Raw genomic sequence first — 72,089 nt, forward strand, 5'->3', positions numbered from 1 at the left:
GTGGGACTAATTTGAAGACTTTACGATTGCATCACGTAGAACCATTAGTACAAGGATCATGAACTATTGTATTCAATATTCATGGTAGAATCATAAATAAAATAAGGTGTAAGGCCAATTATACGGTAAAGAGCTTCACCTCCTACAAAGATATAGGTATTCTCTTTAATGAAATTTGGTGTTGGCGCGTGTGTGTGCGAATGCAATAAATAAGGGTTGGAGATGACTCGCTGGATGAGTCGCACAATCCACAAGGAAATTGAATTTCTGTTACGCTATTACTTAGAAGGGTGTATCTGATGTTTATAGGCCCTGTTGGGTCATATATTAGAGAAATTGGACTTTGTATTTTTATGGTAGAATTAGAGATCCGCTTATGGCTAGTGTGAGTTTCAGTTTGATTTTGGGGCTAGAAAAATAAGTGCATGTTTGGGCGCTATTATTTTGTTAAAAAAAAATTTTTTTTTAATGAAAAAAGATCTTTTTTTATTTTTTAACGTGTTTGGTAAATTTTTAGTAGTAAAAGTAAAAGCACTAGTAAAATAAAAAAAGATCTTTTTTGAAAAGCTGTAATTTACATCTTTTTTTAAAAGATCTTTTTTCCTTAAAAAAAAAGATGTTTTTCATGTAATAAATAAACAAAAAAGTACTTTTATATTGTTATACCCAAACATAATTGATTGATAAAAAGACCTTTTTACATGAGATATCCAAACATAAAATTACTTTTACTTTTCTATAAGATCTTTTAAAAAAAGATAACTCGAAAAAAGATCTTTTCTTATAAGCTCACCCAAACAAGCCCTAAATCTAATGAATTTAATTTAAATGCATAGTTGATTTTTACGATGAATAGAATTTAGATTGCAGTTATAGCAGTTAACAATTTAGAAAGGACAAAATTTTTGGATATTATTTTTATTTTATAAAGATTAAACATGATTAACCTAAATAGTTTGATTGTAGTATAAGAGTAAAACGGAGAAAAGAAGTTTACAAGCATAACATGAGAGAGGCATATGTCTAAAGTGTCTTAGTATTTGAAAAACTTGATTTTGGTTTGAATAATATACGGATTAGTTAATTTTGAATACACTAAACTTCCTAAGTATATAACATATAGGTGCTTGATATGACCGTTATAAATCGATTATAAAAAATTTGGTTTATATGTTATAGATCAGTAATTAAAATTACATTAAGCGAATCAGAGCGTTATGATCTTTATACGTTATAACTCGATAACAGACAGATTTCAAGTCTCGAACTACTAATATAAAAGCAAAAAGGAGAACTAGTCTGAGGTTACCTTTTTTAAGTAATACACACAAAATACTGACTTAAGCATCGGAATGCTTTTTGCAGATACCTCTCCCATTGTTGTTCATTCTCACACCAAGGTGTATCTTTCTTGGAGAATAAGCTTGGAGTGGAAATATAAAAGCTCGGTGCCCAAGCTCAACACAGGTGAGCTATACCTCGGCAGCCAAGTAAGAACAATTGGCGCCCACCGTGGGGCCGAAGACATAATTTTTTTTGTCCTTTTCATCGGCCTCAATACTTCCACGTCCATCCATGGCTGATCTACCTCCACCAACACCCTCTGAACTACTTCGGATGGTGATCAAGCTGCAACAAGCAAATCAACGTATGGCTGAGGAGAATCAATGGATGGCGAATCAGATAACCGAACTAACCAATGCTCGGATGGAAAACAACGTGATCGAAATTAACGAGAGGAGGATGAGGAACATGAATGCAATCCAACACACATTTTTGAAACTCCTTGGCATGAAGAAGCTCGGCCCGAGAACGAGGCCGACAAGCTCGACAACGCTGTAGAGCCATTTTCTGCTGACATCATGAACTTCCAAATGCCCAGAAGATTCACTCTGCCGACGACTTTAACTCCTTATGATGGACTAGGAGACCCGAAGAAGCATGTCAAAAAGTTTCGATCTATAATGATAGTAAACGATGCTTCTGATCCTATTTTATGCCATTATTTTCCTACATTTTTAGACGGTCCTGCACTTTATTAGTTTTGTTCTTTGCCTACATATTTTATTTCTCGTTTTCAGGAACTTGCGAAACAATTTGAGGATCACTTTGTAGCCTCTTCTATCTATTTGCACGATTCTGACTATTTAAACACAATCAAACAAGGTTAGAATGAAAGTCTGAAGGACTACATGACCCGTTTTACAAAAGTAGCTATCACCATACCAGACCTTCATCCTGAGGTACATTTACACGCCATCAAGAGCGGACTTCGACCAGGGAAACTCCAAGAAGCAATTATAGTGGCCAAACCGAAGACCCTTGCTGAGTTCCGTGAAAAGGCTAAGGGTCAGATGGAGATTGAGAAACTCCGCCAAGCTCGAAAATCAGAAAAACCGTACTCTAACAAAGATGAAGATAAAGTTTGGGAAAGCAAAAAGACTTTTAAACTGACTCCTCGCTATGACTCATATACTCAGTTTAACACAAAAAGAGATGACGTCATCAAAGAGATTCTGAATTCAAAACTAATCAAACCTCCCCGGAAGGCCGGCAATTATCAGGACGCGAAGAATGTGGATAAATCAAAATACTGCACTTTTCACCAAAAACATAGACATACTACTAATGAGTGCGTGATTGCTAAAGACCTACTAGAGCGATTAGCTTGGCAGGGTCATTTAGACAAGTATATCAGTAGCCATATACAAAGGCGTACTCCATCCTCTGCTGACCACACCTCGGCAGGGCAACATACCCGGGACAAAGAAAAATCAACTTCATGTTACCCTGACTAACCACGAGGAGTTATTAATTGTATTTTTGTAGGTTTTGCAGGTGGAGGAGCAACAAGCTCGGCATGGAAACGTACATACCGAGCTATGTTATCGGTAGAAGGCACCTTCAATGACTCCTAAACATTCTTCCACTTCCCACAAATGACATTCCAAGCATCTGATCTCAATACAAACATCCCCAATCTGGATGATCCAGTGGTAATCTCTATTCAGCTCAGAGACTTTTTGGTATGCAAAGTATTGTTGGATCCCGGAAGCAGCGCAGATGTTCTATTCTATTCCACCTTCTAGAAAATAAAAATGAGCGATAACATACTCCAGCCCTATTTCAGGTGACTTGGTCGGCTTCTCAGGTGAACGTGTCCCAGTGTTGGGATCTGTGTGGTTACAAACCACACTGATTTCCTGTGCAGGATGACCTTGTCGCTACCATTCACAATGAACATTGTGAAGCTTGTCAATGTTAAAATATCAGTCTCAAACTACCAAGCCGAGTTATAGGAGCACAAGTGAATAGCGTCTGTAGCTCTAACGAGCTCCTAACACTTGCCGACCTGGACCCAAGAGTCGAGCTCCTTGAACGACCTACACCAATGGAAGACTTATAAAAAGTATATTTCAGTGATAACCCAGAAAAATTTACTTATGTAGGTACAACTCTTAGCTTGGAGGAAAAAAGGTCATTCCAGCAATTTCTGCAACAACATGCTGATCTATTTGTATGGACTCCTGCTGATATACCCGGGATTAATCCCTCGGTCATTTTCCACAAGCTGGTGCTGCATCCGTCTGTCCGACCTATAGCTCAGAAGAAACAAAATCTCAGTGTCGAAAAGAAACATGCATCCTTAGAGGAGACTAAAAAACTAATCAGTGTCGGGTTTATCAAGGAAATTTGGTTCACAACATGGCTGGCAAATGTGGTAATGGTAAAAAAATACAACGGTAAATGGCGCATGTTTGTTGATTTCACAGATCTCAACAAAGCATGCCCAAAAGATGCTTATCTCTTACCCTCTATTGACTGTTTAGTAGATAATGCTTCAGGTTATAAAACTTTAAGTTTCATAGATGCTTATTCTGGTTATAACCAGATTCTGATGCACCCCTCTGACCAAAATAAAACTATATTCATTACTGAATATGGAAATTATTATTATAAGGTTATACCTTTCAGGCTTAAGAATGCAGGTGCCACATATCAACGACTCATGGATAAAGTGTTTGCACATCAAATCAGCAGAAACTTGGAAGTTTATGTTGATGACATGGTTGTTACGACAAAGTTCGGCAGCAATTAGTTAGACGACCTTCTGGAAATTTTCAATCAAATTAGACATTACAATATGTGACTAAACCTAGAGAAATGTGCCTTTGGGGTTCAAGGAGGCAAGTTTTTAGGATTTCTACTTACAAACCGAGGAATAAAAGCGAACCCTGAAAAATGCCGAGCTGTATTAGACATGGCAAGTCTGCAGACAATCAAAGAGGTCCAGCATCTAACAGGGAGACTTGCTACCTTATCTAGATTTTTACCATGTTTAGCATCTAAATCTTTCTGCTTTTTTCAAACATTAAAAAAGAAAAACAATTTTACTTGGACTAACAAATGTGAAAAAGGTTTTTCAAATATAAAGACCATCCTTTCAAAACCTCCGATTTTACAAAAGTCCCTTCAATGGGAACAACTTTACTTATATTTATATGTTATTGACTGAACAATAAGTTCTGTCCTTGTTACAAAGAGACAAAAAGTGCAACAACCAATTTACTTCATCAGTAAGTCTCTACAGAATGCCAAGCTTTGCTACCCAAAAATTGAGAAGTTAGCTCTAGCATTGATTTTCTCATCCCGGCACCTTCGGCCTATTTTCAGAGTCATATCATCCACATCAGAACTGACCAACGTTTGAGACACGCGCTACACGAGCCGGAGCTGGCTGACCGACTTATAAAATAGTCGGTTGAGCTCTTCCAATTTGATATCAGATACCGGAGCAGAGGTCCAATCAAGTCACATTACCTCACAGATTTTATAGGCGAGTTTACCGTTCCAAGTTTGCAAATCACTCAACAGAATGGACCCTTTATGTGGATGGGGCCTCCAATCCCCAAGGGTGTGGAGCCGGACTCGTACTTGAGGACGGCAACGGTTTTGTCTTAAAACAGTCTTTGCACCTTTTAATCAAGGCAAGCAATAACCAAACTGAATACAAAGCTCTAATTGCCAACCTAGGACTAGCAACCGACTTAAATATCTCGGAACTCAAGATATACTGTGATTCTTTTCTAGTTGTGCAAAATTTCTTTCAAGTTAAAGATCCCTTATTAACAAAGGTTTTAGATATTGTCAAAACATTGATTTCAAATTTCTCAAAGTTCGAGATCCATCATATACCTCGAGAACACAATCACCGATCTGATATCTTGTCAAAGCTCACAAGCTCACAAACACCTACTTCTTCTCTTTATCAATCTACACTTTTCATTCCAAGTATAACTCTAACCGAAGTTTTGAGTTTAGTACAGGCCGAAGACTGGCACACTCCGTATATAGAATACATCAAGTCTGGAATTATCCCACAGGGCACTGACAATATTTAAAAATTCTGGTGACAAGCGTCCTTCTTTACTATATACAACAACTCTTTATACAAGCGAGGTTTTTCTCATCCTTTGTTAAAGTGTCTTTCTAGGACCGAGACAGAGCTCACACTCACCGAGGCTCATGAGGGATATGTGGAACACATGTTGGAGCCCGGCATTTATCCTCCAAAATACTCCGAGTAGGTTTCTTCTGGCCAACAATGCAGAGAGACTGCCCTAAAAAAGTCAAAACGTGCACAAATTGCCAAAAGCATGGCCCAATCACACACTTACCAGCCGAGGTTCTACATAGTTCCGAAGTAAGTTGGCCCTTCAACCAATGGGGGCTCGATATACTCGGCCCTTTTCCCTTAGCACCTGGACAGGTAAAGATTTTGATAGTTGCAATTGATTACTTTTTAAAATGGATAGAGGCTCAACCCTTGGTAAAAGTTACATCTCAGCAAATGATTTTTTTGTTTGGAAAAATATTATCTATCAATTCGGCATACCTCGGCACATTATCACTAATAATGATCGCCAGTTTGCCGATAACGAATTCACCTCTGTTTTGAAGAATTTGAGAATCAAACAACACTTTTCTTTGGTAGAGCATCCACAAACAAACAGATTAGCAGAAGCCACCAACAAAGTCATCTTACATGCCTTACGAAAGAAGCTGGACAACGCTAAGGGACTTTAGGTCAAATTAGTCCCATAAGTAATATGGGCATACAATACCACTGTGCATTCAACAACGAAAGAGTCACAATTTCACTTCATATATGGTTCTGAAGCAATGATCCCTGTGGAGATCTCTCAATCCTCACTCCGGGCACAACTTGCTGATCTTGAAACAACTGATGAAGCTCGAAAGCATGATCTTGATACAATTGAAGAAGTCTGATGTTTGGCAGAAATTCGTCACCGAGCTATGCAATAGCATATAGCTCGGCGGTACAACCAAAGGCTCATACCCAGATCTTTCTGACTAAATGATTTAGTCCATAGGAAAACCGAACAAGTCAGAAGACCCCCTGCTCATGAAAAATTAGTAGCAAACAAGGAAGGCCCTTTCCGAATTATAGATGTATTGGATAATGGTGCCTATCGTCTATAATACTCGATGGTACTACTATACCTAACACTAGGAATATCTCTTCTTTAAAGCTTTATTATAGTTAGACAAAGCAGGGACATGCTTGTACTCTTTTTCCTACTCACAAGATTTTTTTCAAAAAGGATTTTGTTTGGAGAGGTTTTAACGAGTCAAGCCTACCTGCACCTTTGTAACCAAAGGTCACAAATGCTATATTTTTCATTCATTCATTCCCGACTTATTATGCATTATTTTTTTAATTATGCTTTCTTTTTTTAAATCTATTTACCTCACTATACTATATAAACAAGTCATAACAGTTATCAAACCTCTTTAGTGAAAATATGAAAACATCAATCATCCATGCAATCAGAATATTACTATTTTATCAGGATCATTCAAACTACCTGAACTGTACTCTGTAATAGAGTCACACCAAAAATTCAATTAAGCTTCATTAACGAAGCTTCAAAACAAATGGATATTTCCAATTTTTTGTTTGTCACTATCAATACAATATTCAAACCTGACGTATAGGTTGGCTACAAACACCGAACAGATCAAAATCATCAATTTGAGAACATATCTAAATAATGATAAAAGTATCCCACATACTTTGTTTATAAAAAATAAAACATCAAAATAGTTTAACATATTACATTCAAGCCATACTAGGGAATAAATAAAAAAAAACAAATAACATGCAATTGGGACCCAAAGGGCTAGCTCTCTGCCCCCATTCTCACCCTCTTCTTCTAGAGCCACCTCCTCATCATCTATCAGCATACCATTGTGCACAACTTTGGCCGGGTCCATAGCACTTAACTCTTACTCGGGTGCCAACAATTTAGTCTGGCTGACAGCTATCTCAAAACCTTATGCAAAGGCATCTAGAATCTCAGTTTCCTTTTCCTTTTCTATACTCTTCATCCTAACAGTTGTCTAAATAAACTGATTCTTGATATTATCTAAATTCTTCTCATACTTCTTCAATAACTCGGCATCTTTGTCGCAGATGGCCTTTATGGTCTTCAACTCTTCTTCTTTAAAATCTAACTGCTCTTTCAACTCAGATATTACTTTCTTATTTTCAGCAACTTCACCTCTAAGAACTTCGACATCCCTATTTTCCATCAACCTTTTTTGCTTATTCTCTTGACTCTGATCGATACTTGCCAAGCGAAGTCCAAGTACCTAAACAAACCAATTATCATTTTCTCCAAACAAAAACAGAGGAAAGGAGACAAAGTTACTGTACGGATCTGCATATACTGGTCGATGGTAACATCACTAGTATCCATAGCCGGCTTTACATCCGACAGAGCTTGTAACACCTCGTCAGTTACAACTGAGAATGGAAAGTTCTTATCCCATATAGAAGCCCCATCACCTACCTCCAAAAACAAATGCAACTTTTCCTGGTTACCCACAAAGTTTGTCACCTCCTGAAAAGAAATCCCTTTCGCAACCCCATCTGTATCATCAGTAACCAGGTTCGCATCTGTTTTCCTTTTTTTAAACTTAATCAGTTTCTTATTGGGTTGGTTCACCTCCCCTTCTACATCAATTACCGGGTTAGACGAAGACCCTTCCTTTTCAACATTTTTGCTCCTTATACAAGCTCTTAAAGCCGTTGCGATAACCCCAGGATACTTTCCACCAAAAACATCAACAACAAAATCACTCATAATAGGCAATACATCCTTTTGAAATATACTATCAAAATAATTTACCCATGTACTTCATAAGAGACTCCTTTTCTTCACACGGGAGAATATCATAAATAGAAATCAAATCCCCATTTTTAATATGACTCAACATAAATTCTATGATACATGCATCCCTACTATTAATTTCGTCAGGACCCAGAATATGGACTGGCTGGGGACACCAATACAAAGGAAATTTTTCACACAAATGCTCGTCCAGATAAAAAAGGAAATTATTTGTTCACATTTTTAACTTTCAAAAATATTTCTTTAAAATCCTTAAAAGAGGATTTGTACAACTTAAAGATACCCATACCAAGAGAACTATTTAAGTTCACCCAAACACCTTTCCACACTCCTTTGGCTTGGAACAATGAAAATAAAAACAAACTCAAACACAGTTTCATTTTCAAAAAATCCATTAAAATTTCAAAGCATCTCAGAAATGGCCATCCGTTTGGATGAAGCTGAGAAGGAGCGCAGTTTAACTACCACAAAACAAAACACTTAAACTCTATAAATGACAATTTAACATGCAACTTCTGCAACACACAACTATAAATATAAAAGCACTCAAAATCCTTTCTTCTATGAAAAACCCTTTCCGTCCTTGAACAAGGCAACAACACCAGATTAACACCGGATCCTACTCTAACTACTTTATGTTTACCAATATCATTTACACTATCTTCATTAACAAACAAGGAACCACCGATTTTTACATCCTTCCCTACCCACTTGTACAAACCATCTTCTTCCTTTTGAGCGTCGCTCAACTTTTCAACACCCATCACTCTCAGAAACGAAAATAAAAAAACTAAAAAAGAAACACATGTACTAACCTCTTTTACTCATGCCTTAACACCTTCTAAAACTGTTGAGTTCAAGTTTTCGTCTTTATGAAAATAGTTGTGATTCTGAAATGAATTAATTTCACACAATTTATAAACCGTTTGGGATCCTTTTTATTTAATCTCTACCATTGATTTGAACTAATGGCATCTATGACATGGGAAATCCAATTGATGTCAAATCAATGAACAAACGCTTCATTAAATAATTTTTCATTTATCTCTCTCCAAATTTTTAAATTTTAAATTTTTCTTTTTTCAAACATCATTCTTATACTGAACATTTTAATAAAGAAGTTTGAGTTCGGGGCTCCACATCTATAATGTATAAACTGACCTATACAAATCATTGTTTAAGCTCAACTTGCTTCATTAAAACCTCATCAGGCTCATCTTGGGGCTATGATATGACCATTATAAATCGGTTATGAAAAGCTGGGGTTATACGTTATAGATCGGTAATTAAAACCACATTAAGCGAATCAGAACGTTATGATCTTTATACATTACCACTATAACTCGATAACGGACAGATTTCAAGCCTTGGACTACTAATATAAAAGCAAAAAGGAGAACTCGTCTGAAGTGAGTGAAATACTCACCTTTTCTAAGTAATATGCGCAAAATACTGACTTAGGTATAGGAGTGCCTTTTGCAGGTGCCTCCCCATTGTTGTTCGTTCTCACACCGAGGTGTATCTTCCTTGGAGAATAAGCTCGGAGTGGAAATATAGAAGCTCGGGGCCCAAGCTCAAAACAGGCGAGCTATACCTCGACAGCTGAGTAAGAACAGTGGTGAAATTGTATTATATATAATTATGAAATACGTGTACACAATTAGAGTCAGTAAATTAGGGTAATGATATATTTGTGTCGCAATAAGCATAGAATGTTACATTTGTTGCGTTCATCATGTCGATGTGAGATTGTTGTTGATCGTAATCCAATATGTTTGGGATGGTTGTGATGGAGACTACGTTGAAATTACCAAAATTTTTTTGATGCAACCATATGCAAGGAAATGTGTATTGGTCTTATTGTTTTGGAGAACATTTAAAAAAGATTTGTCCTGTAACGACACAACTTCCAGTATGTCAAGATCGTACCAAAAGTAAGGCGTTACTAACTTGTTTTCCTTATTAACTATTTAGTATTAAGCTTTTAGTTCGATGCCGCGTTTCAATTTTTAAGAAAATTCCAAAAAAAAAAAATTGTTTTCAATTCATTAAAAATCATATATCAAAGATCACCAAGTAATAATAATCACATAATTACTAATAATAATAAATGCTATACAAGTAAATTCAGTATAAAATTCGAATACAATATCTATTCCTCTGGATAAAATAAAATCTAAAGCAACAAGGGCGAGGGAACTCTATAAAAGCAATAGGAATCACAAGTAAATCTACTAATTGTCTGTAGCTTCGTATTGAGTCTTTGAACCTGTGTCACTGAAAGGGTGGAAGATTTTGGGGTCAAAACAAACCACATGTTCTCAATAGGGACGATAATATCAACAAAGCAAAGAATTCGCTGGGGGCGAATTCTGAGCTTTCCAGGCCTAAATCCAACTCGTTTCTGAAGCTATTTCATGCAGAGTTGAAGTTGGACAAAGGGAGAGCAATTAGTTTTAGGTTAGCATCATGTAGGTTAGTTTTCCAGAGAGAGAAGTTCTCTCTTCTCTCTAGAATTAGGGTTCTTAGGTTAATTGCATCTTAGATCTAGGTTTTAATTCCTACTTCCATCTTGTTTCCTTTACAATTTCTTGTTCTCACATCTTTGTTCTCTTAGTTTATATTGTTAATTTTCCCTTTGTGCATCTTGTTGTTTGATGAACACCATTGTTGGATTTGGATTTCCTTTAATGTAATTTCATTTTTGATGTTCTTTTATTGTTAATTTGAGTTGTTATTGTTATTCTCTTGCAATTGGTAGTTGTAGAATTTATTTTTTCTTGCAATTTATTATGCTTTCCTTTTATGCCTTCCAAGTGTTTGACAAAATATTTGGTTGGATGTTAGAGTAACTTTTTGAGCATTCTTGGCTTGGAAAGAGAAATTAGGCAATCTTGAGTCATTAATACCCAACTTATGTTGGCGATCTAGAGTTGTTGGTTAATATTATTTCCATTAACGGTAATCTTTTTCTAATTCAATTAGTAAGTTGATTAGGACTTTTAGATTGAGATTAACTAGTCTTATTTGACTTTCTCTCGTGTGAAGATAACATTGTACCTTCTTCCATTGTTGAAGATGACTAAGTAGGATAAATTCTTGTTAATCATTGTATGACTAGGATAGAAAATCTATATTCTCAACCCTTACCATGAATGTCTCTCTTCATTACTTTCTTTATGTAGTTGTTTGTTCTATTTTCTTGTCATTTAATTTCTTACACTTTTACCAACCCGCCCCTTGGATACCATAACCAATAATATGCATACCTCACTGCAATTCCTTGAGAAGACGACCCGAGGTTTAAATACTTCGATTACTTTTATTGGTTTAGACTTGTGTCAACCACACAATTTAAACTTTGATTGAGCATTACTTGTCGGTTTGGAACTATACTTGCAACGAAGTTATTTTCCTCTAACCGAGAAGAAATTCTAAGCCGACGGTTCTGCTCTTATCAAGTTTTTGGTGCCATTACCAGGGAATTGCAATGTGTGCTTGTTATTGGTTATTGTATATATGTGAATATTTTGAATAGTTTGCTTTCTTTAGTTGTTTTGGTAGTTTTGGTTTAGTAGTTTGTTTTCTTTATCTCTTGTTTGTTTTTACTTTCTCTTGTCACTATGAATTCTCATCCTTTTGGCTATGAGTGTGGTTACAACTATGTTGTAGGAGATGGAAACTACAATGACAACATGCATCAAGGACGGAACAATCAAAGATAGGAGGAGCCTCAAGGAATTGATCAACCTTCTTGGCAACACCCTTCCCAAATGTGCTATGAGCAAGAGCCATTCCATGATGCATACCAATCCAATGGCTATGGTGGACCTCCTTGTGATCACCAACAACCACCACTATATGCTTATGAACCCCTGGTGCACGAATTGTGAATCAAACTTTTCACAACTCGTACCACTAACCAGCAAGTGCACTGAGTCGTCCAAGTAATACCTTACGTGAGTAAGGGTCGATCCCACGGAGATTGTTGGTTTGAAGCAAGCTATGGTTATCTTGAAACTCTTAGTCAGGATATTAATTTGTGGTTATCAATTGACTTGCAAATGAACAAGAAAGCATGAATTAAAGGTTACTTGTTATGCAGTAATGGAGAATATGTTGGGGTTTTGGAGATGCTTTGTCTTCTGAATTTCAGCTTTTCTCTTGTATTCCTCTTCCCTCATGCATGCAAAAGTGCAAAATTCCTTCCATGGCAAGCTGTGTGTTGGTTGATCACCGTTGTCAATGGCTACCATCCATCCTCTCAGTGAAAAGGGTCCACGTGCGCTGTCACTACACGGCTAATCATCTGTCGGTTCCCACTCATGCTGGAATAGGATCTATTGATCCTTTTGCGTCTGTCACTACGCCCAACACTCGCGAGTTTAAAGCTCGTCACAACCATCCAATCCCAGAATCCTACTCGAAATACCACAGACAAGGTTTAGACTTTCCGGATTCTCATGAATGCCACTATCAATCTAGCTTATACCACAAAGATTCTGATTAAGGAATCTAAGAGATACTCATTCAATCTGATGTAGAACGGAGGTGGTTGTCAGACACACGTTCATGGATTGAGGAAGGTGATGAGTGTCACGGATCATCACCTTCTCTATAATTAAGCGCGAATGAATATCTTAGATAGGAACACGCATGTTTGAATGGAAAACAGAAATAGTTGCATTACTTCATCGAAACACAGCAGAACTCCTCACCCCCAACAATGGAGTTTAGAGACTCATGCCGTCAGAGATTACAAAGTTCAGATCTAAAAATGTCATGAGATACGAAAATAAATCTCTAAAAGTTGTTTAAATACTAAACTAGTAACCTAGGTTTACAGAAAATGAGTAAACTATGATAGATAGTGCAGAAATTCACTTCTGGGGCCCACTTGGTGTGTGCTGGGGCTGAGACTTAAGCTTCTCACGTGCCTGGGCTGTTTTGGGTGTTCAACGCCAGTTTGTAACCTGTTTCTGGCGTTGAACTCCAACTTGTAACCTATTTCTGGCGCTGGACGCCAGACTGCAACATGGAACTGGTGTTGAACGCCAGTTTACGTCGTCTATACTTGAGCAAAGTATGGACTATTATATATTTCTGGAAAGCCCTGGATGTCTACTTTCCAACGCAATTGGAAGCGTGCCAATTGGACTCCTGTAGCTCCAGAAAATCCATTCCGAGTGCAGAGAGGTCAGAATCCAACAACATCAGCAGTCCTTTTTCAGCCCAAATCAGATTTTTGCTCAGCTCCCTCAATTTCAGCCAGAAAATACTTAAAATTACAGAAAAATAGACAAACTCATAGTAAAGTCCAGAAATATGAATTTTGCCTAAAAACTAATGAAAATATACTAAAAACTAACCAAATCATACTAAAAATTATATGAAATTAACCCCAAAAAGCGTATAAAATATCTGCTCATCAACCCCTCCTCAACATAGCCCTCAACCATCATACTCACAAGCCCCATACCACCATTCACCTCCATATGATCCTAATCCATATCCACCATACCAACCACCATATGAACCATACATAGAGCCACTACCATTCCAACACCAATACTCCCAAGAACCATAATTTTCTTACACACCATCTCAAGATTTTCACCATTATGAACCACCTTCCAACTATAATACCATTTCCTCAAACAATGAACCCTCTCTTCCACCACTGCCTTCATTGGACTAATCTCTCCAATCCCTAATGCAAGAACAACAAGAACTTTTAATTTGTTGCCAAAAGCAAGGGGAAGTCTTGGCTAATTTAACCGAAGTGATGAGCCAATTGGCCTCATTATGCACAACTATCCAAGACACCCTTATTGTTAAATGTGGAGGATTAGTTGAGGATCACAATGAGAAGAAGAATTTGGAGTTTCAAGGTGAAGAAGAGGAGTTGAAGCAAGAAGTGCAACAAGGGGAAGAGGTAGAGATAAATGAACCAAAGGAAGTGGTTAAAGATTTAGGAGATGTTGGGCGCAAAGAGGAATCTCAAGTTGAAGAGCCTTCTTTCATGGAACTTGAAAGTGATGTTAAGGAGGATAGTGCACAACCTCCAAGGCACAAGGTGATTAAAAGAATTGGAAGAAGTGGGGCAAACACCAAGTCCCCCTATTTATGATGATTTTGCATCAACATGTGATCCTTTTGAGCTTGATAAATCCTTCTTCATTGAACTTGGAATTGACAATGAGGTAGACTTCACTCAACCTCTGATTTATGATTTGAGTGATGGGGAAGAGCTAGAAGACATTGGTGAAGAAGAATTTGAACTTGAGGAAGCTAGGCAAGAGGTAGAGCTTGGAGAACCTTGTCAAGTGGTGGAAGCCCCTAGAAGAGGATGGACGGGAATGGAACGTGCCTTATCAAGATCATTGGGGACTCCTCCACCTAAGTCGCCATCCAATCCTTCATTTGTGTCGGTAAAACTCATTACTCTTAGCTTTATTATCCCACTTGAATTTGGTTTGCTTGAGACAGATAGCCAACTTAGGGCGCTTTGTGGAATGAAGCGTAAGAGGAGGATGTTTAGTGGTTGGCGTTGTAATTCTAGGCTCATTTTGGTTGAAGCTTCAAGGAGTGATTGCAAGGGTTGGGCTAATGCTCAAATGGATGGGTCTAGGAGGATCATTTGGTGCCTTAGTGAGAATTCGGCTTGCCTACCACCTGGAGGAAATTACCATGATCGACTCAAAGACGGGTGATAAATTGTTATTTTACTATTTATCTTGTACTTAATTTAGTGGATTTTTATCTATTATTCTCGCACTTATTCATAGAAATCGCATGTTTTACATTTTCCTTCCTGATTTTGTGCCATGATTGAAAACATGCTTCCTTGGCTTAGATTTACTATTTTTAATCCTCTCTTATTACCATTCGATGCCTTGATATGTGTGTTAAGTGATTTCAGGGTTTAAAGGGCAGGAATGGCTTAGAGGATGGAAAGGGAGCATGCAAAAGTGGAAGGAATACAGGAAATTGAAGGAATCACAAAGTTGTCAAGCCTGACCTCTTCGCATTCAATCGATCATAACTTGAGCTACAAAGGTCCAAATGAGGCAGTTCCAGTTGTGTTGGAAAGCTAACATCCGGGGCTTCAAAATGATATATAATTTGCCATAGTAGCCATATATCTAGGTGACGCACACGCGTGCATCACACGCATGCATCATTTTTGCGGAAATTCAGCGATCAGAAATCGCCCCCAGCGATTTCTGGGCTGTTTTTGACCCAGTTTTTGGTCCAGAAAATACAGACTAGAGGCTGTAGAGTGGAGAAATCAGGGAAGTCACTTTTCATTCACATAATTTTAGGTTTAGATGTAGTTTCTAGAGAGAGAGAGAGGCTCTCTCCTCTCTCAAGGTTTTAGGATATAGGACTTCTAGGTTTATTTCTTCCCAATTCCAGGTTCAATATTCCTTTAATTTAGTGTTCTTCTACTTTTATTCTATTACTTCAGTTTATCTTCTTCTTTTGTTTAATTATTAATGCAAAGATTATTTTTCTATTTAATTTCTTTATTTGATTGATTATCTCAATTCAATTCCTTTTATCATGTAAATGGCATCCATGTCAATGGAGTAGATCTCCTACTTGGTTTTGGAGTTGATTAATATTTGGAGACCCTTGAGTTGAAAGATTCAAGAGTTAAATTGTAATTGGGTTTATTATTGGCTGGCTCTCTAGTCACTAACGCTAATCCTTCCCAAGGGAGAGGATTAGGACTTGTGAATAGAAGTTGGTTCCCAACTTACTTGGCTTCCCTTCATTAGTTGAGGGTTAACTAAGTAGAAACAACGATCTATTACTATTAATCTTGGAAAATCCAACAAGGATAGAACTTCCGATTAATCTCCTCCTAGCCAAGGCTTTTTATTTCAATTTCATAAAACCTCTTGTTAATTTTTCCTGCTTTAAATTATAATTAATTATCTTATCATTCCTCACTCTAAAAATTCTCAGAAAAACCCATAACCAATAGTAACACACTTCCCTGCAATTCCTTGAGAGACGACCCGGGGTTTAAATACATCGGTTATTATTTTTATTGGGTTTGCTTTAGTGACAACCAAGTTTTTGTATGAAAGGATTCTTTGTAGGTCTAGAAGCTATACTTTCAACAAGAATTTATTTGTGAATTCTAGACCACGCAAGGAATCCGATCATCAACGGGTGTGAAAACAAAGTGTGGGATCCTGGATCACACAAGGAGAATCAATTTTGGGAGCTCATGGTTTGTGAAGAACTCCATCAAGGCTTAGAGTTATTAACTTTGAATGATGGAGCTTTTGGAAGTCCAAGCATTGGTGGATGTTCAAGGATGGATTCAAGCACAAGCCATCTTGATAAGAGCTCCCCATAAGTCTAACTTAAGGACAATAAACAAAAGTGTTAGGTGGGAAACACCCCACCATGGTAACATCTTTCCCTTTTTCTTTTTGTAAATATTGGTAAAAATTAGTTTAATTTCATGTTTTGTTTGGTTAGTTGAGTTTAATTGGGAGTCTAGTATGTTAAATAAGGTTTTATGGTGTTTTGGTAGCTGTTTGAAGGTTTGGAATGCTTAGTTTGGTGCAAGAACTTGGAAAAATTTTGAAAAATAGAGCACCACGCCACGCGTACGCGTCACCTACGCGTACGCGTGACCACCAAGTTTTTCATCTCCCATACAAATTCCAGAGAGTTGCGCGCGTTTTGGGCTGGAATTGTGCCTCTAGCACAAAATCCATCCATGCGTACGCGTGACCTGACGCGTACACATCACATATCTCTCTCTACAGCCACGCGTGCACGTCGGCGATGCGTACGCGTGGAATGAAGCGTACGCGTGGAACCTGCCCTGTTTCACCACTCTTCTTTTCCTCTCTTCTTTCCATTTCTTTCCTTCTTCTCTCTTCTCTTCTTTTCTTTCCATCCTTCAACCATCATCCAACACTACCAAACACCATCTATCACCAATTCTTATAGTTAGTTAGTTAGTCATTTAGTTAGTTTAATTTTTGTTTAAATTTTCTATTTTTTATTATAAATATTGGATTAGTAATCTTGTTTAATGTTTACTGCTGCTGATTACTGATAAGATGTTATCTTAACATCATTGTTGTTAATTTTCATTGTTGGATTCTTTTATTGAGGTTGCAATTTGTTACTTGGTTTTGAATTTCTCATACTTAACCTTTTTGAATACCAAGTACATATGACATTGCCGTCGAGCTTTCTAAATCTTTTGAATTGCATGTTTTGGCCACCATGCATTCATCATCTATTGTTAGGCAATTGTATATTACCAATGCATTTTTTTGTTAGGTGAGGCTTGTTTATGATTGACCCTTATTTACATCACCTATTTCATACATTGAGATTTGTGGAATTATGAAATTGGATCGAAAGCTTACCTAGTGACATATTTTTTAGCTTTGTCAAGCTTTGTGGACCATGCTTGCTATGTGATTGAGTTTAATTTCTATCTTCTCTTGTTCTAATTTCCATAGCACCCATGTGTTTCACTTCTATGTCACTTAGGTGTTGCAACAAATTCAAAGTGTGTCATTGATTAATGTGTAAGTTTCATATATCATTTTGTTCATTAAGTTTACTTACACATTAATCAATGCCCATTCATTATCCAATTTCATAATTGCTTGATTTTTGCTTGAATGCTTTTATGCTTCTTTATTGCTTGTTTGCTTATCTTAACTTACAAGTTACTTTGAAGTAATTCAAGCACACTAGAATGAGTGAAGTGCACCCTTCTTTTGTGTAATTATGTCATAGCTCTCTATGTTAGTGTGTGTGTTCTAAACCACATGCAACTTAGAACTCACACACTATTCTTCCTTAAATGTCACACTAATTCTCTCACTTTATTTTAGTGATCATCACCTCATTCCAACAAAATATGTTTTCTTGCTCCTGCATTTCCTTGTCTCCTTATCTTGTCTTCTATTTTCATGATAAGTCACCATAAGTAAAAACGGAAGCGGGAGAAAGAACACGCAGTAGCAGGTTGATTCACCAGCTGAGGGTGGCAATCCAGAAAGTCGCCGTACCCCCTTGCTCATCTTTGAATGCACCGAGGATGGTGCAAACTTTTAAGTGTGGGGAGGTTGTCCGACCACTCGGCGTTTTTGGGTGACAATTTCTAATCCCAACACTTTTGCATTTCAATTTTTTTAGGTCTTTTAGGAATTTTAGTTGCATTTTCTTGTTTTGCATATATATAAATAATAAAGCTTAGTCAAAATAATAAAATTTTCCAAGAAATTTATCTATAGGGCACCTTAATTGATTTGAAAAAAATTGTGTTGAACTTGCTTGAATTATATATATTGTGGATCATGTTTTTGAGCTAAGAACACATAAGCATGTGAGATTTGAGCCTAATTGTGTGGTTACATCATATAACCACTTATTTTCATTCTTGTGTGTATTATTCTCTTTCTATGATTGTAATCTTTGATTTGTTTGATTCTTTATGTCCATTATTTTGTGTATGAATGCACTTATATGATTGAGGCCATCGTTTCAAATAGCTTACTTACCCAAATAGCCTACCTTTTGTCTTCCATTGTTAGCCAACTTTGAGCCTATGCTAAACCCATTTGTTCTTAATTTTAACACATTACAAGTCCTGAGTGAAAAATAATAAATGTCCCCTTGTTTGGATCTTTGATTAGCTTAGGCTAGTGAGAGCGTTTATCATTTGATTTTGGGAGAGTTGGGAATATTGGGTAGAGATAAAAGGGTGTTTTTATATTTTTGTCAAAATTTTGGGAATTGGGAATATACTCATGTATTAATTAAATGTTAAATCATATGCATTGATACTTTTGTATATACTTTATTGCAAAAAGAAAAAAACTACAAAATAAAGAAAAAAAATATAAAAAAAAGAAAAAATATATAAACAAAAAAAGAAAAAGAAAAAAAATAGAAAAAGAAAAAGAAAAGCAATAAAAAGGAGACAAAATACCACAAAGTGAAGTTCAATAATAATCAATCCATATGGGTGGTGATCAAAAGAGAATGCATGAGTGTGTGAAAAAGTGAAGAATGGGTAGTTAGGTTAGCATTTGAATTGTATAGGTTGTAGGTTAGGTGGGAAGCTTAGGTTAATCAAAGATTCAAATTTTAAGCTCACTTGACCAAATACAATCTTACCTTGACCCTAGCCCCATTACAACCTATGGGAAAGTCCTCATGATATTTGTATGCATGCATGAAATAATTGTTGATTGTTAGATGAAAAACAAATATTGGAAAGCATGATTAGGGAAGAATTGAGTGAATCAACCCTATACACTTGAGTGACTAGAGCGGATACACATCCGGTGAGGGTTCGATTGCTCAATTACATGTTTTCACCTATAATCATCTCTTTTCTTGCAAGTTTACAAATTCTTTTCAATAACTCAAATCAATTGTGGATTTGATTAGGTTGTTAATACCTTTAGCCTTTATGTGCATATATGTATTCTTGGGAATTGATTTATTTTGACCAAGTAATTGCATCCATTTAGATAGATTGCATGTAGGTAGTTGCACTTAGATAGTGTGCATTGAATAAATGTTGATACCCTTTGTTTCTTTCTTGAGTTTAGCATGAGGACATGCTTATTTTAAGTGTGGGGAGGTTTGATAAACTCCAATTTTTTGGTTTATCTTGTGCTTAATTTAGGGGATTTTATCAACTTATCTCGTATTTATTCAATAAAATAGCATGGTTTTGTGAATCTCTCCCAATTTGTGCTTAAGAGTGAAAACATGCTTTTTAGGCCTTAAAATAGCTAAATTTAATTCACTTTAATTCCATTCGATGCCTTGATATATTTGTTAAGTGATTTCAAATTCAAAAGGCAAGTATTGGATGGAAGAAGTAAAGAGAAAAGCGTGCAAAGTGGAGAATTCATGAAGAAACAAGGATTTGGAGTGCTTAGATCGACGCACACGCATGACATGACGCACACGCGTGAAGATGGGGATCGTCAGGCGAAGCGTACGCGTGACATGATGCGTATGCGTGAAAAGAAAAATGCCAGACGATGCGTACGTGTTGCCCATGCGTACGCGTCACGGCAGGCATGTGACCTCATTAAAGTGAATTCGCTGTGGGCAATTTCTGAGCTTCTCAAGCCCAAATCCAACTCATTTCTAAAGCTATTTCATGCAGAATTGAAGATTGGACAAAGGGGGAGCAATTAGTTTTAGGTTAGCATCATGTAGGTTAGTTTTCTAGAGAGAGAAGCTCCCTCTTCTCTCTAGAATTAGGGTTCTTAGGTTAATTGCATCTTAGATCTAGGTTTTAATTCTTGCTTTCATCTTGTTTCCTTTACAATTTCTTGTTCTCACATCTTTGTTCTCTTAGTTTATATTGTTAATTTCCCCTTTGTGCCTCTTGTTGTTTGATGAACACCATTGTTGGATTTAGATTTCCTTTAATGCAATTTCATGTTTGATGTTCTTTTATTGTTAATTTGAGTTGTTTTTTGTTATTCTCTTGTAATTGGTAGTTGTAGAATTTATCTTTCCTTACAATTTATTATACTTTCCTTTTATGCCTTCCAAGTGTTTGACAAAATGCTTGGTTAGATGTTAGAGTAGCTTTTTGAGCATTCTTGGCTTGGAAAGAGAAATTAGGCAATCTTGAGTCACTAATACCCAACTTATGTTGGCGATCTAGCGTTGTTAGTTAATATTGTTTCCATTAACGCTAATCTTTTGCTAATTCAATTAGTAAGTTGATTAGGATTTTTGGATTGAGATTAACTAGTCTTATTTGACTTTCTCTCGTGTGAAGATAACATTGTACCTTCTTCCATTGTTGGAGATGACTAAATAGGATAAATTCTTGTTAATCATTGTATGACTAGGATAGAAAGTCTATATTCTCAATCCTTGCCATGAATGTCGCTCTTCATTACTTGCTTTATTTAGTTGTTTGTTCTATTTTCTTGTCATTTAATTTCTTGCACTTTTACCAACCCACCCCTTGGATACCATAACCAATAATACGCATACCTCACTGCAATTCCTTGAGAAGATGACCCGATGTTTAAATACTTCAGTTACTTTTATTGGGTTGGACTTGTGACAACCACACAATTTAAACTTTGATTGAGCATTACTTGTCGGTTTGGAACTATACTTGCAATGAAGTTATTTTCCTCTAACCGAAAAGAAATTTTATGCCGACGGTTCTGCTCTTTCAGTGGGAAAGGAAAATTTCTGAACCTCCTTTTAATTCATTATTGTTCTAATAGTGCTACACTACTGTACTTTATTTGGTCAGTTCATAGCGCAGTTTTTGTGAGAACACAAGACTACTTATTTGCTCATTTGATTGTCGTTCAATTTTTCTATGAACCTACGCTTGTTATTAAACTTAGTACCTACATTGTTTTCAAGACTTTCACACTCTATATTATAGTAGTAGTAGTAGATGGGATTTGATGGTAATCTTCTTACTACTGCCATATGAAAATATATTATATAGGATATGTCATTATGTAAAGAATCCCATTAGGGAACAATGAGAAATCTTGACAATGTGTACAATGGGCTAGTTATTTAGCCCAATAAAGATAAATAATAAAAATCCCTCTACAGATTATCCTAAATTAAAAAACTCTCATTCAGTTATTTCACATCAAATTTCAAATTTCAAATTTTCAAATTTTAAATTTCAAATTTTCAAAAAATTAAATTATTTATTTCAAAAAAATAACCATCCAAAATTCTAATTTACTAAATCATTTCACTCCAATACCCTCTTCTTTTTCAACCGGCAGCCACCCCCACCTTCATTAATAATTATCACACCTCACCTTCACTGCTTGGCTTGCCACACGCCACTCACATAGTAAAAATAACCATCCACTTAAGAACAAAAATAATCATCTGCTTACCTAATGAATTGAACATCTAACATATTTTAATTATATATAACTAAACCCAATCCAATCAAAATAATCATCTACATAAGATTTAAAATAACCATCCGCATATCTACTAAAATGACCATCCTAAATTGACCATTAAAATAGAAGAAGAAGGAGATGAATAAACAGAAGAAGTAACTATGATCATCCAACAATTTAATTTTTATTAAAAAAGAAAAAAATATATAATTTGACATATGAGTTTTATGATTTGATGTAACCATAAAATGAAAAAATGAAAAAAGAAAGGAAAAAAAAGGTTGAACAGATGAGGAGAAGACGACGACGGTAGGTGTGAGGGGCCGTAACACCAATGCGACTGTGACCTGTCCAACGGTCACGCCTTCAACTAGCTGACGAAGGAGGCAGGAGCCAGGCGGACACAGGACATGCACACCGTGCAGGTTACTAGCACAGAGACAGGCCGGCGCCGAAAGACGAGTGTGCGCAATGGGTGAGCGGTGCAGGACCGGGGCCGACTGAAGCAGCTGCTGCCAGCGGGGGAAAGACGCGCGCAAAGGAGGTTGGGCACTGCAGTTCTGATCGGCGCTGATGAAGGCTTCAAGTCACACAGCGCCGTAGCGGTGGATGTTGTGGTCTATGGCGGCGGGTGTCTGTGGCGACGCGGCAGATGAGAGTGGATGGAGAGGGAGAGAGAGAGAAAGAAGGAGAGGGAGACCGGTTGGAGGTGTTCGTGACTCTTTGGAATCCTTATTTGCTTTGTATTTGGAATCCTTATTTGCTTTGTAATTAAAATTAAAATTAATTTTGTAATTAATTAATTTAATTATCATTTAATATTAATTTCAAAAATATCCCCATTGTACACATTGTTCACTAATTACATTGGCTCCTCATATTTTCTCTTATGTAAATTCTTAGCTTGTTGAAAAGTAGGTGTGTTTACTATTCAAACTGAAGAATAATTGTATACAATGGTAATGAGAACCTTAAATGCTGCTCATTTTGGTGCATTTAATTCTTGTTTTCAGAATGCTTCTATTTGAATCACACTACTGCCATGATCCACTCAAGAAATGAAATATTAAACATAGATGTGACATATTGTCAATAATTTTTTTGTTATTTGACTTTTGAGTTTATATTTGAATGAGATTATAACATTGTAGTTTATGTAATACTTTTAATTTAAATGATATTTTAAAGTTTATATTAGACTATAATTATGTTTTACTGTGTTTATTTATATTTTATTTATTATTTGATTATAAAACAATTTTTTTTTGTTAAACCACAGTCGAATTGGTTGAATTAATAAACCAATAAACAAGTAACTAGAGCGATTCGATGACCGGTTCGATTTTCAGATCCTTAGATAAAAGATCCCAAGCATTAGACTTCACAAACAAGTTTCTTCAGATTATCACTATCACTTGGTATCTCGCTAACTTAAACATGGAGTCTGTTGTAAGCGACAACCATATTATTCACAGTGGAAGTAGCATTGTTAAGGCATATGGCCAAGAAATTTTTGTTTGAGGTCAATAATAGCCACCATTTTTTCGGTATCCCATGCCACTCATAATGCAATGAGAGATTGTGAGACCCTAGTGTTCGAATGATAAACATGACTTCAAGTTATCTTGGTAAAAATTCTTAGTAAAACTAGAACACACAATAATGATACAAGATATGTGCCATTACATCCAGAATTTGGAGAGAAAATTGGGAGCAAGTCAGAGGTTCCAACCTTCTTGCGCCAACAACAAGAAGCATAGTGTCGGATGCACCCTTATAGGGATCAAAATGAACATTACTAGGTGATCAATATTGTTAAGGCATGACCATCCTATGGGTATTGGTTGGTGGTCCTAGGCTCGATCTGACTGTAACACTCTACCATACCAAGTCTTATGCTTAAGTCATAAAATAGAGATGACAAGGTATTACGACCTCTAAAAATAAAATTTAGTATACGTAGTAGTGTGAACAACGTTTATAACTAGGAGCCTTCGAAGAAAAAGAGGTAAAACAAAATCATAAATTGAAAAGCGCAACACTCCGATCGATAACATAACGCAACGGATAAGGATAAGCTAGCGTAAGAATATATACAAAGGAGTGCCAAAAACACAAATATCAAAAACTCAAGACCCGGTTGTGAAGATAACCGGTCCGAGCATAGAAGTATATACATGTATATATATAAAGTAAGGAACCCAAAAGAAACCCATAAGACAAATTACAAAACCTGTTCTTCAAAACAACCTCTAAGAGGAGTCAACACAGTATGTATTATTTAGTGGAGATAATAAGTATCTAAGTAAAAACATAAAAATAAAGTAAAGTCCCGAGAACCAAGGATCTTCACTAATCCAGAAGTCTCCAGCAAGTCTCAGCGAGGAGCCTCACGTCCTGCATCTGAAAACCACAAAATCCGCATGAGTGAGAATCAGAGGTTCTCAGTATGGTAACAGTGCCCACATATCTAACATGTAATGTCCTGGGGAAAGCCGAAGGCAATCCTAGAACTTCCAACAGATAACTCAAAGCTTATAAACAGACTAAACCATAAATGACAACTGACTAAAGATCTTCCGTCTAACTATTACTTCCCTTTCCAAATCCTTCAGACCTCCCAACCACCAGCAGTAATATAATATGGCAAACACATTTATATCAGATAAGGAGATATACAAATAGGAAACAGATACGAAATTTAGACAATTAGCAAGTAACATGCAGTCAATTAGGCAATTCCAAACAATTCACGTAATATGCATATGATGTATGCCTGTCCTAATGGCTGATGAGTCTCATTTGTCGGTTATAAAGCCAACCAGACAAGTCCTGGTAGCTAACCATTAGACTGTCCTTTTGTCGTGCATAGGGCTGGCAATTCATACCCTACCCGCGGGTACCCAACCCGGTCCAACCCGTTTGGGTAGGGTACAGTCCGGGTATGCCTGCGGGTAGGGTAGGGTACGGGTTTAGGGTGTACTCTACCCTACCCTACCCGCACCTCATATATAACACATATTTTATAAAAATCTCTCTATATAGTGAAGGAAGTGAGAGTTGAACCCACAACCTCCCTTATGTAATGATTTATAATAAGTGAACAACCACTAAACTAGTTAGTTAATTTAATAATTTAGAGCATTAGTTTTTTATTTTTTATGTTATTAATACGTATAAAATTCAAAATGATTGAACTTTATATTTACTTTGAAAAAATTTGATATTTCTGCGTGTGGATGGGAGAAAAGTAAGGTGACGCCTGCACGTCAACCACACGTACGCGTGGGTGCGTTTTATGCCTCACGCACAAAACCAGCGCAATTCCCACACAACTCTCGGAAAATTTGGCTGGGCAATTGAATCAGCACATCGACGCATACGCGTCGCCAGACGCACGTGGGGATAGTGAACATTTGAAAATGATGTGTGTGGGTCGGCCACGCTTACACGTGGGAGTGCGTTCTGCTAAAAATTTTACTAAGTTAAAAAGCTGCAGAATTCACAATTTCAAACCCCAATCTTCCGACGGGCATAACTTCTCCGTTTCAAATTATTTTTCACCCGTTCTTTGAACGGCATAAACATCCCGGATCCAATTTTATTTTTAAACAAGTTTGGCACAAATCGGAGATTCAGAGTTCAAGTTATGATCTGTCAAAGTATACCCAAAAACCACATTTCATACAAAACCACAAAGTGCCATTTTCAAAACAAACCAATTTCAACCCTTTTTTGAAATCAACCAAAACATGCCAAAATTTAACCTCAAGCCTTCTCAACTTATACATTAACATTTTTATCAAATTCACAAACCACCATCCCATCATTTTAACCCATCTCACTCAAATAACTCAATTTCAAACACATTTTCATGTCATATATATATTCTTCCTCATCCCAATTTCCAACAACACCATTTCCAATCAACCATCATTACATATAATCAATATCACCCTCACCATCAATATGATTTCACCCACAATTCAACCTCAATCCATCATCAAGCATATATCAAAACATGCATATCTCTCATGCATCATACCATCAAAACATCAATATTCATAATCACATATATGACCACACAATATATCTCAACCATTCGACAACATCAACAATTCAATTCCTATCTTAGGGCCTCTAGCCTAAGTTTTCACACCACATTACATTTTAGATACAGAAAACCGAGACCATACCTTAGCCGATTTTCCCGGTCAACCTGGAGCACTTCCAAATCACTTTTTCACAAGCTCTCAAGGCTTCAACACCTCCAAGAACATATTTTTAGCACACCAAAGCCCTTTTCCAAGCTTTCCAAAACCTCAATCAAGCTCCAACACACATATATACACTTCCTAACCACAATTATCACATCCAAACACAACAACTCAATACCCAAACATCATAAACCCACAAATTCCACTAGGGTTGAGAATCTTACCACACCCAAGGATCAAGGAGACAAGATTAAGCCTCTCCTTCAAGCTAGTTGGATATTATAACATCAAAGAGCCCAAAATCTTAACACTTTTTTTTTCCATAAAATTCAAATTTAAGGCTGAAAAAACTGGACTAAAATCGTGGCTTACCTCAAGAACAAAGTAGAAGGTTTTGTAGAGCTTGTCGCGGTGAACGTGTGGCCGCAATCGGAGCTCCGAATCAAAAGTTTTGGTGGTTTGAAGATCAAGTGAGGGTTAGAACTTTGGAAGAATATTTTTCTCCCATTCTTTGTAATTTCCAGTGTGTTTGAGGTTTAAGGGAGGAGAGAGAGTGCTGTTTTAGGGTTTTAGGTTTAGTTTGATTGGGCCAAGGGCCCAATATAGGTCCGGTTTGGCCCGTTCGGTCCAATCTTGTGCCGATTTCTATAAAATTAATATCAAAATTCTCGTTTTAATCTCCTCTGTCATATTAAGCCATAAAAATCAGATTTTTGGCTTTCTAGAATAAATTTTAATTTATGGATTAATTAGTCATTAATTAACTGGGTTTTACACTGACTCCTACTCACGAAGTTGGAGGGACTTGAGCTCTGATGAGCGGATATTTTATACGCTTTTTGGGGTTAGTTTCATATAGTTTTGGGTATGTTCTAGTTAGTTTTTAGTCTATTTTCATTAGTTTTTAGGAAAAATTTATATTTCTGGACTTTACTATGAGTTGTGTGTTTTTCTGTAATTTCAGGTATTTTTCTGGCTGAAATTGAAGGAGCTGAGCAAAAATCTGATTCAGGTTGAAAAAGGACTGCTGATGTTGTTGGATTCTGACCTCCCTGCACTCAAAGTGAATTTTCTGGAGCTACAAAACTCGAAATGGCATGCTTCCAATTGCGTTGGAAAGTAGACATCCAGCGCTTTCCAGCAATATATAATAATCCATACTTTGCACAAGGATAGATGACGTAAACTGGCGTTCAACGCCAGTTCTCTGCCCAATTCTGGCATCCAGCGCCAGAAAAGGATCAAAAACTGGAGTTGAACGCCCAAACTGGCACAAAAACTGGCGTTCAACTCCACAAATGGCCTCTGCACGTGACTTACTTAAATCTCAGCCCCAGCACACATCAAGTGGGCCCCAGAAGTGGATCTCTACATCATCCATCATGGTCCACTTATTTTTTTGTAAACCTAGGCTACTAGTTTAGTATTTAAACAACTTTTAGAGACTTATTTTGTATCTCATGACATTTTTAGATCAAACCCTTGTATTCTCTGACGGCATGAGTCTCTAAATCCCATTGTTGGGGGTGAGGAGCTCTGCTGTGTCTCGATGAATTAATGCAAGTATTTCTGTTTTCCATTCCAACACGCTTGTTCCTATCTAAGATGTTCATTCGCGCTTAACTGTGATGAAGGTGATGATCTGTGACATTCATCACCTTCCTCAAACCATGAACGTGTGCCTGACAACCACCTCCGTTCTATATCCGATTGAATGAGTATCTCTGAGATCTCTTAATCAGAATCTCCGTGGTATAAGCTAGAACTGATGGCGGCATTCATGAGAATCCAGAAAGTCTAAACCTTGTCTGTGGTATTCCGAGTAGGATTCAAGGATTGAATGACTGTGACGAGCTTCAAACTCCTGAAGGCTGGGCGTTAGTGACAGACGCAAAAGGATAGTAAATCCTATTCCAACCGGATCGAGAACCAACCGGTGATTAGCCGTGCTGTGACAGAGCGCGTGAGCGTAGTTTTTACTGGAAGGATGGAAGGTAGCCATTGACAACGGTGATCCACCAACACATAGCTTGCCATAGGAGGACGTGCGTGCGTGAATCAGAAGACAAAGGAAAGCAGAGATTCAGAAGACAAAGCATCTCCAAAACTCCAACATATTCTCCATTACTGCACAACAAGTAACCTTTAATTTATGCTCTCTTGGTTATTCGCAATTCAACTGATAAACATAATTGACTTCCTGACTAAGATTTACATGATAATCATAGATTGCTTCAAACCAACAATCTCCGTGGGATTCGACCCTTACTCACGTAAGGTATTACTTGGACGACCCAGTGCACTTGCTGGTTAGTGGTACGCGTTGTGAAAAGTGTGATTCACAATTCGTGCACCAAGTTTTTGGCGCCGTTGCCGGGGATTGTTCGTGTTTGAACAACTGACGGATTATTTTGTTGCTTAGATTAGGAAAAATCTCTTTTTTTTGGTTTAGAGTCTCTTATTATTGTTCTTGGTTAAAAATATCCTTCTTTAAAACAAGTGTTACATTTACTGCACAATTGGCTAGAGCGTTGGTCTAAGTCCGTGGCAGTTTGGTACACTCTTTTTAAAATCTTTTTCAAAAATAATATTTTCTCTATTAAATCATGTGCCAAACTTTAAGTTTGGTGTTTTCTTGTTGATTTTCCTTAAAATTTTCGAAAATTTTGGTTTGGTTTTCTAAAAATTTTAAGTTTGGTGTTCTTTCTTCGTGTTCTTGAGTTTTCCTTGTGACTTGATCTTAAAATTTTTAAGTTTGGTGTTCCTTGGTGTTTTCCTTCCAAAATTTTCAAAAATAGGGAGCATTAGATCTAAAAATTTTAAAATCTTGTGCTATCTTATTGTTTTTCTCTTTCCTCTTAAAAATCAAAAATATCTTTTCTCTCTTTTTTAAAAACAAATTTTCGAAATATATTTCTAAAATTCAGATTTTTTATTTCAAAATTTAAATTTTTTTTTTCAAAATCATCATATCCTTTTCAAAACTTCCTAACCACTTTCTCTCTCCTCAGTTTTTCGAAAATCTTCACTCAATTTTTATTTATTCTATTTTAATTTATTTCATTTTCGAAATAAATATATAAATAAATAAATAAAAATATTTTTCCTATTTTACATCATCTCCCTTTCTCCATCATGGATCTAAGTGGAAATGAACAGTCCAGGAGGACTCTGGGGTCATATTCTAACCCCTCTACTGCTTCATATGGGAGTAGTATCTGCATACCCTCCATTGGAGTCAGTAGCTTTGAGTTGAATCCTCAGCTCATTATCATGGTGCAGCAAAGTTGCCAGTATTCCGGTCTTCCACAGGAAGAGCCTACAGAGTTTCTGGCACAGTTTTTATAAATTGCTGACACAGTACATGATAAGGAAATAGATCAGGATGTCTACAGACTATTACTATTTCCATTTGCTGTAAAAGATCAAGCTAAGAGGTGGTTAAATAACCAACCTAAGGCCAGCATAAGGACATGGAAACAGCTGACAGAAAAATTCCTGAATCAATATTTTCCTCCAAAAAGGATGACACAGCTAAGGCTGGACATCCAAGGCTTTAAACAAGGAGATAATGAATCTCTTTATGATACCTGGGAGAGATACAGAGAGATGCTACGAAAATGCCCCTCTGAAATGTTTTCAGAGTGGGTTCAGTTAGACATCTTCTACTATGGGCTTGCAGAAGGAGCTCAGATGTCTCTAGATTACTCAGCTAGTGGATCTATCCACATGAGAAAGACAATTGAAGAGGCTCAAGAGCTCATTGATACAGTTGCCAGGAATCAGCATCTGTACCTAAGCAGCAACCCTTCCATGAATGAAGAGGTTAAAACAGTAACTGCTGAACTCAGTCCTGTAAAACAAGCTGCTGAATTCAATCAGCAATTGGACTTTCTAATAAAGCAGCTAGCCGAATTTAAAGACAGGTTACAAGAGACAAGGATGGCTAATATACATATGGACGAACAGTTTAAGCAAACAAAGCAGCAGCTGTCAAAGCAAATAGCAGAGGAATGCCAAGCAGTTCAACTAAGAAGTGGGAAAACATTAAATACCCCACCTCAAGGCAGCAAAAAGCTAAGAAATGAGCAAACCACCCAAAATTCACCTGAGGACAGTAAGAGCCCAGGGAAAAATAATTCTGGCGCTAAAACGCCAGAAAATTGGTGGAAGGCTGGCGCTGAACGCCCAGACCATGGCCAAAACTGGCGTTCAACGCCAGAGATACAGCAGGACTGGCGTTCAACGCCAGAAATGGGCAAGGATCTGGCATTGAACGGCCAAAATGGGCAGGATCTGGCGCTGAACGCCCAAAAAGGGCACAGTTCTGGCGTTCAGACGCCAGGAGCAGACAAGGAGCTGGCGTCCAGTTTCACTCCAGCTTCTAACTCTGGCACTCAAGTGCCAGTGAGGGATCAGACACACACAAATGCTGATAACAACCCCTCTAAAAAGGCTTCTTCAACCACTTCTGTAGGCAATAAACCTGCAGCAACTAAGGTTGAAGAATATAAAGCCAAGATACCTTATCCTCAAAAACTCCGGAAAGAGGAGCAGGATAAGCAATTTGCTCGCTTTGCAGATTACCTCAGGACTCTTGAAATAAAGATTCCATTTGCAGAAGCACTTGAGCAAATACCTTCTTATGCCAAGTTCATGAAAGAGATCTTGAGTCATAAGAAGGATTGGAGAGAAACAGAAAGAGTTCTCCTCACTGAAGAATGCAGTGCAGTCATTCTGAAGAGCTTTCCTGAAAAGCTTAAAGACCCTGGGAGCTTTCTGATACCATGCATATTAGAAGATAATTGCACCAAGACAGCTTTATGCGATCTTGGGGCAAGCATCAACCTAATACCTGCATCCACTATCAGGAAGCTTGGCTTAACTGAAGAAGTTAAACCAACCCAGGTATGTCTCCAACTTGCTGATGGTTCCACTAAATACCCATCAGGCGTGATTGAGGACATGATTGTCAGAGTTGGGCCATTCGCCTTTCCCACTGACTTTGTTGTGCTGGAAATGGAGGAGCACAAGAGTGCTACTCTCATTCTAGGAAGACCCTTCCTAGCAACTGGACGATCCCTCATTGACGTCCAACAGGGGGAAATAACCCTGAGAGTCAACAATGATGAGTTCAAGTTGAACGCTGTCAAAGCCATGCAGCATCCAGACACATCAACAGACTGCATGAAAGTTGATCTTATTGACTCTTTGGTAGAAGAGATCAACATGGCTGAGAGTCTCGAATCAGAGTTGGAAGACATCTTTAAAGACGTTCAGCCTGATTTGGAGGATTCAGGGGACATGAAAGAGCCTCTGAACTTTCTTCTGAAAGAGGAAAAACCTCCTAAACCCGAGCTCAAGCCACTACCACCATCCTTGAAATATGCATTTCTGGGAGAAGGTGACACTTTTCTAGTGATCATAAGCTCTGCTTTAAATTCACAGGAAGAGGAAGCACTTATTCAAGTGCTAAGGACACACAAGACAGCTCTTGGGTGGTCCATAGGTGACCTTAAGGGCATAAGCCCAGCTAGATGCATGCACAAAATCCTATTGGAGGATAATGCCAAACCAGTGGTTCAACCACAGAGGCGGCTAAATTCAGCCATGAAGGAAGTGGTGCAGAAAGAGGTCACCAAGTTACTAGAGCCTGGGATTATTTATCCTATTTCTGATAGCCCCTGGGTGAGCCCTGTTCAAGTCGTCCCAAAAAAGGGAGGCATGACAGTGATTCATAATGAAAAAAATGAACTGGTTCCTACAAGAACAGTTACAGGGTGGCGCATGTGTATTGACTACAGAAGGCTCAATACAGCCACCAGAAAGGATCATTTTCCTTTACCATTCATAGACCAGATGCTAGAAAGACTAGCAGGTCATGATTATTACTGCTTCTTGGATGGCTACTCAGGTTATAACCAGATTGCAGTAGATCCCCAGGATCAAGAGAAAACAGCATTCACATGTCCATCCGGAGTGTTTGCTTATAGAAGGATGCCATTTGGGCTATGTAATGCGCCTGCAACCTTCCAGAGATGCATGCTCTCTATTTTCTCTGACATGGTGGAAAAATTTCTGGAAGTCTTCATGGATGACTTCTCAATATATGGAGACTCATTCAGCTCCTGTCTTGATCACCTGAAACTTGTTCTGAAAAGATGTCAAGAAACCAACCTAGTTTTAAACTGGGAAAAGTGTCACTTCATGGTGACTGAAGGAATTGTTCTTGGGCATAAAATCTCAAACAAGGGAATAGAGGTGGATCAAGCAAAAATAGAGGTAATTGAAAAATTACCACCACCTGCCAATGTTAAGGCAATCAGAAGCCTTCTGGGGCATGCAGGATTCTATAGGAGGTTTATAAAGGATTTTTCAAAAATCGCAAAACCTCTAAGCAATCTGCTAGCTGCTGACACGCCATTTGTGTTTGACACAAAGTGCCTGCAGGCGTTTGAAACGCTGAAAGCTAAGCTGGTCACAACACCAGTCATTTCTGCACCAGACTGGACATTACCATTTGAGCTAATGTGTGATGCCAGTGATCATGCCATAGGTGCAGTATTGGGACAGAGGCATGACAAGCTTCTGCATGTCATTTATTATGCCAGTCGCGTTCTAAATGATGCCCAGAAAAATTACACAACCACAGAAAAAGAACTACTTGCAGTGGTTTACGCCATTGACAAGTTCAGATCATACTTAGTAGGATCAAAAGTGATTGTGTATACTGATCATGCTGCTCTTAAATATCTACTCACAAAGAAGGATTCAAAACCCAGGCTCATCAGATGGGTATTGCTTCTGCAAGAGTTTGATATAGAAATAAGAGACAGAAAAGGGACAGAGAACCAAGTGGCTGATCATCTGTCCCAGATAGAGCCAGTGGAAGGGACGCCCCTCCCTTCTCTTGAGATCTCTGAGACGTTTCCTGATGAGCATTTATTCGCCATTCAGGAAGCACCATGGTTTGCCGATATTGCAAACTATAAAGCTGCAAGGTTCATACCCAAGGAGTACAACAGGATACAAAAGAAGAAATTAATTACTGATGCAAAGTACTACTTGTGGGATGAACCTTATCTCTTTAAGAGATGTGCAGACGGAATTATCCGTAGGTGTGTGCCTAGAGAAGAAGCACAGAGGATCCTGTGGCATTGCCACGGATCTCAATATGGAGGCCATTTCGGAGGTGAGCGAACAGCCACCAAGGTCCTCCAATGTGGCTTCTATTGGCCCACACTCTATAAAGATTCCCGAGAGTTTGTACGTAATTGTGACAGTTGCCAAATGGCTGGTAACCTGCCTCATGGTTACGCCATGCCTCAACAAGAAATCTTGGAAATTGAGTTGTTTGACGTATGGGGAATTGACTTCATGGGACCTTTCCCACCATCATACTCAAACACTTATATTCTGGTGGCAGTTGACTATGTATCAAAATGGGTTGAGGCTATTGCCACACCCACCAATGATACTAAAACAATGCTGAAGTTCCTCCAGAAACATATCTTTAGCAGGTTTGGTGTCCCTAGAGTACTAATCAGTGATGGGGGCACTCACTTCTGCAATAAACAGCTTTACTCTGCCATGGTTCAGTATGGAATTCGCCACAAGGTGGCCACTCCATATCACCCACAAACCAATGGGCAAGCTGAAGTCTCTAACAGAGAATTAAAGAGAATCCTGGAACGGACAGTAAATACCCGTAGAAAGGATTGGGCACGGAGCCTGGATGATGCTCTGTGGGCTTACAGGACAGCATTCAAGACCCCTATAGGGACCTCTCCATACCAACTCGTGTATGGTAAGGCATGTCACCTGCCCGTGGAACTGGAACATAAGGCCTACTGGGCAACCAGATTCCTAAACTTTGATGCCAAATTAGCAGGAGAAAAACGATTGCTCTAGCTAAATGAGCTAGAGGAATTCAGATTCACAGCTTTCGAAAATGCCAAGCTTTATAAAGAAAAATAAAAAAAATGGCATGACAGAAAGCTGTCATCTAGAATCTTTGAACCATGACAGAAGGTCCTGTTGTTTAACTCTAGACTCAGGCTATTCCCCGGGAAACTGAAATCCCGGTGGAGGGGACCATACGTGATTACAAGTGTGTCACCATATGGTTATGTGGAGCTTCAAGATATTAATTCTGATAAGAAGTTCATTGTCAATGGACAGAGAATCAAGCATTATCTTGAAGGCAACATTGAGCAAGAATGCTCAAGGCTGAAGCTAGATTAAAAGCTCAGCAAGGTCCAGCTAAAGACAATAAAGAAGCGCTTGCTGGGAGGCAACCCAGCCATGGGGCAACAATCCTCTAAGCATTTTGCCCTATTTCTATTTTTTATTCTTATTTGTTCATTGGCAACAAGGTAAATAATCATTTACAGAAGACCTCGGCACACAAAACAGAGAAAAAGAGCTCACTGGCAAGAAAACGCCAGTAAAAGTATATTTTGGGCATTCAACGCCCAAAATGGGCATCCACTGGGCGTTGAACGCCAGTGATGGTAGCAATCTGGGCGTTCAACGCCAGAAAGGGGCACCCACTGGGCATTGAACGCCAGTAATGGCAGCAGCTGGGCGTTGAACGCCCAGGAAAGCAGCATTTGGGCGCTGAACGCCCAAAACAGGCAGTGTTTGGGCGTTCAAACGCCAGGACAGCAGGGAGGAGCCAAATTCATTTTTCCACACGTACTTCCATTTTAATTTCAAATTTTATGTTTCAATGCATGATTTTTACATGAACATGTTAAGAACCCTGATTTCTAAAATCCTTAATTTCTAAAAATCCCTCTTTCCAATTTCAATCCAAACTCTTTTCAAAACTTTTCTGAAAACAAATCTATCTTTTTCACTCAAAAATCTTTTCAACTAATCCATATCTTTTTCAAATCTCCATATTATCTTTTTCGAAATTCAGATTTATCTTTTTCAAAAATCTATCATATCTTTTCAAAATTAAACTATATCTTCTATCTTATCTTTTTCAACTCAATCTTTTTATCTTATCTTTTCCAATTTTTCGAAAACCCACCCCCCATCCCTTTAAATTTGGGTTCGGCCTCCCTCCTCCTCCATCAACAATTGCACCTAGCTCTCCTTCTATCCCTCTCCTTTCTTTTCTTTTGCTTGAGGACAAGCAAACCTCTAAGTTTGGTGTGTTTATCCGAGATCACTAAGATCATGGCTCCTAAAGGAAAACAACCCACTCCAAGAGGCAAGAAAGAGAGCGTTCCAAAACCACTTTGGAATCAAGGGAAGTTCTTATCTAAAGAACATTCAGACCATTGTCTTAAAGTAATGGGTCTGAGATCAGTGATCCCGGAAGTTAGATTCGATCTGAAAGAAGATGAATATCCGGAGATCCAGGAGCAAATTCGAATCAGGAACTGGGAAGTCCTAGCTAATCCTGAAACGAAAGTAGGAAGGAACATGGTCCAGGAGTTCTATGCTAATATGTGGCAGACTGACAAGCAAAAACTATCTGGAACTGCCTTCTATGAATTTCGGACCATGGTCAGAGGGAAGATTGTTCATACCACCCCTGACAAGATCAGAGAGATCTTAAAGCTACCTCAGCTAAAGGATGATCCAGACTCCTTCAACAGGAGGATGATGAGAGCAGACATTGACCTGGATAAGATTCTAGAGGACATATGTATCCCTGGAGCCAGGTGGACCACCAACACAAAGGGTGTCCCAAATCAACTCAAGAGAGAGGATCTCAAACCAGTCGCCAGAGGATGGCTGGACTTCATTGGGCGTTCTTTGTTGCCCACTAGCAACCGTTCTGAAGTCACAGTTAAAAGAGCAGTGATGATCCATTGCATCATGATGGGGAAGGAAGTGGAGGTTCATCAGCTGATTTCAACTGAACTCTACAAAATTGCTAACAAAAATTCTAAAGAGGCCAGGTTGGCTTATCCAAGCGTGATTTCTCTGCTCTGCAAGGACGCTGGAGTAAGGATGGGAATAACTGAATATATCCTAATTGAAAAGCCAATCACCAAAGCATCAATGGAAAAACAACAAGCACAGGAGGATCCCATCAAGAAGAGAGCACAGGAATTCCTCCCAGAGATCCCTCAATCTGAATACTGGGAGTATCTTGAGACGTCCGTTACCAAGATACGGGAAGCTATGGAGCAAATAATAAAAGAACAGAAGGAACACAGTCAAATGCTGACCTATATGTTTAAAGAACAAGAGGAGCAAGGGCGTGACTTAAGGGAATTGAAGCGCCAAAAGTCTTCTCTTGTAGGACCAAGCACCCCAAGGATCAGAGGAACCCCCGTTCCCCCAGAATAAAGGTTGTTAATTTCCAATTTCTGCCTTAACTCTGTGACAGTGTCCTTATAGAAGTTTACCTTAGGAGTCATATAGTAGTAATTAGTATCTATTTTGATTTTATCTCCAATTAAGCTATAGTTTATTTTTCTCATCATCAGCAAACATGAATAAAGTAGTAGATCTTTTGAATAAGAGGCAATAAAATTTCGAGTTTTAATAAGAGAAATTCTAATTAGTTAAATGTGGTGGCAATGCTTTCTGTCTTCTGAATGAATGCTTGAACAGTGCATATGTCTTTTGAATTTGTTGTTTAAGACTGTTAAATATGTTGGCTCTTGAAAGAATGATGAACATGAGACATGTTATTGATAATCTGAAAAATCATAAAAATGATTCTTGAAGCAAGAAAAAGCAGCAAAGGACAAAGCTTGTAGAAAAAATATATAGACAAAAAAAAGAAAAAATAAATAGAAAGAACAAGAAAAAGCAAGCAGAAAAAGCCAAAAGCTCTTAAAACCAAGAGGCAAGAGCAAAAAGCCAATAACCCTTAAAACCAAAAGGCAAGGGCAAATAAAAAGGATCCCAAGGCTTTGAGCATCAATGGATAGGAGGGCCTAAAGGAATAAAATCCTGGTCTAAGCGGCTAAACCAAGCTGTCCCTAACCATGTGCTTGTGGCGTGTAGGTGTCAAGTGAAAACTTGAGACTGAGCAGTTAAAGTCAAGGTCCAAGGCAAAAAGAAGAGTGTGCTTAAGAACTCTGGACACCTCTAATTGGGGACTTTAGCAAAGCTGAGTCACAATCTGAAAAGGTTCACCCAGTTATGTGTCTGTGGCATTTATGTATCCGGTGGTAATACTGGAAAACAAAGTGCTTAGGGCCACGGCCAAGACTCATAAAAAAAAGCTGTGTTCAAGAATCATCACACTGAACTAAGAGAATCAATAACACTATCTGAATTCTGAGTTCCTATAGATGCCAATCACTCTGAGCTTCAATGGATAAAGTGAGATGCCAAAACTGTTCAGAAGCAAAAAGCTACTAGTCCCGCTCATCTAATTAGAATCTGAGCTTCACTCAAAAACTCTGAGATATTATTGCTTCTCAACCTATTAGTCTTCTATTTTATTTGTCTAGTTGCTTGAGGACAAGCAACAGTTTAAGTTTGGTGTTGTGATGAGCGGATATTTTATACGCTTTTTGGGGTTAGTTTCATATAGTTTTGGGTATGTTCTAGTTAGTTTTTAGTCTATTTTCATTAGTTTTTAGGAAAAATTTATATTTCTGGACTTTACTATGAGTTGTGTGTTTTTCTGTAATTTCAGGTATTTTTTTGGCTGAAATTGAAGGAGCTGAGTAAAAATCTGATTCAGGCTGAAAAAGGACTGCTGATGCTGTTGGATTCTGACCTCCCTGCACTCAAAGTGGATTTTCTGGAGCTACAGAACTCGAAATGGCATGCTTCTAATTGCGTTGGAAAGTAGACATCCAGGGCTTTCCAGCAATATATAATAGTCCATACTTTGCACAAGGATAGACGACGTAAACTGGCGTTCAACGTCAGTTCTCTACCCAATTCTGGCATCCAGCGCCAGAAAAGGATAAAAAACTGGAGTTGAACGCCCAAACTGGCACAAAAACTGGCGTTCAACTCCACAAATGGCCTCTGCACGTGACTTACTTAAATCTCAGCCCCAGCACACACCAAGTGGGCCCCAGAAGTGGATCTCTGCATCATCCATCATGGTCCACTTATTTTTTTGTAAACCTAGGCTACTAGTTTAGTATTTAAACAACTTTTAGAGACTTATTTTGTATCTCATGACATTTTTAGATCAAACCCTTGTATTCTCTGACGGCATGAGTCTCTAAATCCCATTGTTGGGGGTGAGGAGCTCTGCTGTGTCTCGATGAATTAATGCAAGTATTTCTGTTTTCCATTCAAACACGCTTGTTCCTATCTAAGATGTTCATTCGCGCTTAAATGTGATGAAGGTGATGATCTGTGACATTCATCACCTTCCTCAAACCATGAACGTGTGCCTGACAACCACCTCCGTTCTATATCCGATTGAATGAGTATCTCTGAGATCTCTTAATCAGAATCTCCGTGGTATAAGCTAGAACTGATGGCGGCATTCATGAGAATCCGAAAAGTCTAAACCTTGTCTGTGGTATTCCGAGTAGGATTCAAGGATTGAACGACTGTGACGAGCTTCAAACTCCTGAAGGCTGGGCGTTAGTGACAGACGCAAAAGGATAGTAAATCCTATTCCAACCAGATCGAGAACCAACCGGTGATTAGCCGTGCTGTGACAGAGCGCGTGAGCGTAGTTTTCACTAGAAGGATGGAAGGTAGCCATTGACAACGGTGATCCACCAACACATAGCTTGCCATAGGAGGACGTGCGTGCGTAAATCAGAAGACAGAAGAAAGCAGAGATTCAGAAGACAAAGCATCTCCAAAACTCCAACATATTCTCCATTACTGCACAACAAGTAACCTTTAATTTATGCTCTCTTGGTTATTCGCAATTCAACTGATAAACATAATTGACTTCCTGACTAAGATTTACAAGATAACCATAGATTGCTTCAAACCAACAATCTCCGTGGGATTCGACCCTTACTCACGTAAGGTATTACTTGGACGACCCAGTGCACTTGCTGGTTAGTGGTACGCGTTGTGAAAAGTGTGATTCACAATTCGTGCACCAAGCTCATCAAGTCTTGAAAGAATTAACAATAGGTAATGAAAAGTTCAAAAGGAGCTGATAGTCATGAGATCTATTGAGAAAGTCTAAGGTGCCCCAATTTTTATTAAAATTTGGCCAGCACTTAATTAGCAAAATAAAAGTGAGTAATCTCACACTATTAGATGAAATCTTACATCATTAAAAACACCAATAATAACTACTTAATAGCTACAAATTACAAAACTTGTTACCTCCTAACACTCCTCTTTCTTTTACTTGGGTGTTAAGAGTCTGTCTACCATGAAATTTGATAAGCCTAAAATTAGAAAAAACCTAGAGAATTTGATATGATATTTAATATAAGGTATTTCTAGTAACTTAGCAAGATCAACCATCTCTATCTTGGCTAAGTGTTTTTCTTACTTTACTACTCGAAGAAAATTTAGAAAAAAATGTTTCTTCTATTTGCAAGGAGTAGATCAATGATCTGATGAAATAATTTAAGAGTATTGATCTTTTTAACAATGTCTTATTAGAGGTAGTTGGCTTAACCTTCCAAATTTTATTGATATATTCCAAATAAAAAATTTTTAGAGAGGCAATTACAAAAACGAGTTAATAGTCAATTTCGTCCCTGAAAAATACCTCGATCTCCATTTTCGTCCCCAAAAGTCAAAATTAATCAAAATCGTCCTCCAAAGATACCTTACATGATCACGTTCGTCCTTAAGTCATCTCCCTAGCTGAGTTGGCAAACGTCTGCTGACGTGGGCCGTTAACTGCCAAGGTGGCAGAGAACAAAAACGACGTCGTTTCGGTAGAAAGCGCTCCTAGGGTTGAAACGTCGCCGTTTTCTCTTCAGATGAGGGATTCAAATGTTCACCATGGCAGCACTTTCACCTTCACCTTCTCCTTCTTCTCCTTCAACATGCCCCCATCGACTTCAGCTATGTTAAGAGAGTTCCATGGAACCCTTCAACATGTGAGAATTTCCACTCTTTATCATCAAACTTGAGCAACTGTTGCACCTCGCTCTTATCTCTAATCGGAATAGGGTTCGCGCAGTACCTTAAAGCAACTACAAATTTCAACCTCCCAAACCTTGAAACCTCAACCTCATGCGTCCATGATTTCTAGTCTCAGCTCAATTCCTTGTCTCTCCAAAACAACCTCATTGACTTGTGCTTTAACCTTCACCAGTTCGTCATGTCCCGAAACGTCTGCGCAGGAATTGAAACCCTAACTAAAAGATTGGGACAAGAAGCTTGGTCAAATCACGCCTCTTGATACTAGTTGCAAACAAGACCTCACTGATCTTTCGCTATGTGATTTGTGTCTTACTGCAGGGTTTCAGGTGCAGCATAAACTTGTCTCCGTTGATGGTAATGCTTCTCACTCTGAAAATTGTTTCAAATTTACTATTCTATATGCTGCTACGTTTGTGAATCAGTATGGACCTGAAAGCAATGGTGCCATGAGTTGCATCTTTGGTATGTCACTTTACCCACAGGGTGGTGGTTCTGGTGGAAAAAGTCACCAGGATTTGGTTTTTGGGTTAACTGGTGCTGGTGTTGCTTTGTTAGTTATGTCTTGTTTGTTAGGAGTATGTTTGGTATGATAGGAAGGTTAGGAGGAAGAAGCTTAATGATGATGCAATTCTCAACCAAGAATTTCATTGGCAAGGGTGGATTTGGGCTTGTTTTCAATGGGGTTTTGTCCGATGGTTCAGTCGTGGCGGTTAAGAGGATCTTGGAATCTAATTTTCAAGGGGATGTGGAGTTTTGTAATGAGGTGGAGATTATTAGCAACCTGAAGCACCGGAATCTGGTGCCTCTTCGAGGCTGTTGTGTAGTGGATGATGATGATGAAAAATTTAATGACAGGGGAAGTCAGAGGTTTTTGGTTTATGATTACATGCCGAATGGAAACCTTGAAGACCATCTGTTTTTGGTGAGTGAGCAGCAAAAGTTGAAGAAATCGCTGACTTGGCCTCAAAGGAAGAGCATAATCTTGGATATGGCAAAGGGGCTGGCTTATCTGTCGTGCGATGCATGTGTTCACGGTGATGTATTTATCGTTTAAATTGGGATTAGGGTTCTAGGGACTAATTTGACGTCTTAAACAAGAGTTATCTTGTCATCAACAACATGCTACAGCCTAGCGTTTGCCACCTTGGCAGTTAACGACCTACGTTAGTGGACATTTGCTAACTCATCTATGAAGATGACGGAAGGACGAACGTGATCAGGTAAGGTATCTTTAGAGGACGATTTTGATTAATTTTGACTTTCGGGGACGAAAATGAAAATCAAAGTATCTTTCAAGGACGAAATTGACTATTAACTCTTACAAAAACACATTATTTCTAAAAGTTGTGCACAAGAAGGATAAAAAAAATACTCTCAAATATATGCATGATGAAAGATAACTCCTCAATCCCAGTGCATTTCACCCACAATGTTTAAAGAAATACTATTTATGTCAATTGTTTGATATACTTTTTGTATATTTGAAAAGTAATTTAACATAATTTATTAAAAACCATACATAAACAAAAATAATTCTACAATACCATGTTTATTGATATCTGATTTAAATAAAATTCAGTATACATAATCTTCATTATATGTTATTATGATTAATGGTTGGATTGATAAAATATATTTTCTATAAATAGTTTCGAGAAATGTAAATTTACTTAATACCATTATCCTTTATTTCATTATTTTTGTGCTATAATATTTTATTATTTATATAAATTATATTTGTGAGTTAAAATTAGTATTAAATTTTATGTGAGTAGATTGTGAATTATAAAATTAGCTCAAATCTTAATGAGTCGGTTATAAAGATAAACTTAATTTCTATGCGTCGAAATAGATTCGATTCTTAATGAGTCGAATTAAAAGACGAATATAATTTTTTTGTTAGGAATCACTCAGATAAAAATGTTTAAAATATTTTTTTAATTATATTTTTTAATAATTAAAATTTAATACATATAATTGATTAAAAATATTAATTTAAATTAGTTCAAAATTTAATTTATTAGTTTTTCGAATAAATTAATTTATCTGGTCTAATTTTAATAAAAATAATACAGTTTATTCAGTTATATAAGTTGAATTTTAATTATTAAAAAATATTTTTAAAAACGATAATTTTAATATTTTATTTGAGTGACTCCTCTTTTAGTTAGCTAAATTTGATTTAGATAGACTGTATTCATATTGGCAAATTACTTCTTCTCCTAAATTATTAAATAAAGAAATATCTTAAGAAAAATCGCCGTTGGAAAAGAAGTTGAAAAGAAGAATAATGTGAGGAATAAAAAACAAGACAAGAAAAAGAATAATAAATAGAAGAACAGTGAATGCTTAACGCTAAACACTAGTGTAAGACGTAAGAGTGAAAATTATAAATGAGTTAAAGAGGCTATAAAAAAAAAAAAATAGTTAAAGAAGAGGAGAGAAGGAGAAGGAGAAGGAGGAGACCAAGTGGGTCAGTGGCCACACGCTCTGCCCCGGGCATTTCCATGTGCCCAACTGGATGATTGGAGTCTCCGCGGCAATTTTGCGGACTCAATCAATCAAACAAACAAATTCTAACAACACAAACAAGAGAATGATCATCATCATCCCAAAATAATTGAACCTCAACATTCCTACTTACCCCAATAACCACACAATTCTCAGGACACAAGGAACAAGAACAAGAACAAGAGATGAAGGAAGGGAATGATGGCTTTGTTAGAGCTGATCAGATTGATCTCAAGACCATTGATGAGCAGCTTGAGAGGCACCTCAACAAGGTTCTGACCATTGAGAAGAACAAGCAGAAGCAAGATGGAGAAGAACAACAACAACAACAAGATGTTGTTGCTGTTGCCACTGCCACCAAGTTGAAGAGTGTTGTCTCTTCTAGTTTCAAGAAGCAGAGGCAGGAGTGGGAAATTGACCCTTCTAACCTCATCATTAAAGGTGTCATAGCCCGTGGAACTTTTGGTACTGTCCACCGTGGTGTCTATGATGGCCAAGATGTTGCTGGTAACCCCTTCTCTTCTCTTTCTCTGTTTACTATTTTTTATTAATTTTATTATTATTATTGTTGTTGTTGTTATTGATTACTTCAATTCAATAGGATCACTGCTAAGCATAGTCAATTTCTTTGATGGTCTTAGTTTTTGGAGCGAAATTCGGTTTGGATCAAGCACTTGATCAAAAGTTATGGCAGTTAGTTACGTTGCATTTCTTTTATAGTGATTGGTGATGGGTAGCTTTGAATCTCTTTGCATGTTGGGGCTCATATATGAAAATTCATGCGATCCAGATTTGTGTTTTTGTGTGGTGACTGTGGAATAAAATATATGTTCAATGTTATATTGAGATTGCTTGTGCTTTTAATGAAATTATTGGTTTGCTTTTTTTCTTTTTTTATTTTGCATTTCCACTGTTAACCAATCCTGTGATTATTACTTAATGATCAGTTAAAATGCTGGACTATGGTGAAGAAGGGCAACGGACCGATGCTGAAATCGCAGCCCTGAGGTCGGCGTTTACACAAGAAGTTGCTGTTTGGCATAAACTTGATCATCCAAATGTGACAAAGGTCAATTTCATTTCTTAGTTAATTTCGTTGTTGTTGGTTGAGCTTGTTAGTTGTTATAACAGCATATCATCAGCTGCTGTTTCACGGATGGTTAGTCAATTGACGCCTCTAATGCCTATGCATAACTCCTTTCAGTTTTACTTGTGACATCAAGTTCTTAAAGTTTTCAGATCATATAGCAGTTTCAAGGACTTTGTTTACTACATCAAGTCCGGTAAATTAGAGAATTCAAACTTTTAAGTGTTTAATTGATCGGATCCTCTATTGATATAGAAAGACACTATAACTTCATAGAAATTTATTGAAATTAGAGTCACTAAAAAATGGAAATGGATGTGTATAGGAACTTCCATTTGGTTGGACATGCTTAAAAAGCACCATACTTTGAAATTTATATATCATGCCTGCTTTTGTGTTGATTAGCTTATTTCAGGTTCAAAATAGCTTATAACCAAATCTTATTGAAACAGTTTTTGATCCAAAAAAATAGAAATCTTAATGAATCTGTACTCTGGAAGCATCGACATGTCACCATTTTCACTTCTATTCTGACAGAAAGAAAGTTATTCTACATCTTCATTACATGTATTTTGATTCACATGTATTCTTAATTTGGGTGTTCTAGCATGTCTTATTTTTTAGGACATAAGTGGTGTTGGTCATGAAATTTTCAAATAACTCTTTCATCTTGTTTCAGTTCATAGGAGCAACAATGGGATCTTCAGAATTGCAGATACAAACTGATGATGGTCTAATTAGCCTGCCAAGCAATATTTGCTGTGTTGTTGTGGAGTATCTTGCTGGAGGTGCGCTTAAATCTTTCCTGATAAAGAATCGAAGAAGAAAGTTGGCTTTTAAGGTTGTCATCCAGTTGGCACTTGATCTTGCAAGAGGGTATTTGTCTTTTGCAAATATTTTTTCATTGATTGCATAGTGATTTAGCAAGTTCAGAAAAGCAACTCTCATAATATGTCTAGATAACAGCTCAAATTATTCGTTTGTTGCAGGCTGAGTTACCTTCATTCTCAAAAGATTGTTCATAGAGATGTAAAGACAGAGAACATGCTGTTGGATAAGACACGCACGGTTAAGATTGCTGATTTTGGCGTCGCCCGTGTTGAAGCGTCAAATCCGAATGACATGACTGGGGAGACCGGTACACTTGGTTACATGGCTCCCGAGGTGTGTCATTAGTACCAATTAGAAATTGTTCTTCCATGTATGGCAGAGTTGATCATTATTGCAATTGCTTTCTTTTTCCAAAGCATATTTCATTTAATAATGCAGAATATCATGGGCCAATATAAACAAGAGGGTGACCTTAAAAGTTTCTAATTTAATTACTGATAAAGCCTGGTAAATTTGATTTATGACAAGATACTATGACATCGTCTAATTCATATAACCAGCTCTTTTTAGTAGGACAATACTAAGTAGTTCTTTTTCACAAACATCGTATAACTAACTACATATTCATCCATAAATTGGGTGGTGGCTTCCAGGTCTTAAATGGCAACCCCTATAACAGGAAATGTGATGTGTACAGTTTTGGAATCTGTTTATGGGAAATATATTGCTGTGACATGCCATATCCCGACCTCAGTTTCTCGGAGATTACTTCAGCCGTTGTTCGCCAGGTATATATATATGTGTGTATGTGTATATATATCTTCTGGTTTTGGCTATAACTCATAGTTGAGCAGCACATGTTTGTCACGGGTTATTCACATTTACTTTGAATCCATGATCATGATTTGACTACATTTTTCTGTTAAAATTTTAGAATCTGAGACCAGAAATACCAAGATGTTGTCCTAGCTCTCTAGCAAACGTGATGAAGAAATGCTGGGACGCGAATCCTGATAAACGACCTGAGATGGACGAGGTAGTTTCCTTGCTCGAGGCGATCGATACATCGAAAGGTGGAGGTATGATCCCGCCTGATCAGCAGCAGGGTTGTCTTTGCTTTCGCAAAAGCCGAGGGCCTTGAGCTTATCTCCTTGGTCCAGCATACTATTTGGTTAAAAGTAATATCTCACTATCTAAAGTATCAATTATGTGTCTATGGTCAGAAAACAGGATTTGAATGCCACTAAGAGGAACATATAGTAGAGGGTATAGGAAGAAGTTTGTGAAGTTTTATTTCTTGTGTAAAGTCATATACCCCTTGTTTTATTTTATTCTAAACTCTCTTTCTTCTTGGTTTGGGGTTTTATGGGTATGAGTACTACTTATAGCTTCACAATGTTTCCCATATAGCCTTGTAAGTCATCACCTTTGTACGATCTTCACTATGTTGTAATCATGATTGAAGTGATTAAATTGGATCTATTTATTAAGCATGCTCTAATCTCTACAATGACTCGTTCACCTCGCTTGAGAAATGAGAACTTGTATATTTAAAAATTTGTTATTGACTAAACGCATAAGACAGGATTCGAACTCCTAAAATTAGTTTAAATGAACAAGTGAGTTAATCATTTGACCAATTTGACCAATTTAAGTTAGTTAAAAACTTGCAATATTTTGCAAAAGTAAGGGAGTGTTGCGACCACCACCGAAACTCGGCTAACTAGTAAGGGAGTGCATGAACCATTTGATTGGGTTTAGCATTTTAGCTAGATTCGAAATTAAGTTTTTATTCGGTCATTTTTAATATCAAACCCAATTTTAAATTATCCAGAAAAAACATATTGAACCTGATGGATCCAACATTAAGTATACAATGTTGCATATTATACATGATAAAGCAATAAAATCTCAAAGACAAAAAAAAAAAGCAATAAAATCTCTCGTGGCTAGTTTATTAGTTTGTTTAAATAAATTTTGGAGTTTGAATCTCATTTTATACATGCAGCAATTCATTGGTTAGTGGCAAACCCTTAAATAGAGCAATTATGCTACACATACAAGCCTTTTTAACATCCAAACCCAACAAAGTTGGCTTAAGCCCAACAAAACCAACTTCAAAACAGAAAGCGTGTAAAACACGCGCTGGTGCCACTGTTCACTAACGCGAATGACGTTTCGAAGCCGTGCACATTAATATGAAAAACAGTTCCACTTTCTTCCTCAAAACTGCAACAAAGAAACTTTAAACTACGCTCAAAATCGCGAAAACTCAAGAAAATCTCGAAGTTACATTCGAAATCTTCAACAACAAACACTGAAAGAGAAGACGAAAGATTATTGAAGGTAAATCGTCCATATTTTTCACTTTTCTCTTTCACATTTGCGATTGCAAAACATTAAATAGTCATATTTCTGTATATTTAGTAGATTCAATTTGTGTTCTCGCGATATTGTAGTTTGTAGATATGAATGTTTTTTTTATACTGTTCATTTGTGATAACTATGTTAGGACGGTGTCAGAATGTTGTCGTAGTGCTTCTTGTGTGATTTAATCTATATTAATATTTTCTTATCTATAATTAATTTGTATGTATTTTTTGTTCATGTTTAAGTGATTTGCATGTTTTGAACTGAGTTTGTGCCTAGTAATCAGTAAGTACTTTTAGTGCATTTTAACTGAATTGAGGTGCAATTTATTTCTTTGTCCTGGATTTGGTGTAATTAGGCCATAGAATGTTGCTACAGTCGTCATTTTGTGCATGTTTGAGTGATTTGCATATTTTGAACTGAGTTTGTGGCAAGTAATCACTAAGTACTTTTGGTACATTTTGATTGAATTAAGATGCAATTGGTGTTTTTGTCATGGATTTAGTGTAATTAGACCATAGAATATTGCTGTAGTGCTTCTGGTTTCATTTTGTGCATGGTTAAGTGATTTTCATGAGTTAAATGTAGTGTTGTTATCTATTAACCTAATTTTTTATTCCTTACAGCAAAAATGACAATAAAAAAGTTGCCAAGAAGAACATCTCAAAGAAGACCATATATCTTGCCAATTCTTTTGATTTGTATAATAGCTCCCTGAACGTATGGTACGAGAAAATCATGATCACCTCTACCAAGATAAGGGGATGCTCTTGGCTTAAATGCATCGAGTAAAAATCCTTTTTGTAATCTATTCTATCAATCAAATTTCGTATTTTTTTACATTACTTTTTTGTTATTAAAATATTTTTGCTGTTGTTGTAGGGAATTGATTTCCAAACAAAATTATCTATAAAGAAATCAATGAATATCAGAAAAAAATCGTAGAAGGCTTCAAAGGTTCTTCTTTATCATTTTTGACAAAGTCTTTAATTGAGATGTGTAACACCCTAACTATCAAAATGTCACGCTTCCGGCTGCGTCACTCTGATAGCGCGGGTATTATGACGACTCTTATAATATTTAATACTAAAATATGAGCCTATTTAAAACCTTAAAGCATATAACCGCTCCAAAATGCTTTTTGATAGGTAACATACATCCATACATACAATACAACTTATAAAACTTACAAAGTATATATATATATATATAATTCTACAAGCATTAACTAATACAATTCCTATCCCTCTTACAGAATGTATAAAGATAAAGGTGAGGGATCAATAAATAATAACTCAAGCAATACAAAACATCACGAGAACAACAGCTAGGTAAACTCTTCGTGACTTTAGCGCCCATATCCTGAAAAGAGAAATTTGTAGGGGGTGAGAACATCATCCTCGAAAGGGTTCTCAGTAGAGGGTTTTTGAGAATTACTATAATAGGACACGTGAAGGTAAAACCGTTAAGTGATTAATTTAAAATTTAAAATCCAAAACAATGTCTTATGCATCTATCCAAAACCAAAGGTTTAGTATCAAAATTTAAAATCCTCCCTGAAAGAGAAAGCTGTTAATTCCTCAATAAAATAAATCAAAAGCCTTTGTGAAAGTTTTCCTTACATAGTATGAATGACCAAGCTATTCCAAGTATAAGTTCATTAAGTCTATGCTGAACCAGTTTAGTTTTTCGTACTTTTCTAAACCAAAACACAAAACTAAACACAACCTTTGGCCCATCTCATAATCAACCACGGTCCTAGGCCCAAACAATCCAAACAGCAGCTAATCCACCACAATCCAACAGAGTTTCAATCACAAACACAAGTAGGAAAGCTCAAGTACAAACAAGCAGTTACATAAAGTAGAACAATTAACAGTTAAACACAAATAATCACATAGGCAAACCAAGTACAATATGTACACCCAAACAATGTCACATAGCTGTAAATGATGAATGTCTGTCCTAGTGGCTGATGAGTCTCATCTGGCGGTTATAAAGCCAACCCGACAAGTCCTGGTAGCTAACCATTGGACTGTCCCTCTGTCGTACATCCCCAACTCGAGTTATTCACAATCATAATTATAATCACACAACACCCACACTGGTGTTTATCCACGGGAGCGAGCTCATCTGTAACTTTCACAGTGTTTGGCCACACTTACTGTAAACCCCGGTTAAATTAGTAAATAATTAGTCAATTAAATTAGTTTTTAATAAGGATGATTAGAAATGTGAATATTATATTAAATTAGGATAGAGCTCGTCGAAATGAGAATTTTGACACCAATTTCAAAGAAATCGGCCCAAAATTGGACCGAATGGGCCGAACTGATCGAACCGGGTCCAAACCGAGCCCATAGGCCCAACCGGCCAGCATTTAAATGAGCCTAAAAGCTCATTTCCCTTCATTAATGTAACAGAAGCAGCAACGCTCCCAGGGAGGAAGAGAACGCCAAACCTAACGGCAACCTTTAACATGCCGTAACTCTTCCGTCCGAGCTCCGATCGCCGCACCATTTGCGACCATGCGTCCACCGCGTCGAACTCTACATTTCTACCGGAACAATTTCATAGGTAACTTGTTTTTCTGTTCCCTGCCATCTTTTCCCCCAATTTTGGAAAATTAAGTGGGAATATTGAATTTCTTTGTTCTTTGATGTTTTAGGATACAATTAGCTTGGGAAAAACGTTCACTCTTGCTTATGTGAAACTTGGGTAAGGTGAGAAAACCATAATTCCATTTTAATTTTATTGAATTTGAGCTTTGAGTATTAAATTGGGTATATATGTGTTATAAATGTGTATTAGGTTGTAAATAAATAATTGGAGCTCGAAATTTTGAATACTGGAACTTGGAGGAAGCGGATTAGTTGAGGTTTTGAGGGCTGTATTCTTTTAGGAAAATTGTCTTGGAATAATACTTGGGAATCGGCTAAGGTGTGGTTTAGGTTTCTTGCATTTAATATATAATGTTCTGTTAAAACTTAGGCTAGATGACCATAGGATAAGTTGGAATGCAGGTGTATATTTAATATTTAGTAATGGGTTGATGAATATGCTTGGTTTGATTTGGTGATTTGTTTGTAAGATGATATTGGTTGCTAGTTGGATCTTTGAAAGGATATGTGATTGAATTATTGATTATATGGCTATATTTTGGTTTGGTTGAATGATGATTGATGAAAAGATATGGAGCTTGTTGAGGATTATTGTTGGCAATTTGGATTGGTGGTAATAGGTTTGAAAATAATTGGAATGGAAATTTCGAATGAAAAATGAGGTATTTTGTGTTAAAAGCCTAGGATTTGTGAACTACGATTCTTAGTTGAATTTTGGTTGTTGGATTTGAATATTGTATGAGTATAATTGTTGATCTGAGGTAGATTTATTGTGATGATTGTTATGATGATGAGGAAGGGTATGTTGAATTGAAAAGAATGCAGGTTTGGACCCGAAAAGGGTGGCAAAGTCTGAGTTTTAGAGGAGATGCTACCGAAATTTTATAAAAATTAGAGATTTTGTTTAGATGATTATTTAAAAAGATTTAGATTCAAATGTTATATGGTTTGATTTTGAGTTATTAAGAAAATGAGCATGTTTTAAGTTTGATTCATTTAGAAAAGAATGAATTATGTTTTGAATTGGAACTATTGATGGACGGAATGGGAGGTGTGATAATGAAAGATAAGGATTGAATATGATTGATGTATGATGATGAATGAGATGCGATTGAGAATGATGTGGATGTTGATGAATTATAATTGAATTATTTATATGGCTTGAATAATTTAATGATCTGAGATACAAGGTTCCCTGGATTAAGTGCCGTGGCTTGCCACCACGTGTACCAGGTTGAAAACTCGATACTCTGTTGATCCTACGACGTAAGTGTGACCGGGCACTATATAAATTCCCGGGAATGTTACCCACATTGAGTAATATTGATTATTTGAGATAAAGCTATGCATAGACTCTTGGGGATGCACGTCGCGGGACAGTCTAAGGACAATTCAGACTTGTTGGGTTGGCTGGATAACCGACAGATGAGCCTCATCTGCCATAGGACAGGCATGCATCATCTGCATTTTACTTGAATTACTTGCTTGTGCATTAGTTGGGTGTGCCTAACTGTATTTACCATGTTGAATGTGTAATTGTTACCTGCTGTATTTGTAACATTCTTGTGCTTGCTTATACCTGTTTAACTGTCTGTGAAATACTGAAGGAAGTGGAGGTATGGAGGAACGGCAATATGGGGTTTAGATTTAAGGTTAAGTCAAGTCAAGTTTAGGTATTCTTAGAAAACCACCTTTTATAGCTTCTGTTTAATACTTTAAGCTCTATAATCTGAGTGTCGGCGTTCTAGGATTGCCTCTGGCATTCCCAGGACCTTATATATTATGTGTGTGGCACCTTTACCACACTGAGAACCTCCAGTTCTCATTCCATACTATGTTGTTATTTTTCAGATGCAGGTCGAGAGGCATCTTGTTAGGCGTCTGGACTCTTGAAGCGGAGTGGTTACTGGGTTATTTTGTTATGCTATAATGTATATATATGTACTTAGCTTTCTCTCCACATAACTTATTCTTTTTGATCCTCCTAGAGGTGTATGGAGAGGCAGGATTTTGTTTATGTACATTTGGGTTTTGGATATGTATATATATGTATATATGTGTGTATATTCTCTGGCCAGTCTTGACTTCGCAGGCTGAGTCAGGAGCTCGTTATTTTGTATCTTTGACTCTTTGTTCCTGTTTTGGGTTACTTTACACTTGACAGTGGTAGCTTTCTTAGCACGCAAGTTAACTCGTTTCTTGAGTGTTGCGCTTTTATTTCGCGATCTCTATTTCCTTTATTCTTCAAGGCTCCTAGCATATAATAATTCTTCTGCTATTATATATATATATATACACACATTTTATTTTAGAGGTCGTAATACCACACCACCTCTGTTTTACGACTTAAGCGTAAAGCTCTGTGTGGTAGGGTCTTACATTATGGTATCAAAGTAGTTTGTTCCTATAGAGCCTGAAAAACGGACTGATTGTGCCTCTGTGCATTCTCTGAGCATGTGTTTATGTGCTATTAGGATATATAATTGATATATGGCATAAACGTTTGTGAGCATGCATTTGGAACTTAAAGCATTAGACCTGCGATATTAAGACTGATCAACTTAATATCACTTGTTTAGTGTGTATAAGGACCAGATGTTGACTCGCAGACGCGGTCGCGGGCGAGGTAGAGGTAGGATAGGCATCGTTACTCCTAACCCGGTAGGGAATGATCCAGTAGACTTTATGGCTACTCTGGGAAATATGGCTGCAGCTATGCAGGCAACAGCTGAGGCACTGGGTAATAAGATAAACCAGGGTAATCACGGGATCAATAATGATGAGGACGGTCCTATGACACTTGCTATATTTCTGAAAGTTCACCCTCCGACCTTCAGGGGAACCTCAAATCCCACTGAAGCAGATAATTGGATTCAAGCTATGGAACGGTCGTTGCAGGCCCAACAGGTTCCTGAGGAGCAATGGGTTGAATTTGGAACTTATCAACTGCAAGGTGAGGCTCAGTATTGGTGACAGGGGACACGATGTATCCTGCAGGCAGGTGACGCTGTGATAGTCGGGAGATTGGTTATTTAAGAACCATGTTTTGCTTAATTGTTCTGAGAAGTCAGTACAGTTTATGCCGGAAGGGTCAGAAGTGCTGGCTGTGGCGAATAGTTATTATTTGAACTCTATGATAGTAAACTATTCTAGAACTGAATGTCAGGGTGTTATGTTATTAACTGTGGGAGTATCAGGTGATGATAAGAGTTTAGAGCAGATTCCGGTTGTATGTGAATTTCCAAATGTGTTTCCGGATGATATTAATGAATTTCCATCTAATCGGGTGGTTGAATATGCAATTGAGTTGGTGCCTGGAGCCGGTCCAATTTCGATTACTCCTTACAGGATGTAACCTTTAGAAATGGCTGAACTGAAGGCTCAGCTGAAAGATCTCTTGGGTAAGCATTTTATCCGACCAAGTGTTTCTCCGTGGGGAGCACCAGTGTTATTGGTAAAGAAGAAGGATGGGAGTATGCACTTGTGTGTTGATTATCGGCAATTGAATAAGAACACTGTGAAGAACAAATATCCGTTACCTGGAATTGACGACCTAATAGATCAGTTACAAGGTGCCGGTGTGTTTTCTAAGATTGATCTGCGATCCGGGTATCATCAGATAAGGGTTAGAGATGAGGATATTCCGAAAACTGCTTTCAGGACATGTTACGGTCATTATGAGTATACAATGATGTCTTTCGGGTTAACTAATTCCCCGGCAGTATTTATGGATTATATGAACAGGATTTTCCGGCTGTATTTGGACAAGTTTGTTATTGTCTTCATTGATGATATTCTTGTTTATTCTAAGACTGAAGAGGAGCATGCTGATCACTTACGAACTGCATTACAAATTCTGAGAAACAGGAAATTATACGCTAAGTTATCTAAATGTGAGTTTTGGAAGAGCGAGGTAAAGTTTCTTGGTCACGTGGTGAGTAAGCAGGGAATAGCCATGGATCCTGCTAAGGTAGAAGCAGTGATGAAATGGGAGTGATTAACTTCAGTAATAGAGATTAGAAGTTTCCTAAGTTTGGCGGGATAGTATCAGAGATTCATTAAGGAACTTTCATAGCTCGCCTTACCTTTAACTAAGTTGACTAGGAAGGATACGCTTTTTATTTGGACCCAGAGTGTGAAGAGAGTTTTTTAGCATTAAAGCATAGATTGACTACTGCACCCGTGTTAGTATTGTCTGAACCAAGTGAGCCGTTTGAAGTGTACTGTGATGCATCGTTGAAGGGCTTGGGGGTGCGTTCTGATGCAGCACCAGAATGTTGTAGCATATGCCTCACGGCAATTAAGGCCGTATGAGATGAACTATTCGACAAATGATTTAAAACTTGCTGCTGTTGTGTTTGCTTTAAAGATCTGGAGGCACTACCTCTATGGCGTTAAGTTTCATGTTTTCTCAGACCATAAGAGTTTGAAGTATCTTTTTGAGAAGAAAGAGTTAAATATGCGTCAGAGGAGGTGGATGGAGCTTCTGAAAGATTATGATTTTGAATTGAATTATCATCTAGGAAAATAGTGGAGAGTGTCAGAAGGACAGGATGGTTTGCGGAAGTTCAAGAACCGGATTGTTGTGCCAGATATTGGAGACCTGCGACAGAGTATCTTGAAGGAAGCTCATAAGAGCGAATTTTCAATTCATCCAGGGAGCACTAAAATGTATCAGGGTCTGAAAGTGATGTTCTGGTGGCCAGGTATAAAGAATGATGTGGCATTGCACGTATCTAAATGTTTAACGTGTCAGAAGGCTAAGATTGAGCATCAGAGACCATCAGGGACCCTCAGCCTTTAGAGATTCCACAATGGAAATGGGAGAGTATCGCAATGGATTTTGTGATAGGTTTTTCTAGAACCCGGTCTGGTTGTGATGCTATTTGGGTGGTTGTAGATCGACTGACGAAATCAGCTCACTTTCTTCCTATCCGAATAAATTGCACAATGGAGGAATTGGCTCAAATGTATATCAAAGAGATTGTCAGGTTACATGGTGTGCCTTCTACCATTATATCTGACAGGGATCCTCGTTTTACATCAAGGTTCTGGGGAGCTTTTCAGCATGCATTTGGGACTCAGTTAAGCTTGAGTACTGTGTATCACCCTCAGACAGATGGTCAGTCAGAGAGAACTATTCAGACCTTGGAGGATATGCTAAGGGCTTGTGTTTTGGACCAGCCAGCGAGCTGAGATCGGTATATGCCACTAATAGAATTTTCTTATAATAATAGCTATCATGCGAGCATCGGAATGGCTCCATATGAGGCTCTGTATGGCAGGAAATGTCAATCTTCATTGTGTTGGTATGAAACTGGAGAAAGGAGTTTATTAGGGCCTGAGATGATAGCTGAAATGACTGAACAGATAAAGAAAATTCGTAGTCGAATGCTTATAGCCCAAAGCCGCCAAAATAGCTATGCTGATCAGAGGCGAAAGCCTTTGGAGTTCAAAGAAGGAGAACATGTCTTTCTAAAAGTTACACCAACCACTTGAGTGGGAAGAGCTATTAAGACTAAGAAACTAAATCCCTGTTATATTGGACCGTTTGAGATCCTGAAGAGAATTGGACCAGTGGCTTATAGAATTGCCTTACCACCGTATCTTTCGAATTTGCACGATGTGTTTCATGTGTCATAGCTTCAGAAGTATACTCCTGACGCAAGTCATGTTCTAGAACTGGAACCAGTTCAAGTAAGAGAAGATCTAACACTTCCAGTAATTCCAGTGAGAATTGATGATACTAATATTAAACAATTATGCGAGAAGGAAGTATCATTGGTAAAAATAGTTTGGAGTCGAGCTGGTATCGAGGAACATACCTGGGAACTCGAATCAGATATGCGAAAGGACTACCCACATCTCTTTTCAGGTAATTGAATTTGAATTTTGAGGGCAAAATTCTTTATTAGGTGGGTAGGATGTAAACCCCGGTTAAATTAGTAAAATAATTAGTCAATAAAATTAGTTTTTAATAAGGAGGATTAGAAATGTGATATTAAATTAGAATAGAGCTCGTCAAAACGAGAATTTTGACACCAATTTCGAAGAAATCGGCCCAAAATTGGACCGAACGGGCCAAACCGGTCGAACTGGGCCCAAACCAGGCCCATGGGCCCAACCGGCCAGCATTTAAATGAGCCTAAAAGCTCATTTCCCTTCATTAACGTAACAGAAGCAGCAATGCTCCCAGGGAGGAAGAGAACGCCAAACCTAACAGCAACCTTTAACACGCCGTAACTCCTCCGTCCGAGCTCCGATCGCTGTACCGTTTGCGGCCACGCGTCCACCGCATCGAACTCTACAATTTTACCAGAACAATTTCATAGGTAACTCGTTTTTCTGTTCCCAGCCATCTTTTTCCCCAATTTTGGAAAATTAAGTGGGGATATTGAATTTCTTTGTTCTTTGATGTTTTATGATCCAATTAGCTTGAGGAAAATGTTCACTCTTACTTATGTGAAGCTTGGGTAAGGTGAAAAAACCATAATTCTATTTTAATTTCATTGAATTTGAGCTTTGAGTATTAAATTGGGTATATATGTGTTATAAATGTGTATTAGGTTGTAAATAAATAATTGGAGCTCAAAATTTTGATTACTGGAACTTGGAGGAAGCGGATTAGTTGAGGTTTTGAGGGCTGTGTTCTTTTAGGAAAATTATCTTGGAATAATACTTGGGAATCGGCTAAGGTATGGTTTAGGTTTCTTGCATTTAATATATAATGTTCTGTTAAAACTTAGGCTAGATGACCATAGGATAAGTTGGAATGCAGGTGTATATTTAATATTTAGTAATGGGTTGATGAATATGCTTGGTTTGGTTTGGTGATTTGTTTGTAAGATGATATTGGTTGCTAGTTGGATCTTTGAAAGGATATGTGATTGAATTATTGATTATATGGCTATATTTTGGTTTGGTTGAATGATGATTGATGAAAAGATATGGAGCTTGTTGAGGATTATTGTTGGCAATTTGGATTGGTGGTAATAGGTTTGAAAATAATTGGAATGGAAATTTCGAATGAAAAATGAGGTATTTTGTGTTAAAAGCCTAGGATTTGTGAACTACGATTCTTAGTTGAATTTTGGTTGTTGGATTTGAATATTGTATGAGTATAATTGTTGATCTGAGGTAGATTTATTGTGATGATTGTTATGATGATGAGGAAGGGTATGTTGAATTGAAAAGAATGCAGGTTTGGACCCGAAAAGGGTGGCAAAGTCTGAGTTTTAGAGGAGATGCTGCCGAAATTTTATAAAAATTAGAGATTTTGTTTAGATGATTATTTAAAAAGATTTAGATTCAAATGTTATATGGTTTGATTTTGAGTTATTAAGAAAATGAGCATGTTTTAAGTTTGATTCATTTAGAAAAGAATGAATTATGTTTTGAATTGGAACTATTGATGGACGGAATGGGAGGTGTGATAATGAAAGATAAGGATTGAATATGATTGATGTATGATGATGAATGAGATGCGATTGAGAATGATGTGGATGTTGATGAATTATAATTGAATTATTTATATGGCTTGAATAATTTAATGATCTGAGATACGAGGTTCCCTGGATTAAGTGCCGTGGCTTGCCACCACGTGTACCAGGTTGAAAACTTGATACTCTGTTGACCCTACGACGTAAGTGTGACCGGGCACTATATAAATTCCCAGGAATGTTACCCACATTGAGTAATATTGATTATTTGAGATAAAGCTATGCATAGACTATTGGGGATGCACGTCGCGGGACAGTCTAAGGACAATTCAGACTTGTTGGGTTGGCTGGATAACCGACAGATGAGCCTCATCTGCCATAGGACAGGCATGCATCATCTGCATTTTACTTGAATTACTTGCTTGTGCATTAGTTGGGTGTGCCTAACTGTATTTGCCATGTTGAATGTGTAATTGTTACCTGCTGTATTTGTAACCTTCTTGTGCTTGCTTATACCTGTTTAACTGTTTGTGAAATACTGAAGGAAGTGGAGGTATGGAGGAACGGCAATATGGGGTTTAGATTTAAGGTTAAGTCAAGTCAAGTTTAGGTATTCTTAGAAAACCACCTTTTATAGCTTCTGTTTAATACTTTAAGCTCTATAATCTGAGTGTCAGCGTTCTAAGATTGCCTCTGGCAATCCCAGGACCTTATATATTATGTGTGTGGCACCTTTACCACACTGAGAACCTCCGATTCTCATTCTATACTATGTTGTTGTTTTTCAGATGCAGGTCGAGAGGCATCTCGTTAGGCGTCTGGACTCTTGAAGCGGAGTGGTTACTGGGTTATTTTGTTATGCTATGATGTATATATATGTACTTAGCTTTCTCTCCACATAACTTATTCTTTTTGATCCTCCTAGAGGTGTATGGAGAGGCAGGATTTTGTTTATGTACATTTGGGTTTTGGATATGTATATATATGTATATATGTGTGTATATTCTCCGGCCAGTCTTGACTTCGCACGCTTAGTTAGGAGCTTGTTATTTTGTATCTTTGACTCTCTGTTCCTGTTTTGGGTTACTTTACACTTAACAGCGGTAGCTTTCTTAGCACGCAAGTTAACTCGTATCTCGAGCGCTTTTATTTCGCGATCTCTATTTCCTCTATTCTTCAAGGCTCCTAGCATATAATAATTCTTCTGCTATTATATATATATATATATGCATTTTATTTTAGAGGTTGTAATACCACACCACCTCTGTTTTACGACTTAAGCGTAAAGCTCTGTGTGGTAGGGTGTTACACTTACGACATAGGGTCAGCAGAGTATCGAGTCTCAACCTGGAGCACGTGGTGGCTAGCCACTGCTTCTACCTAGGGAAACTCGTATCTTAGATAATTGGAAGTGCAACAATAACTTTATCAACTCAATAATCATCCATATTCATACTTTATCAACTCAATAATCACTTTATTAGCCCACTATAAAGAAGAGAAAGATACAATAAGTCTCAGAATTGTTAATGAAACTAAGTTCCAAATAATTGAATGGGGCTATTAGCTCTTTACTTCTGAACAGTTTTGGCATCTCACTTTCCTTTGAAGCTCAGAAGTATTGGCATCCCTTGGAACTAGAATCCGGATGATATTATTGATTCTCTTCTTTTAGCTCTTCTTGATTCTTGAACACAGTTTCTTTTGGTTCTTTGCACCTTTTAAGCCTAGCCGTGACTCTAAGCATTTTGTTTTCCCGTATTACCACCATATACATAAATGCCATAGGCACTTAACTAGGAGAACCCTTTGGATTCGAATTTAGCTTTGCTTAAATTCCCAGACAGTGGTGCCCAGAGTTCTTAAGCGTACTCTTTAGTTTTTGGATCATGATTTTAACTACTCAGTCTCAAGCTTTTTACTTGACACCTTCACACCACAAGCATTTAGTTAGGGATAGCAACTCATTTGAGCTTTTTAGGCCAATTTTTGACCCTCCTGACCATTGATGCGCAAAGCCTTGGATCCTTGCTCTTTCGAATTTTCTTTTGAGCTTTCTTTTTCTTCTCTTTTGATTTTTCTCTTTTTCTTTTTGCTGCTTTTTCTTGCTTCAAGAATCAATATTTTTTATTTTTCAGATAACCAATAATACTTCTCTAAATTCACTGTTCTTCAAGAGCCAGCATACTTAACTTCAATATCAAATATACACAGTTAATTCATACATTCAGAAAATAAAGATAAGACCACCTCATCTTAAATAATTGGAATAACTTATGATATACTCAAGATATTGTGTATTTTACTACTCCTTTTTCAAAAAATTTTCTTTTAAGCTTGTTGTGGGATATATGAGACATCTTAAATCCAAAAAAAAAATTCAAAATTTGAACTACTAGACTAAAAAGCAAAGAAAATCCTAGTAGTGATCATGCAAAAGCTAGAATAGAGAACAGGAAATAAGATAAAATACTGAAAAACAGAAAGAAGGGGGAATGAAACTCGACCACCTTAGTGCTGATGGTTGCTCAGGCTCTTCTATGAAGATGTTTCACCTTCCTTTGGTACCATTGATGATAATGTACACCTTGAGCTCGCTCTGCAACACCAAACTTAAAAATTTTGCTTGTCCCCAAGCAAAGAAAAATCTATCCTTTCTTGGCGTTAAACGCCAGGGCTGCCTCCCTTACGGGCGTTGAACACACAAGCTTTCTCCTCCCTTCTAGCATTGAACGCCAGGAAGGGGTACCCTCTAGGGTGCTATATTTTTCTCCTTATGCGTTCCTGTTTCTGTTCTAATGGCTACACATGATCTCAAATGTTAGAAAAACTAAGAAAACTATGAAAAACAATAGAAAATAAAATAATATGAAATCAAACTAAAATAACAGAAAGAAAAATAGAAAAGAAGAAAATACTATATGATACTTATGGTTGGGTTGCCTCCCAACAAACGCTTCTTTAATGTCATTAGCTTGACACTTGATTGTTGAATTTCTTCCTCTTCTTCCAGTTGGTTAAAAGAAATGACTCCATGGGAGAAGAGGAGAAGATTAATGCCCTCGGATGTGAATTCCTCCTAACAACCTTTTTGGTATTGTTATCAGAGTGATTCTCTTTGCTTGTTAGGGTAGGGGTTGGATTGTTTCTCCATCCCCTATGCATCTTCCTCTTGGGACCTTCCTCCCTGGTGGGTAGTGACTGCCCAACACCAAACTTAGGTTTGATGTCTGAGGAAACTGTATGAGTTTTTGCTAAGGGAGGAGGCTTCAGCATTGCACTCTGCATGCAGGTACCTCCTTTGTCAAGGGGTCTTGGAGGTTTAAAGACCTTGAAAACCATATAATCCTTATGTAATCTCCGCATCAATTCGCCTCTCTCAGCATCAATGAGGTTTCTTCCATTAGAGAGAGACCTTTGTTCCAAAATCTCAGCAAAAGGAATATTGATTTGTAACTTCTTAGAGACTTCCTGATTTTGAGTAGTGCTCGTCCTTGGTCTCCTTTTGGGGCGTCTGAGGGTGTGGAACTTTAGGCTTTCTTCCCATAAGAGGGGCATGTAACAGTGTGCTTCTAGCCTCTTCTTGAGCTTCTTCTTCATTTAATTCCTCAACAGTGTGTACCACCTTAGGCTCAGCCTCTTTTGTCCTGATGAGGGCCTTACTCTCTTTTATTGGATGCACCTCTGTGTCTCTGGAGAGAGTGTTAGAAGGTCTTTGAAGTGTCTGAGGGTATGGCAACTTAGCTCTGTACTCTGGGGCCTTGGGTGATGCAGGATGAGCGTCCAGAGTAACTGGAAAGGGATTTTCAGGATGTCTAAGGGGGATGTCCTCTGAACTGGCGCTTATGCCTTCCCCCCTCTCAGGGTGTTTAACGCCCCTGCTACTCCCTTTCAAGCGTTCAACCTCCTCTCTGCCCCCTCCGGGGCGTTCAACTTCAATCCTGTCCCCTTCGGGGTGTTCAACTTCAACTCTACTAGAGTGATTCCTCCACCCTTGAGCTTCCTTCCTAACTGGAGTCCTCTCAGATGAGTATAAATACTGGTTATTGACAACCATCTCAATGAGATCATCTGCCTCTTCGTGTGTCTCTATAAAGTATAGAGAACTGCCTGCAGAGTGATTTACTGACCTCCTGACCATCTCAGAGATAGCTTCATAGAAGATGATTGTCTTGCCCCAACTTGAGAACATATGGGGGGCAATCCCTGAACATCAGCTTGTACCTCTCCCAAGTATCATAGAGGGACTCGTTTGCCTTCTATCTGAAGGTCTGAACGTCTGTTATTAACTTAGTCAGCCTTTGCGAGGGAGAGAACCTGTTCAGAAATTTGTTAACAAGCTTCTCCCAAGTGTTCAAACTTCCCCTGGGTTCAGCATGCCACCAATCCAGTGCTTGGCCCCTCACCGCAAATAGGAAGAGTAATAGCCTGGAGACTTGGGGGTCTACTCCATTACTCTCTACAGTGTCACAGAACTCCAGGAAGTCGGAGATGAATTTCTTAGGGTCTTCCTATGGACTTCCATGAAACTGGAAATTTTGCTGTATTAGCGTCATCAGGTTTATGCTGGCCTTAAATTCATAGAAGCCAGGAGAGCCCACGGTTCTCCTGATTTGTGTTTTCCCCTTCGGATCCATAGCGACTTTGGTGTTCCTGTATACACAAATAAGAGACAAAGAAAAATGGGAGTCTCTATGTAAAAGTCTAGAGGACTCCCAGTGAGATACCCAAAATTTTTTTTTTAATTTGAAAATAATTAAAAAAATTCAAAAATAAATAAAATGAAATAAAAATAACTTAGAAAATATGAAAAATTAAAAAAAATAGGAAGAAAGAGGTTTAAAATTTTTGAAATTCAAAAAGAAAGTAAAAGATAACAACAACTTTTGAAATTAAGATAGAACAAAATAAACAACTAACTAACAAGATTTAAAAATAAGATAGAAGATTTGATTTTGAAAATTTTAAAATTTAAAATAAAAGATTCAATCAAAGATTTGAAAAATTAAATTTGAAAAGAAAAAGTCAAATAAGATAAGATAAAATTTGAAAATTTAAAGATTTTGAAATTCAAATTTAAAAGAAAGACTAAAGAAACACCAAATTTAAAATTAAAACTAGATAAAGCAAACAATTAATTAAAAAGATTTGAAATTAAAAAGGCAATTTTCAAAAATTAAAGAAGAAATAGTCAAGATAAGATTTTGAAATTTAAAAATTAGATAGAAAGAGTCAAGAAAAAGAAACAAAATAAGATAAGATTTGAGAATTAAGATAGGAGATTTGATTTTGAAAAATTTTGAAAATTGGAAAGAGAAAGTCAAAAGAGAGATTTTTGAATTTCAAAATTGAAAAAAAGAGAAAAACTAACACAATACTAAACTTTTAAAATTTGAATTTTAAAAGAAAGATAAGATAACAAAATTTTAAAACCAAAAAAAAGATTAGATAAAGATCAAAGAAGAAAAGATAAGCAAGAAAATTAAATTTAAATAAAAAAGTTACTAACGGGACACCAAGTTTTAAAATTTTAAAAGAAAATAAAGAGAAAATAGCAAACTTAAAATTTTGAAATTAAAAATAAGATAACTAAAGTGAGAATTAAAAATCAAAAGATAAACAAGATAAAGATCAAGAATCAAGAAAGACAAGATATGATTTGAAAATTTTAAAAATCACTAATAAGAAACATCAAACTTAAAATTTGAATTTAGATAAAGATAAGATAAAGATTCAAGATTTTATTTCAAAATTTCGAAAATTTAAAAGAAAGGATTTTTAAAATTTTTGAAATTCAAAAAGAAAAAGAAAGAAAAAGAAAACGCTAAACTTAAAAATTTTGAAATCAAACTACACTAATTTTTGAAAATCTAAAAGAAAAACACTAAAAGACACCAAACTTAAAAATTTTAGGATCAAACAAAAGAAAACACAAGGAAAATTTAGAAAAAGAGAAAAGAAACAAAGAACAATTTTCAAGAATAAAAAAAAGACAAATCAACAAAAATCAAAAGGACACCAAACTTAAAAATTGATATCGGACTCAAACAAAAGAAAAAGATGATAAAAACAATAAATTTTTTAAAAGAATTTTTAAAGAGTTTTCGAAAAATAATAAGAAAAGAGATTAAAAGAAAAACTAGTAAAAAGTACCTTATCTAAGGAGTAAGACAACCGGTAGTTTGTAAATCTCGAACAATCCCCGACAACGGTGCCAAAAACTTGGTCTCCGAAAATGAAACTCATACAACAGAATTGGCAAGTGCATCAGGTCGTCCAAGTAATACTTCAGGTGAGTGAGGGTCGATCCCACGAGGATCGCTGGAGTGAGCAAGCAGTGGTTATCTTGCAGATCTTAGTCAGGCGAATAGAAAGATAATTGTTGTTGTTGTAGGCGCATAAACAAAACAATAAAGAAAGCAATACTGAGTTGGTGTAGAAACAATAATGGGAAATCAGTTAAGGCCTTGGAGATACTTGTTTTTCCAGATTAATACTTCGTACTGACTACTTTAACAATGAGTGATTCATTCAATGGCAAGGCTGTAAGTGATTAAGCCAGGGCCAGTGGTCATTAATCTCCTCTAATCCAAGCCAAACACCAGCCGTGGTAGTTCAGTCTAGATGAGGGTGACGCTCACGCAATTCAATCTCTGACAATCCTACTCAAAACGCCACAAACAATGTCGGATCTTCCGGATCGGAGAATGAAGCTCTATGATTCTAGCCTTAGTGCCACATAAACCTCAATTACCCATGACTAACGAGATTTTATGTCACATATCCCAATTAGCCCATATAACTTGTTGGAATCTGTGATACATTCTCAAACTGCAGCTCAATACTATCCTGTGACTCGCAAGAACTCATGTAGAATAAGGGGTCATACGCCAGTTCCACCCCAGATTCATAAGGATGAAAAACGACAATGCATCATAGAATGGAATAAAACATATATTAAAGTAGAAAAGTAATGATATTGATCTATAGGAAAGAGCAGAGCTCCTATCCTTAACCTAAAAAGTTCAGCCGCTCATGTTTTACAAAGAAGACAGATTAAGAAGGTGTAAAGTAATGTGGCTGTGTTTCTCCCCTCCTGGGAGGCATCATCGTCAGGAGGAAGGAAGTCCTTTATTTATAATAAAAACTCGATCTAAAAGATATTACTAATAATTAAAAATTACAAAAATAAGATAAACTAAGTTAAGGTGCGAAAATCCACTTCTGAGCCCACTTGGTGAGTGTTTGGGCTGAGCTTGGTGTCCAACTTGGTTGAGTGGGCGTTCACTGTCCACACTGCTTCTTTGCTCCCTTGGTGGCGTCAGCTTGGGCGTTCAACTTGGGAGGTTGGTCCTGTTTGGGCGTTGAACGCCAGAAAGGGGGTAAGTTGGGCGTTCAACGCCCGTTTTGAGCGGTCGTCTCTAAAGAAAAGTATAGACCATTATATATTGTTGGAAAGTCCTGGAAGTAAGAGCGCATCAATTAGACCTCTGTAACTCCATAAATGCTCGTTTGAATGCATGAAGGTCAGGATCTAACAACATCTACACTCTTTTCTTTGCCTCTGAATTAGACTTTGCCAAAACTAGCCAAATTCACCCAAAAATTACCTAAAATTATAAGAAAAATACAAAAACTCAAAGTTGTATCCAAAAAGTGAATTTTGCACTAAAGCCTACTAAAACATAATAAAACTTAATAAAATATAACTAAAAACACTAAGAAAACAGTACTAAAAAGGGTATAAAATATCCGCTCATCATTCTTCCTTGTTTATTTCTGTTTTATTTTGTTGTAGTACTTTCTCTCACCTTTTTATCTTAGACCTTATGACCTTAAAGATTTGATTTGAGAGGTAAATTGTACAAGCTGTTTTAAACTTCCAAAATTCTGTTGTATTAAGTTTGACTAGGCGGCCTATACTCCGCAGGCTGTGACTAGTCCTCTTTTGACAAGGTCATGAACACTTGTAATTCTAGAGTCCTTCTTAAATCCAGTAATCGTGAAACTACTTTGTTCGTCACAGACATGACAAAGGCCAATGTCACGGTCCCAACTCCCAAGGCTCATAAAGTGGGATAAAATTGACCTTCCTCAGTCATGGTCAATTAATCGAGTCATTCCAACACAACCTAGACAAGCACATCTCTTACGAGAAATAAAACAGGATGAATCAGGAAGAGTAGAGATTTTCTTTGACAGACGAAACTCCTTTTCTTCCAGATCTAAAGCAGGAACATCTAATGATTTTGTTTCAACAATAAAATCTTTTTCTGTGACTTCACAATCTCATTTTTCAACTAAAATTCCCAGATCCGCAAATTCTGGAATTAATATTTCAGGGGTACAAAATAATTCAAACATTTCTCAACCATTTTATCAAACTGATGATGATATTGATTTACAATCTATTCAATCCCAATATATTCTTCTATAAATGATGATGCCCATGGGTAGCATAGAATTTGTTATAAACAAAGAAGCCTTACGTGTATATATATATATATTGTTTAATTTAATGATTACCTTGTGTATCCTGGAGCTATCTACAAGGTTTTATAGTTATTTGTCTTGTTCTGTTCGTACCTACGTGATTAGTTATCGTGTGTGAACGCTTCGCGTTTCGTAATTCCGCTACATGCGACTTTGAGCTTTATTCCTTCATCGGGCTTCTAGTTATATAAATTCTTGAACCTATATTATATTTTATAAGTCTTAAAATTGTCATGACACTTTGTTATCCTTTACTTTACGGCTAGAGGTAAGGTTTAGGGTAATGGGGTGTTACAATATTTATTACTAGAAAACTATTTATTACAGACGGATATTTCTGACAGATTTTATTCCACGGAAATACAAACATATTTTGCGAGGAAGTATCTGTCGGAAACAAAAGAAAATGAATTAGCATAAACTACAAACGGAAAAGAGAATCCGTCGATAATTCTATCAAAAAAATTAATTTTTTCGTGCAAAATAATTACCGACGGAAAATCCGTCTGTATAAATTATTACAGATTTTACAAAATACTGCGTTTTGTTAAATTATTATAGACAGAAATCTGTCTGTAATTTAAAATATTCTGTCGAAAAAATTGAGTTAAACCTAGCATTGTGCCCATCCTATCGAGCTCCATTCACACCACACAAATCAAACGAGCTTCTCTCTGTCAACGAGCTCCTTCTTCTCTCCGCCGCTCCCACCGCCGCTCGCATCGCACGAGCCCCCTCCGCCGCTCGCATCGCACGAGCCCTTCCGCCGCCGCTCTCGTCACATTGCTCCCTTCATCGCCATCGTCGCAGAACCCTCTCTGCCGCTCTCATCGTGTCTGCTCCCTTCATCGCCGTCGTCGCAGAGATCTCTCTGCCACATAGCTTATCTTTTCAACAACTATTGTATCCATGTATTTAAATATCCATGTTTTTTGTGACATATATTCCTAGCTAGGTTTTCCGATTTGTGTAGCTTGATCTGATCTATGAATTATAGTAATCTTTTTTCCTTTTAATGTCATTTTAAATGAAAACCTGGCAAGCGATTGTTCTCATAGTATGGAAGAATTGACCGCGTTGACATGAAATCTGGTAATTTTTTTTTTATTAATTCTGTAATTTGCTAAAAAGTTTTGCTGATTGGTTATGAATGGCTCAAGTGCACCTTTTGATTTTTTGAATGTATTAGCTCTAGTGTCTTTCAAATTTCAATTTTGTTTAGGTCAAATGCAATTTTTCTTTTATTTGTATATCTTTTAATGCGGCATTCTGAATGATCAATTTCATCGGTGGTAATTGCTTGTGTCGACTAGGGAATGTGAATGATGAAGATTTTTTAATAGTAACTTTCATTAGTGAGCTGTGAAGTGAGTTTGTCACTCACAAGAAACCACATTTTGTAATTGTAAAAATATGATTGATGTTTGATCTAAACAGGCCACTGAAATCTAAGATATTGCGGCGGCGATATTTTGGATGTGGCGCGGACATATGGGTAGTTTTGTGGCTTGAATTGAAAAATAAAAATGGGTTCGGATAACCGGTTGGAAAATATATGAAAAATCACCAAAATTGTGCAATGTCTTTAGGGAAATCCTCTGGATTTTTAAGTGTTTGTTTTGACACAGGAAATTTCTCTAAGGAAAAATACGTTGAGGTTCTATCTTTTGGCTCGCCAACCTCTGCAATTTTCCTTTTTGGAAGAGAACCTTCTTGCTTGCTTGCTCTATGCATTTTCAACACTCACTTACCTCATCACCCAACATTTGACATCCATCAGAATGTAGATAGGGGAACCATCAATCAATGAATTTATTAAGCCATGCCTAGTTTCAATGCATATAGGGGATCAATGTACTATTTCTGAATTCACTTGTACTATAAGCTTGATAACCATATAAATTCAGTTTCTTTATTTAATGAAAACCTGAATGGCCTTCAATTGAGCCTGGCTATTTCTCAAATAAGGTAACTAAGTATGAATTACAGAGGCTTCTCTGCCAGCTAAGCTATATTGGAATATCTTCTCTGCTAGCTAAGGTAACTAATAAGCTATTCATGAATTCTTTGTGCCCTTGCTCCTCTCAGAATGACTGACCTTAGATCTGTGGATAATTGCTGCATGTTTACGAAGTCATAAACATTTGTTTATTTCTATTTTGTTGGCATTATTTTACTTTCAAATTTGAGTGAATTACCATAGGATTGATTAGCTGCTGTATTCTTACTTCTACCTTCTTTTTCTTAACAGGATCGAGATTCTATGCCACGATATTAATGTCCATATTCCGCATCACATATCCCCAAGAATAAATATCATGAAAAGCTGCTCCTAATGCAAATTTCGTATTGTCTTTAGAAATTATGTATAATATAACACAAGTTTTGAATGATTCACTAGTCAGCCTTTCCAATAGTCAATAATCATATATGGGAAAAGCATGTGTTAGAATTCATGACTTGTTAACTAACGAGTTTAAAAAAGCTTAGGTTAGAGTTTATTTTTGTGACAAGTTAGAATAATAATAATGATAGAAATTTAAAATAAAGGAGCATGAAATAGTAAGATCACGTGACTTGTTCTTTCTTTCTTATTACTCTTATTAGGCTTAGCTTCTGTATATAGTAGTCTATATACACTATTAATTTATTATACAGTGTGACATATAAGAAATTCATCATTTCAAGGGTCAACCAAAACCCGTTGTAGTAATTTAAGTTTAAGGAGTGGAAAGTATTTTGATGGTGTTAGTCTACTACATCAAAAGCTATTAGTCAATGTTTATAACTGCTGCTCCTCACTTCCAGAGACCCAGTTGGTATTTATCATTTATGTTAGTGATTGAAACTATAAAAAAAAATTCAGTTTTACAGAGGAAGAAGATGTAAATGTAGATGATGTAACTGCTGCTTTTGATGATTCTAAGGTACTACTTTATTTGATTAAAACATTTAATTTGCTTATCATAAGAGAGTTTTGATCTGTACAAATGTCATTAAGTTAATTCTCTTTGATTTATGTGTAGGAAAATCTAGTGACAGAGAGAAAAGAGAAACCGGTTTCAATGAATGCTTTTGAACTCATTTCAAGATCACAAAGTTTTAACTTTGACAGCTTATTTGAGTAGCAAACAGTAAGTAAAATCTAATATTTGATCTTTAATTTGATCATCTTAACAAATTTATTTATAATTTGCATGAAAACTCACTTTAAGAGAATTATTTTTTATCTATGTGATTGTAGTTGATTAGAGAAATGTTGATAATGGTTAATGAGAAATGATTAATGATGCTTAGCTTGTTTAATTATATTTTCTCAAATCAAATTATTATAGGAAGTTGTAAAGAGAGAAACACATTTTACTTCACAACATCCTCCGAACGAAATCATGTCGAAAATTGAGGAAGCTGCCAAGCCTCTTGGATTCAATGTTCGCAATAATTCAATGTAACTGCATCCTTATCTTCCTTATCTCATCCCTTGGAGGGTTCACCATTTCAGAATTGAATATCGACTCCAGAATCCAGATTTGTTCTGGTTTTGGGTTCCATAATGCTGGTACCATCTTTTTTCACTCTTCAATTTTGTCCTTACATATCTTACTACTCTTCAATTTTGGGTTCCATCATGCTGGTAGCATTATTAGAGAATGCTTGTTTATTGACCTTAATATCCTTTCTAATTCAATGATGAAGGGCTTGTCCGGTCTCCAATTTCACCAACCTTGCCACAGATAGGTTCTAGGTTGTGCCTGACTTGGGGCATCTTATGGAGTTTCCCTGAGGTTAAGACAAATTTCAACTCTTAAAATTTCATTTAATTTATCTTTTAATTGAATTTTCGGCCGTGTTATTTATTGAAAAGTTACTTATATATGTTTTATGACAGACCCGGAATCATGTGCTTGTTACCTCCCTACTAATGAGCTGGTCCATCACTCAGGTAAGTCTTTCACAATTTCTAGATGGTTATTGATTTATTTATACTTAATTATATATATATATTTCATTTCCTCTATGTTTGCTATCTCTAACTTCAAATATCATATTTGAAGTAATTGAAAGTGCTAAGAGCAAAGTAAGTTGATTACTTGGCTTCTTAACACTGATGAGTAGATTTTAATTGCTGGATGCCATAGCATAGAACTAGATAACTCATTATTCATGGGATATTAGGCTCAGTAAGATTTCTCTGCTAAAGTCAGTGAAAGTATAGGTGTAGGCTGTAGGGCATAGTGGACAAAATTTGATTTGTGCCACATACCTGTTGTGTGACATATATAGTAGTGTAATGTAATTATTTAGATATGTTGTTTTTATTTGAAATGTTAATTTATTATTTAATGGTTATAACTTATAAGCACCTGTTACATGTAACTCAAACCAGCAAGCCTTTAGGTTTGGCGCTCCATCTATTGCTTCGGGTAAATGCACCATTTTTTCTGTGTTAAAAAGGTAAAATATGTATCAGCCAATACCATTTTTTATTGTTGCAACTGCAGATAATTCACTATTCTTTCTTTGGCTTCAAGGAGGCTTTCCCATCATGGCTTTTGTGGCTAAGGTATGATTGAAGGTCCGGTTCTGCATATAGTAGAGTAACGGGTAAATCTTATTTTCCTGATATATTGGCTGAAATTCTCTACTTGCAATCTATTTTTGTTCATAACTTCTATTGAGAATATCAAGTTGATTGCAGGCGATTCTTGCATGCGCAATTGCTGCCAAGGACTATGACAAGCTCGAGTATTACAGGTTCTTTACATTGCTATTTTTAAACAAAAAAGATCCTAATCTTTGCTCAATTAAATTAGCTGCAAGACTAACAAACAATTATATTGCAGATGAGTTTGGTTTTGGGATTGGCTCTTGCATTCATTCTTGGTGCAGGATTTCCTTTTAGAGCTAAACTATTTACAGGTTTATGGCTATCTATTCATCATATCTTCAGCATTGAGAGGTTTTAATTCTATTTCAGTCAGGGAGATGCCAAGACCAACTTTCAATGTGGAGTTTGATGCTGCCAATGCAATTTGGTTATCTATTAATATTTTAGATTATTCCATCTTTAAGGGCTAAGTGTAATTTGTGACATCAGTTAATGAAGAAGATCCATGTAATATTAGGATGGTCATCTTATTTTTTTGGGTATCTTTTTATTGAGACAATGAGATATTGGTCAATAATGTTGAAAAAATTCTATTTTACCTTATTGACGGATTTTCTATCTGTATTCAGAGTTTGAAATGGTTTTCCAAGGCTCCAATTACTGACGAAAAATCTGTCGCTATTTACCGACGGAAAATCCGTCAAAAAATCTGTCTCTAATTACCGACGAAAAACCTGTCGAAAAATATGTCTTTAATTACCGACAAAAAATTCATCGGCAAACCTGTCTCTAATTACCGACGAAAAATCCGTCGAAAAGTTTGACGTTCTAAGGAAATAGAGGGGAGAATTTACCGAGGAAAAATCTGTCGGTAACTGATAAAAATATGTCAGTAAATTACCGACAGAAAAAAATCCGTCGGTAAATAATTTTCGACGAGACTTTTACAAAGGGACGTAATCCGTCGATAATTTTGTTGGTAATAAAAAATTTGTCTATAATAAAATTAAATCTGTCTGTAAATATGTCTGTATTAAACAATTTTCTAGTTGTGATTTATAATAATTTTATATATGTAAATTATAATTATATATTTATTATATTTAAAATTATTCATTTATTTCAATAATAATTAAAAAGTGTAAAAATAAAAAAAAATTTATAGACTATTTTAAATTAATTTTTATTATCTTTCAATTATTTTTTAAATGCCTAATCTAACACTTACTTGGACATCATTGCTTGCCATTCAAATTCCTAGTCACTCGTAGAGGAGTCTTATTATTAATAGTTATAATAAAAGTAAAGTATATTTTTTATTTTTAAGATTTGTAATTTTTTTAAAATATTTTTAATATTTAATTTTATTTAATTTTGTTTTTAATATTTTTTATTTATTTAATTTTGTCATTAATATTTTTTATTTTGTTCCTAATATTTCAGATAGAATTAACATCCATAGGTAATTTTGATGCAAACCGAAAACGTTAAAAACAAAATTAAATACAATTAATAAACATTAGAGATATTTTTAAAAAAAATAACAATTAATGTTAGAAATAAAAAATATACTTTACTCTTATAATAATTATTTTTTTTATTTTTTTTTTTCAATTATTATATTAGATCAATTTGGTTAAATTTGATAAATAAAAAGACTTAGATATATATATATATGTGAAGGATTATTCTTTGTATATATTACACATCATTAATATTGTAATTATACTTTATGCATGGTATTT

The 72,089-nt window shown here is 36.8% G+C and overlaps 3 protein-coding genes and 1 pseudogene across 4 annotated transcripts in view; all 4 read left to right on the top strand.

Moving 5' to 3' along the window:
• The window catches only part of LOC112750699 (transcription factor bHLH162), a 2,342-nt gene extending 1,980 nt beyond the window's left edge, over positions 1-362 (top strand). For both annotated transcript variants that reach the window (XM_025799513.3, XM_025799512.3), the window contains exon 3: positions 1-362. This exon is cut by the window's left edge and continues 77 nt beyond it. In XM_025799513.3, coding sequence (XP_025655298.1) covers positions 1-10 — 10 coding nt within the window. In that variant the 3' untranslated portion in view covers positions 11-362.
• Positions 363-14,004: 13,642 nt separating this feature from the next.
• On the top strand, positions 14,005-41,437 carry LOC112748908 (probable receptor-like protein kinase At1g11050; annotated as a pseudogene).
• A 1,305-nt stretch (positions 41,438-42,742) lies between these two features.
• On the top strand, positions 42,743-46,305 carry LOC112750700 (serine/threonine-protein kinase 52). Its single transcript, XM_025799514.3, has 6 exons — positions 42,743-43,401; positions 43,842-43,963; positions 44,661-44,857; positions 44,971-45,145; positions 45,466-45,600; positions 45,747-46,305. Exons 1-6 carry the CDS (start codon positions 43,080-43,082, stop codon positions 45,951-45,953), a joined length of 1,158 nt encoding a protein of 385 aa, XP_025655299.1. The 5' UTR covers positions 42,743-43,079; the 3' UTR covers positions 45,954-46,305.
• Positions 46,306-66,656: 20,351 nt separating this feature from the next.
• LOC112750702 (very-long-chain (3R)-3-hydroxyacyl-CoA dehydratase PASTICCINO 2A-like) lies at positions 66,657-70,944 on the top strand. Its single transcript, XM_025799515.3, has 8 exons — positions 66,657-68,662; positions 68,762-68,869; positions 69,071-69,294; positions 69,432-69,520; positions 69,625-69,678; positions 70,238-70,299; positions 70,435-70,490; positions 70,580-70,944. The coding sequence occupies exons 3-8, from the start codon at positions 69,165-69,167 to the stop codon at positions 70,636-70,638; spliced, it is 450 nt and encodes a 149-aa protein (XP_025655300.1). The 5' UTR covers positions 66,657-68,662; positions 68,762-68,869; positions 69,071-69,164; the 3' UTR covers positions 70,639-70,944.
• The last annotated feature ends 1,145 nt before the right edge of the window (positions 70,945-72,089 follow it).

Source organism: Arachis hypogaea, chromosome 15 (assembly GCF_003086295.3).
Source record: "Arachis hypogaea cultivar Tifrunner chromosome 15, arahy.Tifrunner.gnm2.J5K5, whole genome shotgun sequence".
Classification (NCBI taxonomy): Eukaryota; Viridiplantae; Streptophyta; class Magnoliopsida; order Fabales; family Fabaceae; genus Arachis; species Arachis hypogaea.

Coding starts and splice junctions, on each gene's coding strand:
- LOC112750700 (XM_025799514.3), top strand. CDS start 43,080: ATGAAGGAAGGGAATGATGGCTTTGTTAGAGCTGATCAGATTGATCTC. Junction 43,402..43,841: donor TGATGGCCAAGATGTTGCTG/GTAACCCCTTCT, acceptor CTTAATGATCAG/TTAAAATGCTGGACTATGGT. Junction 44,858..44,970: donor GCACTTGATCTTGCAAGAGG/GTATTTGTCTTT, acceptor CGTTTGTTGCAG/GCTGAGTTACCTTCATTCTC.
- LOC112750702 (XM_025799515.3), top strand. CDS start 69,165: ATGTTCGCAATAATTCAATGTAACTGCATCCTTATCTTCCTTATCTCA. Junction 69,295..69,431: donor TTTTGGGTTCCATAATGCTG/GTACCATCTTTT, acceptor TCAATGATGAAG/GGCTTGTCCGGTCTCCAATT. Junction 69,521..69,624: donor TCTTATGGAGTTTCCCTGAG/GTTAAGACAAAT, acceptor GTTTTATGACAG/ACCCGGAATCATGTGCTTGT.